The sequence below is a fragment of the Primulina tabacum genome, chromosome 16 (genome assembly GCF_025594145.1).
Source record: "Primulina tabacum isolate GXHZ01 chromosome 16, ASM2559414v2, whole genome shotgun sequence".
In the NCBI taxonomy this organism is placed as follows: Eukaryota; Viridiplantae; Streptophyta; class Magnoliopsida; order Lamiales; family Gesneriaceae; genus Primulina; species Primulina tabacum.
Genome location: NC_134565.1, coordinates 2,352,744 through 2,424,832, shown reverse-complemented (window position 1 = coordinate 2,424,832; position 72,089 = coordinate 2,352,744). Strand labels below are relative to the sequence as shown.

Genomic DNA, 72,089 nt, shown 5'->3' with positions numbered 1-72,089 from the left:
GTTAGATTTACGTTTCCGCATTAAAACTCTGTCGTCTTATTTAATTCGGTATTGTAAAGACAATTGTTATTTCATTGAGATTATGATATATAAACTGGTTTCGGTTTATACTGTGCTACGAAAGACTTGTTGTTTTCAATTGTGTGATTGCTAAACGACGCCGGCGTCAATCCCGAGTTTCGGGGCGTGACAGTTTTGGTTATTTTTTTTAATTTGAAAAATTCGAAATTTTAAAATATTGCAGCCGAATAATCCCTAAAATTAAAAAACCGCAATTTGAAAAAATCCTCAAAATTTCAACCGCAATTTTTGAAATTGAACCCTAACCCTAGCCCCAATTTTCGATCTCATCTCTACCACATCCGACGAAATCTCCGAGCGTTGACCATCACCCATGGACAGACGAACTCATCTAACCACTATCACACACACGCAGCCGTTCTATCGGCCGGAAAAAAATTTGTTTTTAAAGTTGCGCAGCAACATCGACGAGTTTTGCAAATTCCGGTCAAACTACGGCGTGGAACAGCCGGTTGGCCTCTCCAATGTGTTGGACATTCTTAGACGACCTTTACCCTTCGTTGCCACTTTATGTATGGTCGGAAATCGAGACTTATTGTCGGAAAACAGTGGGTAAAATAGATGGACAAAATCGTGCTTTTTCGACCGCTTTACTGACGTAATGTTCCGACCAACGACGTAGAAAGGGTCGCCCCGAAATGGGCTATCGACCGGTGACTTCAATTGCAAGAGTTGCGTTCCGTACGGCATAATGATTTGAAACCTAGGGTTTTTTTGTCAAATTTTGATTGAATTTAAAAATTGCAAAATATAAAAAACTGGATGTAAAAAAAATTGTGTAATCATATCATAAAACTCGTTCTGATACCAATTGTAAGAATGTATTCATGTTTATAACTTAATAATATGATATGAATCCAAAAATGGATCAAAATGTTATCTCCAGCCATTGAATTGAAGAACGCCTTTAACACCTCTTTAAAAATATTTTCTAATTGTTTGAGAGTCCTTTTAAGCACTCTAGACCTCATTATAAATGGTATTGTATATCTTTTTATATGTATGCTCAAGGACAATAACCACCACTATTTTGGGAAAACTCGTACTATCATCGAGTAAGTTTGAATTGATTGTGACTTATCATGATCAGATATTTTGTATTTAAAAAAGACGATAAACTTAAGAAGAAATAATTTTGGGGGGGTGCATGTATTAGTTTTGGACTTTTAATGACTTTTGTATAATTTAAAAATCTAGAGGTATTCAATCCAGACTTTTATATACTATATAAAATTTTGTTGATATTTAATGTAAACTTTTTTAGAGTTTTAAAAATTCATGTGGTATTCAAACTTGACTTTTAAAAACTCCATGAAATTCTATTAAGTACAAGAATTAAAGTTTAAGGTACAATTATAAAATTTCAAAAAATGTCTAAAGATTTGGATAGACATTTAATTGGAAAATATCTCAAATTCACACACTCACTTTCATTTCTATTAAAATAATATCAATACAAACACCAATTTTCATTATATTTTCTTCCATATATTTTCCTTATATTTAATTTTTTTAAAAAAAATTTTAATTGATAACAATAATTTATAATTAAAGTTATTAACATTGTTTCTCTTAATTTTCGAATTTCAGGCACAAAACCTTGTAAAATTTAAAATTATATTTATTAAAAATATTAACATCGTTTATCTAAACACATATATAAGAATTATTATAATAAATTAAATATATTAGAATTTTATAAAGTTACATTTATTGCATATAATTTCACATAATTATTCCCTATTTTTTGTCAAATAATTATTTTATTTATTTTTGTTAGACATATTGTCAAAAAATTTGGATATATTTTTTATACAAAAATTTATTTAAAATGAATTAAATTATTTTAAGTTTGATTTTTTATTAATATTGAAAATTATTGTTACGAGGTTTTTAAAAATATTAGCTAATTAAATAAACATGTTGAATTGATTTGAATAATTGAAGTTTAATTATAATAAATTTAATATTGACTTATTTATTTTTTCGTAAATTAATTCCATAAGTAAAAAATATTCATATTGATAAATGAAATATCTTAAATAAATAAAAGTTATTTGCATTCAACCGTTAGTTCAATGGAATTTAAAAAAAAAATGGAATCATAAATTACAAAATCTGTATGTTATATGAAAGTTTTAACAAATGTCAATAAAAGTCATGGAAAATAAATCGACAAGATTATGTGAAAATCTTTAGAAACATATGATATTTTGTAACAATAAATAGAAATATATCAACTCCACCTAATTATGTTATTTAAAAAAATCAACAAATATTTACAACAAAAACACCCTTCATCCAGATGAAGTTTTCTTTCACATATAAATTTTTACAAATTTATATATCAGTAGATAAGATAAATCCGTATATAATTAAAAAAATTTAATTATCATCCTATCCTATGAACGTTATTTAAGATAAGATTTGACATCTTGATAAATCTTTCCAACGAAGAATCCGAATTCACATGGAAGTCAAGCGACACTTGAAAGAAAAAAAACGAACTGTACGAGGAATACTCTACAAATCCCCTAATCAACTAAAATCTACATAATTACCCTTCAGAATTAAACCACCGCCGGCGCCGGGGTCCGGGGAGGAGAACTTATTCAGAAAAAAATGTCTGAATTGATGGAAGAGCCCTCCATTTCTCTCTTCTGCGATGATTCTTATCTCTGCTTGCTCTCCAACAGCAGCAGCGAAGAATCTGCTGACAATGGAACTCTAATGTCGGATGAGAAATTTGCAGAAGAACTTCAGTTCCAAGAAACTTTAATGGCTTCAATCATCACCTCCAACACCCCCGAAGGAGATTCACCACCAAAAGAATCAAAAGAAGCCGGGGAATCTTCCAAATCTTTCTGCGAAATATGCGCCGAAAGAAGAGAGAACGATCAAATGTTCCCCATCCAGAACTGCAGCCACAGCTGCTGCATCACGTGTATCACCAGATACATCGCCGCAAACATCACTAAAATGGGCAATGTCCGCCGAGAAAACTCCACCGTGCTAACGTGCCCGGTCGGATTACATTGCGAAGGGGTTCTTGAAATCGATGCATGCAGGGAAATTGTGCCTAATTACCTGATTTCTGCTTGGGATTATGCCATCTGCGAATCCATGATCGATGATTCCCAGAAATTCTACTGCCCATACAAAGATTGCTCCTATTTGATGGTAAATGATAGCGGAGATTTGATACGGGAGGCGGAATGCCTCTCCTGCAGGAGATTGTTGTGCGTGCAGTGCAACGCGCCGTGGCATTCCGGAGTCGGATGCGAAGAGTTTAATGGTATGGATGCGAGCGAAAGAGGGAGGGAGGATTTACTGATGCATCAGCTTGCTAAAGAGAAGAAATGGCAGAGGTGCCCTACATGCAAGTTCTTTGTGGAGAAAACTGAAGGATGCTTGCATATGATTTGCAGGTAGAACAACCATTTATCTTGAATTTTTCCTATCGATCATACATTAATACTATTATATAAGTTAATGTAAACGATGAAATTTTGATGAATATAGGCAATTTATGTGTTTTTACGGTATTTGATATGTATGCTGACGATTGAACATTAAATGATTATTTTCGAGCAGAACTATAATAAGAATATAGTTGTATCACATTCCTTGTTTAATAGTTCGATCTATTTATATCTTAGTATTGGTAAAAATTTGTGTGGGACGGTCTCACGGGTCGTATTGTGTGACACGGATATCTTATTTGGGTCATCCATGAAAAAATATAACTTTTTATGTTAAGAGTATTACTTTTAATTGTGAATATCGGTAGGGTTGACCCGTCTCACAGATAAAGATTTGTGAGATCGTCTCACAAAAGACCTACTCCCTGTTATCATAGGGATGCATTTATAGGTTTATTTCATTAATCTTTAATTTCTGAAACAGGTGTGGATTTGAATTTTGCTATGCATGTGGAGGAACTTGGACTTCGACTCATGGTGCTTGCAGATGACAACCCTCCAAGAATTTAGACATTTATTTATTATCATATCGTTGGGGTTTTGATCTTTATTTTATTTGGTTCTTTAATGCAATATATCATGATGTTTTACGATGATATATCAATAATTTTGTGTGGAACAACGGCATTATCCGACAAATACTTCAAAAAAAAAAAATGATTGCTATTTTCCTCGATAGTAACTTTTTTTATGAAGTCGTTTTATATTAATTTTATGTATGAACCTCGCACATTTTTATATTTCTAGAAATATAAATCATATATATATATCTGTTATATTATTAAAAATAGAGACAAAAAATGGGTGTTATGGTGAAATTTATTAATTCAAATTGTTCAAGTCTTTCATTTATTTTTGCCATTATGGTATAAGTATCATTTAAATATAATAATTTCAAATTGCATTCTGACTTATCATTACTTTTTTTAATTATGATATCAACTCTATTTAAATATAAATAAAAGTAATTTTAAAAAAACATTGTACAAGCACGTAAGAAATGCGCAATTACACCGGTAGACATTAATTCTACCCATAGAAGGCTATGTTAATTTCAAAAATAAACATGATAAGCGCAAAATTGAGTTTTGAACATGGAACTATATCATATCCATAATCATATAATTTATGCAAGTGAACAAAAGAAGGAACTTTACAAACAAATTAGTAAATATTCATGTATTATATTCTATATGCAATGTGCTTACGTCGTCATGTTAATTCTTCCCCCGCGTAAAATAATATATCTTTATTTGGATTAATTGAATTATTATGATTTCACTGATAAAAAATTGTTTGGCTTCTAACCTATTCAATTGGATGTAGCATTTTTTATAATAACAATATAAGTAATTTATACTCATTCTTCCAATATACACAATTCTATTTGTGTTTTCACCAAAAAAAAAAAGGATTATTTCAAAAAAAAATATTGGAAAAACGAATTTTATTAAAATAATTCCATTTTACCCTTATTAATATTTTCCAATAATATAAAATTTTATCGAAATTAACTAGCATATTTAATGAATAAAGATCTATCGGTAAAACAATATAAATTATAATTCTAATTATAAATTAAATTTGAGACGAAGTAATTACATATGTTACAAGCCACGACGAGGACGTCGCGTTCTGAAAGAGAGGTGATTGTGATACCTCTTGTCCCACATGTTAAAATTAAATATTTAAAATGAGTTTATAATGGCCTTACAATGGACTTCTATAATAACTTGAGTTAATAATTTTCGTAAATCGAGGACGAATACGAAGTAGTTACTATGAGAGCCCATTGTGCAGTCACGCAGCAGGCACGAGCTCGAGCTCGGGGCTTGACAGTACATGAATCTTGAAAATCTATTAAATGCTACGTCGATTCGCGATGGAAGGATGGATAAGTTATACTGGAACCCTCTTATCTTAATGACTTTACTTGTGCCTGAATTTAACAATTAATTCTTACCGATGATACATATGATGAATAGAAACCATTTATTATGTACACAGATGCTAATCCATTTATTGTGTACACATATGCTAATTTTAATGATCTTGCACATATAATATTGGTAGGATTGCAATCAAGAAAACATATTTCTCTCTTCCCACATGTTGCATCTTGCGAAACGCGTCTGATTTTGTACGTGTTAACTTATGCCATGTGAAATATTGTCGTTGAGCCACCAAACTTAAATCCATACTCTCTAAATAAATTGAGTATAATGATGGGCAGAGTCGAATCCACAAGGAACGGTGATGATTTCATTCAAGGAAAAACAATTAAAAAGGAGGTATTTGTTGGATAAAGACTAAATAAAATCCTAAAACTAAAATTAGCAAGTAAGGAAAATTAATAAATTTAAAGAGAGTTAAATAATCAAAATGAGTGTACTAAAAGAAGAAATTCAATCTTATCAAATTCTTATTAGTTCCACTATTCAATTATATCGCACATCATCGATTAATATATTATTTATTCATGTGCAGTTACAAAATCTTAGAATTATATGGATAGCTGTTAAAGTCCTTGTGTTTTCCTAATTTAATTGACCAAACCAAGCATTCAGTCAAAACTTATCAATAATTAATTGGGCACGATAACGTTCCATATTGATTAAAAAACATTTTCATTTTGTGAAAACAGTTTATCCTGAAATCTAACAATCGATATCAGTGCAATTGATAATTTTTAGTTTCGTCGATTTATTTAGACTAAATATGCTATGATAGCACAACACACCTAATCTAGCGCTACTAAAGTACCAATCGTTCATGACAATTATGGATCACTGAATTCATATATAGCAGTAAAAATTATATATCAAATTAAATTGTCAAATTAATCAACATACAACTTTCATAAAAATATATCATTAATCAACAAATACTTGAACAAAACAAGAATATTAAATTAAAGCGCAAAAAGCATCATAGTGATAAAACATAAATAATGGAAATATCCCTTGAATCAGAGGGGAAAAAACCTTAGCCTAGAGTTATGGAGATAAGATAAGAAATTCCTTGTGTTTCACGTCGAAGAGAATGAAATTCTGTGTAATTTTTGAATCTCATTGATTTTCACGTAGATGGTTAATTGGGCCCAAGAAAAAAGCTCATTAACTAAAAGGAAATTAATGTTAAAAACATATCAAAAAATAATATAAAATTTTTATTGAATAAAACTCTATCTAGTATCTATTTCTCTCAATAACAAATTCTTTCTCCAAGAACTTTTTGCAAGTCAAACATCATAATTAGGACGCTAAAATATCGTATAATCTTCACAAATTTTGAATTTCACTCCTTGAAATTCTCGACAGTTTCAGAGGCAGCAGAAGAACAGTCACAAGGCGTGACCATGTCTTGTTCCTGTATTTCTCCTGTTTTTATATTTCTTTCACAACTTTAACTTGGAAATTCAAATGCGATAAAAAATCACATTTTTAGCTTAAATTCGCTCCAAGACCATAAAATTTCCTTCTACAACAAAATAACACAAAAGTTTATCAATTAAGCATGTCGTAAGTTAAAAAAAAGATCGGTTCGGGCACCTTTGAATGTGCTTCAAACACAACATTCTCAATGAGCTGCAATAGCTCGTTTTCTAAGAATATAAACACCGATGAATTAGATCGAGTTTGATTTTAAACCAAGCAGAAAATAGTCGAAATAATCATTCGTTAAGAAAGCTGACTAATTTGAAAGCCTTTTAGCTTGTGTAAAAGATTAACTGATATAAGGGAGATCAGTTCTTGCATATATCAATTTAGTTATGGTGAGAACTGAACTGATAATTGCTCGAACTGATCAAATCAGTTTTAAAACAATAGTTAAACAGTTAATAACACAATATATATTTATGGATGTTCAGAGACTTCAACTAGTCCTACGTCACCCCTTCTTACACATCGGGTAGGTTCCACTATAAGACTTTGATTTATACAAAGGTTTTTACAAACCCACTCAACTTAGGACTTACCGTACTGTCTAACTAAACTCCTAGTCTAGACTGAAGGCAGCAACTTCCAGCCAACACTTGTTTATCGTCTGTGTCAAAGACTACAAACACAAGTTTTACGTCTTTGTGCAAGACTCACTCAGCTAGTCAATAAGCTCAACTCTATGTATATGTGAGTGATGGTGTGTGTGCATGTGTGAGAACTGAACTATGAATACAACACGAAAGTGTTCTCACACACTGAGAATTTTGCTTCTATACTAAGCAGTTGGCATGTCCTATTTCTCTTTAGAACTTCACACACTTCTTGTTCTCTGCATTGGTCTTCACTGATCTTCATCTTCTATTTATAGGCGCGAAGCTTGATCGTACAGTGTGACTCAATTATCATATATGTTGCATTTTGAATCTGTTCCTCGATATTTGTCTTATACTTTCTGATAGTCATTCTGGAATGTTTTGGCTTTAAGGATTGCTGCAACGTCTATTATTGTCCTTTGACTAGACAAAAACTTTCCTCGGTGCACGCAGTTGGATTCCATTGAATAAACTTGTCGTGTTATGCAAACTGATTGATTCCTATCTGATATTATGAACTGGTTAGTTGAACTGATCTTGAACTGGTTTAGTGAAATTAGTTGGATCGTCAGCTGAAGTGATTTTGCTGCTTCAGTTGAACTGGTCAGTTGAGCTCTTCATCAGTTGAGCTATTTAATCAGATGGTCGGGCTTCTGAAGGTCTTATGCTAAACTACATATCAGCTGGACAATCAGTTGAACTGGTCTTTTGATATTTTAGTTGAACTGATTCAGTTTGGGCGATCAGTTGACACTTTCAGTTTGTGTCTCGATAGCTTCAGTTTTGACTCGATAACTGATTAGTTTGAATCCTAATCAGTTTCAGTTTCTGCGCACTTAGGTAAAATTATTATAAACAAAATAACAAGTTTTGAGACTTGCATATGTGATGTAAACACGATGTTTCATTAGTAAGGGCATAAAGATGTTCATTCATACAAATAGGTGATTGTTTGATGATTTACTGAACAACCTTCACTCGAACTGTACAACTGGTTATTACTTATCGAGTAGAATGTTCCCCGGTTATGATTGTACATCATTTGTAATTTGACCCGGACTTAATGTAGAGGCTATACGTACTAGCATGTATTTTGATCTATTTACCGACTCCATCGAGCGTCATCAAGTGGCGAGGTTGGGTAAAGTTTCGAAATACTGTAGGTGCAAATGCATTATAGTCGAGGATTCACCATTTGCCTATGGGTGAAGATATCTTATCTGATCCGGTGAGTTGATAGTGCAAGAAATCTCTAGTCAGAGTAAGACATACATTTTGGAAAGATGTTTCCTCAGTTGTACGTATTATTTCATTATTATTACTCAAAGATACATCACATCGTTATCGAATTTATATACAATCCTCGATATACCAATGGTTGTAGATTCAACAGGGATATATGAGTTGAAGGGACCGTGTTATACGCTAACCATAACTTAAGGTTCTTACAGGCACTATCAATGATACATAGGGGATCATCGTGCGATGCTACTAGACTCTCTTACCATGATCCGAATGATGCAATGGGAAATGAGTTCTGAGATTCTTGATCAAGGTACTGATGAAAAGAATGAGGCTAATTAGGGTAAGCCCGAATAAGAATAAATGTTATTTTGAATCATGTGTAGATGTAAAACTACAACTAGATGTATCTCTGAACCATTGAAAGTCACACAAATATCTAATTTTGTGTTGCCGTTGGGAAAGTCAAAGTTCAATGAGTTGAATTTGACGATTGTATTTTGATGGAGATCAAACAGAATACTTATAAAAGAATTTATAATTTGATTCCATAAGATGAAAGAAATGGAAGTTAGCTTAATTTCTAATTGAAAAATGAGAGAGAAACTGCCTGTTTTGGTGAAAGAGTTTCAAAACTGGCAATTGCCAAATATGGACAGTGAATTTTTTTATATTCGAAATTTTCAATTTTCATTATATGAACAAGATTTGTATCATTGGTACATCGTCGCTGTCGGATCGTCGATCTATGCATATGAGATACGCGCACGCACACACACACATACATATATATGTATGTGAAAATATCATGCATTATCAAAAGTTGATTTGCTCACGATATGATCAGATGAGAATTTAAAATAATGGAAACTAGAAATCCTGATGGGAGAGGCACTACTTATGAGATCAGGAATCACATTCTATAAATATTTCGTGAAGTGTCAAATGAAATAAGAAAATTTTTCTGCATTGTGTGACGCACAAAATTTCACCTCTCCTCTTCCCTAAATATTTTCGCCCATCACAAAATATTTGAAGAAAAATTCCGGCCATGCTCTTCCTTGCGCTGCCGCCTCATTGCTTCCACACCAACACTAGATTTTTTAAATTTGTGAGTCCTAGTCTCAACGAAAAATTTATTTGTGATTTCTGGTGCAATCTAAATCAGAAACACAGTCTTTGATTGTGGACTTAATTTAACTATAAAAAAGAAAGAGATTCATTCAAAGGGACATACAAGAAAGATCAACTTCGTTAATCTCAGATTGGTTTGAATTTACCAAGTCCGGACATATTTGTTCCTGTCTTGATTTGAATCCTTATCCATTTGACTGAAAATAAATGTTGGGGTCCGACTTGCAAAAGGGGTAATAAGGAATTGCCTCTACAATTTAATACTTTTTAGACTGATTATTCACAATTTATTTCATTAACTATAATCTGAATCCTTTCTTTGACCAGTTGTGCATTGTGATTTGGTCTGAGATCAAGGAAGAAAACTTGTTTCATCAACGACGACTTTTTGAATTCCGTCGCCAAATTTAATTGTTTTGAAGCAATATGTTATGATAGAAGAAGCATATTACCAACAAAAGCATAGGAAATAAAAAAGCTAATTGAGATCGACGACGTTGAAATATTGGGTGGTTGTAAGAAAATATAAAAACAAATGTTGTATCAAATATCAAGATTGTACTCGTAATTGTTAACATAAAAAAGAAATTTCGAGTGTCATCCAAAAAAAATATATTTATGGTCTTTATGTTATGAGTAATTTTATAAAAAAATTCCATTATTGATATTGTTAATATTATCTCTGTTTTTCGTTATTAATATCGATAATATTAATACTTCATTTACAAAATTTGAATAATTTATATTTCATTTATAAAATTTACGTTATGATTTCTATATATGTTTTCTCGAAATTTTTGGATTGATTGCAATGAAAAATTGACGTGTAAATATGAGGCATAAGTGAATGAAATTGACCTTTGGATGGAAAAGAAAACGAAAGAAAAAAGGAGTTCCAATTTAAGATGACACTTTCTTCTCGAGTTAAAACATTTAAACCTAAATTTTGTGCCGCCTTCAAATTGACTAACACTATGTAATAGCAATATTTTCGTAATCAGCACATATGATCAAATCAGTCAATCTTCAAATAATCGTTCATCTTGGTTCAACCAGACGAATCAGACCAGAACACTGTTATATTATATAAAATAATAGTATAATATAATAAATAATATATTTAAATTCTAAAAATCTTAAATGTTTATATAAATAATAAAAAAATTATAAAATTTGAAATCTAAACAACAACATATATAATCAAAAACTTAAATATAATTACATATATATGTTAAAAAAAACTACAAATAAAATAAACTCTATTTAAGATTTTAAATATAATAAACAATTAAATTATAAAAAAAATTTGAACCGGTTCGACATGTTTTTTATTGGTTCACAGGTTCATGACAATTTCAGGTGTTCGACCAGGTTCTTGATCGGTTTGACTGTCAAAATGGTTTTTAAGTGTGACGCAAACCAGATCAATGATATATTCTTGGTTGAATAGGCCAGTCCAGATGTGATTGAATGAAGACGTAATTGCTTGTAACTTATCCGAATAATGTATCAATTTTTATCCAAAAAATAGATTGTCTTAATAAAATGGAAGTATGAAACTTGTATCCATTTGTTTAAAAAATTTGAATTTTTGTACACTAGTATTGACACGTGTGAAAAAACAAATGACTTGAATCTTATTTGCTAACCAATATTTTTAGCGTGCATGGGTGTGGAAAAATTTGGTTTTTCAACATATAGATATCCATTATATTTTTTGTTCCAAAAATTATTTATCTTTTTTCTTATACTTTTTTAACGACATGGGAAGTTGCAGCCAACTAATCTTTTGTGCGTATTGTATAAATCTTTTTAAGTAATATAATAGCAAACTCCATTAGTCTGGTAAATCACATTTGAAAAGTCTTATGTGATAAGCTCACTCGAGAAAGTGTCGAAATGAGGAATCGAACTTCTGACAATTGATCAAGCATCAACCTACTCCACGAACTCAAATATCAACTTGACGCTTCTTGTAGTCTTTTTTATTATAAAAGGGCCAAGTTTTTTTGCATGAACTATAACTCGATACTATGACTTCTAATTATCACAAATAATTGTTTGAATTAATTTAATGTAGGACCAAGCGCTTGCTGTTTTACCAAAAATTATAGTTTTTGGAAACGGTGCAAATAAATTTTTTAAAATCATACATCATTTCAAGCACCACATTTAGATTGTTCTACTTAGAAGAGACAATTAATGCACCAAACAATGTTTCTCCTAATAATTACACTCCTTGTAATCAATAGGAATCGAACTCGTGACATTAACTCTGATATCAATTATTGAACCGAGCACTTGCCGCTCTACCAAAAATTATAATTGGTGGTAATGATGCACCATAAATCTTTTTATAAATGTAAAGTATCTCAAACATCATATTTCGATTGTTTTATCTAGCAGAGACAATTATTGCGCCTAACACGTAATACTCAATTTTTTTGTCATAAATTTAGAGGTAGGGATGGCGAGGCCAGGGAATCTCCGTTTTTTCTAATCAGATATTACCCATTTAATCCTTGCAAGAATTAAGTCCCCATCGGGCTCCCAACCCGATTACCTAATTCGCCTGAAAATTATAATCCCGACTTCATGGATATTAAAAATTTATCCTAGTCTTCATCTTTGCTTCAAATAATCTAGAAGTAATAATGATCTGGCATGTATTTGTCATCATTTCTCTGACATGACGTGAATTAAATTTCCTTATCACCGCTTCAAATATTAGTTGAATTTTAAAAAAGTCCAAAAATTCCCTTGAAAATATTGATAAAATAACCCAATTATATATATATATAATATTAATATTACATAAACAATACAAACTTTTTATAATTCATGATTTTCACAGAAACAAAATATGACAACGGAAATAAATTATTTCTAATATTATATTAAAATCAAATCCTCTGTTCGAAACACCGATCTATCGTTAATTTCATCATTAATAAATCGTCAATAGCCGAAGGATCAACTTGTTGTTAAGTTGTCGTAATCAAACATATGAGAGAAATTATTGAATTGATTAGAGATCATTAATTAAACACCAAATTATAATGGCCATCCATCCACATATGCTTCTACGGCACTGTCGGTTGAGGATTTTGAATCAAATTAACATATGTTTTTTTAAACAAAAAATTGTGTTAGACGGTCTCACGGGTCGTATTTTGTGAGATAAATATCTTATTTGAGTCATCAATAAAAAATATTAATTTTTATTGTGAATATCGGTAGGGTTGACCCGTCTCACAGATAAAAATTCGTGAGACCGTCTCACAAGAGATCTATTCTTTTTTTCGACATATAATATATATAATCTCAAGTATAGAAAATTAATTATTTTATAAAAAATAATAATTAATAATGTTTATTTATAATTGATATTCAATTGATGCATATAATTATGTCATATGATTTTTCGGGTTTGCATTCAACTTCTCTATTAATAATATATATTTGGCACTTACTTTTCTTTAAATTTTATAATTTTTAGCACTTGAATGTCATTTGAAAAATATAGTTTAATTAAATAATATTTTATCACGATCCTTTTAATTGTATTAAAATTTTAAAATGATAGATTTTCTTGCATTTTTAGGTCTTTAACCTTATTAAAATGGTAAAACACATAATTTATTAGATGCTTTGTCAAATGGTTACTGTATTTAATTAGGATTCATTTTATAATATAATAAAATTATCAATCAACAACTTTTTTATTTAATACAAAATTTACAAAGCCCTTATATATAAAATTATTTATATTGTCAATTAGTAATATGACATTATAAATAATTTATATATATATTTATTTATTTGGACATGGTAATTATTCATTTCATATACATGCATCAGGTGGAAAGACAACGCTAACCCTGGTTTTTTCTTTTTTCTTTTTTAAATGGACTAAGGGTGGACCACATTGACCCTGCCGACACACGATGCCAAATGTACCGCGTAAGCTTCTTTCATAAAATATTCTATCTTGATTTTAAAATTCAATTGTAACATTTTTTATTTAATATATATATATACATTTGGCCTACGTTGTTGCATTGTATTTCGACTTTGAATATAAAATTATATATAATTTTATGTATATATAATCATGTCAGGAATAAAAAATAAGATGAAGAAATATAAGGTTAAAAAATCAAGCGTGGAGAGAGTTATATCAATGATCTTCTTTTATGGTCGACGAATTCACTTGTTTTTTTTTGTTGTTTTTTTTTATAAAAGAGTATGTCTATTGTGAAATGGTCCCACAAATTTTTATTTGTGAAACGAGTCAACCCTACCGATATTTACAATAAAAAATAATACTCTTAGCATAAAAAGTAAAACTTTTTCATGGATGACCCAAGTAAGAGATATGTCTTACAAAATACGACCCGTGAGACCGTCTCACACAAGTTTTTTACCTTTATAAAAATAAAAAATTGGAAAAAAGGTGTAAAATATGGTCAATATTTTATTTTGACTATATAAATTAAATGTTCCCCGTTAAGGGTTACGCCAAAGTAGAAATATTTGATTTTATTCTCTCTGTTTTCGATTCTCGTCCATTAGAAAATAATGTATCGACACATCATATTCGATCCATGTTTTTGGCACTTTATAAAATTATTTGTTTTGAAATGTAACAATGATTATGTATAACTTCTAAGTCGGCATTCGACAAGATGATATTTTAGATTTAAAATTCAATTATAACAATATTTTTTTCAGATGTTAATTTTTAATGTTATTATCGATTTCAAAATACTATTTGATATTCACTGAAAATTTAAGGTTTGGTTCCAACAGGTGATAACAGTCTGAATACAGACCTCGAATTTATTTTAGGCCTGAAATCACGAAGATGACCGTTAGAAAGGGGTCGGAAGGGTGTCCCGACGTAGCCCTTCTGACGCTCAAGTCAGAAACTGAGAATATAATGAGAGAACAGCTAAGCTGAAAGTCAATATAGCGAATGGATAGTTAGACTCTCAAATCTGATATTTATAGGATAATACATGAGTTCCATCATGAGCCTTTTACCTTGACTATGGATAAGTCGGGAATCTAAAATCTGATTTAGGTATGATCTTGATAGATTCATTCGTGACATATCAATACTAATATACACTGAACTTATTCTAATATGTCAATTAAAATCAATAAATTTATAGAATAAGAAAGTCTAACTAATTTTGTTACACGTCGAGTATACAACACATTTTGCAGCTAGAAAGTTGTAACTTATTTTCAAAGTTAATGATCCGACGACACACACGTTCACTTTCAAATTTCCTCGAAAATGATATCTCAACAGTCAATAAATTTCGAATCCGAAGAAAAAGACTAAACCCCACGTGGACCACGTGTCCAAACTTTTTATTAAAAATCCACCGACACCGTCACGTGTCGGTGAGGCACTGACATTATATTATATTATATTCATTGCTTTCCAAGTGAGTACACCCAACTGCAAAAAGAACAAGCTTGGAAATTGAAAGAAAATTCAAGAATTCCTCGAAAACGCACTCTAGGTGTGTTGTTGTGTGTTTCCTCATGTTGATATAGGTGTGTGAGCTGAGGTTTTGGAGGGGAGATTCTTAGTTCTGGCCGGGTTAAGGGTGGTTCTGAGTCGTCTCGGCGGTGTGAACCGGCGGCGGAAGGTGAAGATTCAGGTGATGGAGTGGTGGCACAGAATGGTATTCCCTGTTAGGAGGGCTTGGTTTTCGGTGTCGACCCGTGTTAGGAACCGTAAAAATGGTAAAAATCGCCATTTTTTTAATCATTTGATGAGGTGATGTTTGTGGTTTTCGAAGCTAATTTTGCTCTCCAAAATTTAAAATGAGCTATAAATTTATTAGTCGGAGTGAAATTTTGTTAATCTGAAGTTATTTCTCGCAAAAATTTTGGATTTTGCATACCAAATTTTAAGAATGCAGGAAGAAAATTTTGATCTTTTCATTTGGGGGATTGAGCAATTGGTGGTTCTTTGATCGTTTCAACTCCTTTTCAGTTCCTTCCTTTTTTGGTAGAAGTTATAATTCTTTTAGATTTAATCTTTCTATTTATTTTGAAAGATTTTGAATATTGATTTTGAGTGGAATAGATGTTGATTCTTTGGAATTTTTGTCAAGTGTCTTGAAGTTGTTCCTGGACAGTGAAGCAACAAATTGAAGCGATATACTATTGACTCCTAGTATTCTAAGTTTTGATAAGACTGAAATATGTGTTCTTTTCGTAGGTTTGCTTTGATTTATTCACTATTGTCCTAAGATAAGATAATTCTGTGTATAGCAAGTCAAATAATTATCTATTAAAGTTCATGGGATTGGCTTTGTTTTCTTGAATATCATTTGTGCTGTTTGTTTGACAACAGAAATTATGCTTTCTGTTTCATCTACTGAATTCTTACTTCTCGAACATTATGCTCGTGTTCATCACATCTATCTATAATTCTATTGATAAAGTTTGTTCCTCGCCTCTTATCTTATGTTCTTTCTGGTGTGTTTTGGACTTTTGGTTTCTTCAGGTGCCGGGCTTCTGAAACTGCACAACGACATTCAAAGTTGTGGATACGAGGACGTGCAGATTATGTGGGAAATGCTGAGAAGAACAGAATTCCAAGTAATATCGCCCCATGACAAGCACAAAAGTAGATGGTTTTGGAGAAATTTTTCATGGTCCAGCACCCATTCAAATCGTGGTGCAGCATCAGTTTCCTTTTCTTAAAAACCAAACTTGATGAAGAAAAGCTCTCCATCTATTGCACAATAATATTATACATCCACTCTACCCTTTTTGGAATGTGGATCAGTTATCGATATATATCACAGATACTTTAAAATAATGGAGTCGTTTGTAAATATGCTTGTCATATTTTGTCATGATTCTCAGTGGAGATTTACATTGGAAAGAACTTTTGAATCAGCCAATTTAATCCAGTTCCTCGGGTGGATCATGATTTTTACTTAATTAAAAAATTATTTTTTTGGTGCTTTCAATTAGACATAAAACATAAAAAGAGCAGGAATTAATAAAGTTCTTGGTATAAAAATTGCAAGTGACATGAAGATAGGTTGAAAATGACCCGTATAACATAAAATTTTACAATTTCAAAAAACTCAGAATGAGATTTTCTATTGACATAACACGAACATTTTCACCTCGCACGTTCCCTGTCCGTAGAAGAGAAACCACTGTTTCATGCCTCTTCAGTGAAGCTTCATGTTAAGCCTAGGATCCTGAAGGATTCTCCCCATATGGATCCGAAGTCACGGTCATTATCTACGGATATCTCAAGTCAAATCTTGATTATAATGCAACATCCAATCGATTTAAACAGTAAAACTTTCCCTCTCTGGTTCCACTATTCAAAAAAATCTGGCATGTGGCAAGTTTCTTTAGGACTTGTACATCCTTAAGTCTATACTATAGCGCCTTTCTGCGTAACCCTCTGCGTAGCACAGAACTTGGATCACACAAGTCCCACGGAAATCGAGGGACAGACAAATGTATTGATTAATCCAACGTAGCAACGCCTTACAAATGTATTGTTCATCACCTCTTTACATGGTATTCTGGCGTCATTAGCATACAACAGCAACAAAATACTAGATGTTTTCGTTATTTGTCTTGGATAATCTTTTTCTGTAAAAAAATCTTCGTCATTTCAATAATCTGTGATCAATAAAACTTTACAGGGTAACATTCTATGAGATATAAAACACGGCAACAAACTGAAAGGCGACTAAGAACAACTTCAGATAAACATTCATTCCTCAAGACATGAGATACACGGGGGGATCAGTAATTTGAGTTTGCAGCCGTACAGATTCTTTAATGGTTGATTGACCAGCCATAGAACCACCCCGAAATTAAATGGATGCTGCTCGAGGAGATAGTGGTATCTGTAATGACAGTGGTTCTGAAGGAAAAACTTACAGATGCAATTACATGGTGTAGATTATTTGTCTACACATTAATAAACAGAATACTATTGACAGAAACCACGGCGATCTGTCGCTAAAACATATATCAGCACAATGATGCTGCAACAATGCGACTGGTGTAACAATTGGCAATCTTAATAGCAAAATACGAATAACAATAGCAATGAACGGCATACCTGGTACAAGAATCAAAGATTGACATGGAAGGATACTAAAGGCATGTTTTGGATGGTAGGAATGAGTAACTCTCAGCCCTAAACAAAAGGAATTGACAACAGACGAAAGAATATAAACAGCAAACTATAAATGATCTTAGCAGGTTACCTAAATTGTTACATCTGAACATTTCATCTGAAAGTATGCCATACCAGACGTAGTATTAACTGCAACCTACACAGGTCCAACAGAGAAACTGAATTTTTTGGAAGCAGTTAGATTGTTTCATTTATGAGGTGCTGTCAACGCTTCTGAGTGAATTAAAAGGAGTATGCCAAAAAATAGGCATAAAATAGTATTCAAAACAAAGAGTAAATTTCACTTCAACCAAACAATTTCAAACCTGTACTTCAATTCAAGTACAGGTATATTGAAAAAAGAGGTCACTTTTCACCCTATCCCGGGGAAAGGGTCATCCTTCAACAGCTAACACTAGCTTCTGTGGATTGAGAACATCTTTAGCCACAAAATTTTAGAATTAGCAACTATTTGCATGTTAAATTCAGGGATACGTAACAGCATGCCATGTGATGCAATTTGGGATCTGAATTACAATACACAACAAGCACCAAAAGCAGCAAGATATTTGTCTTAACAAAAAGAAGCATGTAAAACAACTGGTCAAAGAAAGCTGTTAATATTAGGATTCCGATCAATTTTGATGTTTGAGGTACATGCACATGACTATTGCATCATGCAAGTGTGCCTTTCTTCTGAAGTGCCGAACTACATAAATTATTCATGCAAAACTGTTCATGAATTACTAATTGACTGCAAATTACAAGAAAAAGGAAAAAATATGAAAAGTGGGGATAATGCTAATCATACAACAGCGCAACCGGATTTTATGTTATGCGTATCTGAATGGTCTGTGATGATGGCTTCCTATTAAAGAAAAGCCCCATAGCAGGGTGGAATAATTATTCCCTGCTCCGGTCCCTGTCTTCTCGTACTATTCAAGAGGCCATGCATGAAAACATTTAAAGCCATGTGGAGGCCAGAATACTAACACGCAAAGCATGCCTTTTGATCCAGCAGGAACCAATTCATTCGGTTAAGAAACTACAGGCCCATGTTCCGTGTTATTCTTCAAAGGCACGAGTACATATTTTCTCGAGCAACAATGGCCAGTCTTCACCAAGTTGACTAGGATTCAGCTCCATGGCAACTCTGAAGTCCTGTAAAGAAATCGGGTAATGGGTCCTCTGTTCTTGCACTTCCACAGGCTTGCCACTTCCAAGCATCTGATAATGATGAGCTGGTAGGACACCATTAATAAGCTTCATATGGTGGTGGAGCTTGTGGGTGTTATTCCTGGTCAACTCATGTCCTGACCTTGATCCAACAAGTCCAACGCAAGACGTAATTAATCTTTTCAGATAAGAATCCAAACCATGGTTCAGTATGTTGGCGCAATCGACTGACACCCCTTCAATCTCCTGTGTCACAGTAATTTGCTCCATTCTTTCCCTTAAGGTAAGACTATCCAACAAAGCACCATCACTGAATGTACCAATACATCTAAGGGTGCTCTCTGGAGGCAGCGTTCTTCGTGCCCCACCAACGCTAACTGAACATAATGGAACCCCAAGAGGAGCTTCAAGTGAAATTCTTGATGAAAGCTGTTTTCCATCTTCCCTGACCACCAGCTCCAAATGGTCTTTGTTATAGATGGGAGATGGACCATCTGATGATCTCCTTACACCTGATATTTTAGCCTGATGAGGAACATATATCTCATTTTCATTCTTTTCCAACTGCATAAGTTCTTGATGATGCTGCACAGGCCGACCTATATGCGGTGGATTGATATCCCCGTTCTCTAAAATGATGTTAAATTCATTTGATTGATTGGATGTAGATACCTGTGAAGCAAAATTGGTCTTCCCATTTGGTCCAAGAGCACTACGACGCTCCCCAGTTCTACGATCACGGTTACCAGATCTGGCTTTCCGAGAAGACACAGGTAACGCGTCACCTCCATTTGATGAACCTGGTGAACTAGAAGCCTGAACCATGCCGATGTGGGACCCATTCTGGTAACCATCTGCAGATATCGCCTTGCCACCAACTTGTATCTCGTGCTTCAGAACATCATCTTTGTGAATGGACGGTGGTGGGCCACTCTGGCCACAAGCATTTCTCAGAATAGAACGAATAAACTGATTGTGGAGCGGAATATTTTCCCGCCCGATAATTCCCACACAAAGCTTATCAAACTCGCCTTTGCTCACTTTTAAACTCAATAATTTATTCAAGTAATAAAAATACTGCTTGGACCTCTCCGCCCCAAGTTTCTTCACTATCTGAGCTTTCAACTCAACAAGATTGATCCGTGAATGCTGATACAGGTGGTCGCATCTTTCTGCACCCTTGTCTCCTCCTAACAATCAAAATCCATACAACAGACACAGTAGTTCCACAGAAGATACAGAACCCCAATCTATATTAGGGTTGTTTTGCCCCAGTTCCACAAACACATTTTCCTAACAATATTTAATCCATCAAACCACAAACTTAACAATGCAGAACTAAAATCCATCTCCGAAACCTCGATTATTACACATAATATTACTTGGACGATCGAGTCCAGACCCAGAGATCTAAAACTTTCAATTAAACCAATCTCCCTCCAAAAACCTAAATTTTCCAACACATTAAAATTCTTCAACACCAAACTCAAAGGCCAAAACTACTACTAAAAAACGGAGTCTTTGTTAAATTAGACCACCGAGAGCAAATAAAGATACCTCCCTGACACTGAAAGCAACACTGCAAACAATTTATTTTCTGCAAAATTCAACAATAACCCAAATGCCACTTCCCCTAGAAACGATTCGAGCTTGAATTCCCAACTTCAAGTTCAGATTTTTATGCTCAGAATCAAACTTGATAAATGAATCATGAAAGAACATAAAGATACAAACTTGAAGAAAAATATGAGTTCAAAACAGGCGCAGAAACGAATGGGCTGACCTTATTGCAGCTACCCAAAATAAGATTCACGAGGAAAAAAATGCAATCACGAAACACTTTTAGCTTTAATTTTCCTTGTTTCTTTTCTCTTCAATTGCTCTCTGAACCCATTTTGCTCGTCGAAATATTGCTCCTTACACCTTCAAATTCTTGCTTCAAGCTCTCTCTTTCGTTCTGCTTAAATACCACAATTTTTTTTTTATTTTTTCCCCGAATCAGAAAATGGAAGACCCTTCTCTTCGTTTTCTCGGATCGCTCTGCCCTTCGATACGCCCTTTCTCTCTCTTTGTTCGTTTTCTGTCTGATTAAAAGATAATAACTTTTGTGTCAGAGTACAACTTATGCTGCACAAGGTACGACAAAAAATGTTGTACATTGTGTTGGGATCGTTGTAACCGGTTCTGGCAGTATAAATTTAAGTCTGGCATTATCAATTTCTCTTGATAGAGGCCTTATCGACGTCACGCGACTCGGTGATCGTGAGGTTCACTTGCCGATTTACTGGTTAGCTACTATTGTCGTGGTTGCATATGATTGGTTTTATGCATTCCTCCTCTAAATCGTGTTTTTTCAATAGCTCAGTCAGCCAGAATTCACGATTTTGAGAGGGAAGAACAAATATCGTTGCAAGGGTGAAAACAGGATTAACTATATTCTCATATAATAAGTGTGGTGATCAAGAATGTTTTGAGACTCGATGACAAATTAATGTATATGTCGGATCACGACAATGTTGTTGATATTCATCACGTAATCTATGATGTAACGGTTAATATATCTTATTATATTTTTATAACAAGTATGATCTTTTATACGATTATTCATGAATACTAAATACGCAGAAGATATATTTGAAAACATGCCATGCATATGCTAAGTTTTGGTATATAATGTTTCAGAGTAGGTCTCTTGTGAGACGATCTCACGAATCTTTATCTGTGAGACGGGTCAAACCCTAACGATATTCACAATAAAAAGTAATACTCTTAGCATAAAAAGTAATATTTTTTCATGGATGATCCAAATAAGAGATCCGTCTCACAAAATATGACCAGTGAGACCGTCTCACACAAATTTTTATCAATGTTTCAATTGTTTTACACTTGTACTTTTGTGATACAATTTTTTTTAGTAATTACATCACGAATTTTTCACAATACTTTATAAACTTGTCATTTATCCCGAAAATATTTTTTATGCTTCAAATAAACTGATGGAGAAGTACTGAGTAGCTTTTTTGATGAGTAAAATAGTTTTTGTGTTGCATTAAGTTTCCATGAATGTAGTGATACTTAAATCATACTTCTGATTTTTACTTCAGGTAATTTCTATTCATTTTCATTTTGATTCTATGACATTTCAAGATCAAAGCAATCAAACAATAACGTCCAACGGTTTTGCCACCGATGACCTCTCAGACTCCATTTTCTTTTATTAACATTTTTTTTATAATTTCATCCTAAGAATATATTATCAAAATTCAGTAATTAGAATTACAAATAAATTCAATGGACTGCATTTAGGATCATACCCGCAGCAAGTAACATAATGATCCACTCACTCGCTTTCATGTTCTTTTTACTCAATCGAGCCACTTGTGACCCTATAACTCTTTCACGATAAACCCATCGCATTTTTCAATGTAAAACATCATGCTTCTATAATCTTCTCTACCATATGCCGACCTCGAGTTCGAAAGTTGGGTCAGTCAGTATCTCATACACCACTACAAAAAAAAAAAAAAAAATTAGCAAAACCGTCGCTAAAACCATCGCTACAAGGGTATGGCGACGGTTTTAATGACGGTTTACATGTCCGTCACGGGAAGTCGCGTCGCCTTGTATAGCGACGGTTTCTCAATAACCGTCGTTAATATGGCGACGGTTTCTTTAAGAATACCGTCGCTTTCCTTAGCGACGGTTCACATAAACACCGTCGCTAAAAAAAGCGACGGTTAGCAACGGTTTTTTCAAAAACCGTCGCTTATGTTGAAAATCGTCGCTATAATAAGCGACATGAAGCGACTGTATTTAATCCAAATACTATGCAAAATTTCATAAATAAAATATTAGATTTTCTGTAAAAAAAACGCTTTTAAAAACCTGACGTGCACGTGAAGATATGCAGATTTACGTAACGTTGAAAGATCACACCGACAAGCAAATCTACAAAATTAATACGAAAAAATGTTAGTACAAAAAAAAAAATTGAAAAAAATTGATAGACCTTAAACTCCCAGAGAAAAAAGGCGCAAATCGCTGAAAAAATGTTCGCAAACCTGGGTATATATAGAACCATAGCGACGATTTTTACAAAAATCGTGGCCACTAGCGATGGTTAAGATTTAATTCGTCGCTATTGGCGACAATTTCTTAGGTACCGTCGCCGATCTAGATCGACGACGGTTTAAGGAAAACCGTCGTTATTGGCGACGGTCAAACAAAACCGTCGCTATCAGCGACGGTTAACAGAAACTGTCGCCGCATTCGGCGACGGTTTCATTCTAAAACCGTCGCTTTTGTTTTTCTTAAAAAAAATTTCCTTAAATATGTAGTTATGTAAAAATATATTTTGTCAAGTATAATTGAAAGAAATTAACAACAATATTTCATAAATGTAATCATATTACTAATCTACAAATAATAATACAAGTGTTTGGTACAAATGTCGTAAAAAAAATCAGAAAAAAACGTGGATACGGTGACTGGGATGCGATCTCTCAGCATGGCATTCTCCGATGACTGACTGACACCCGATGACCCAACACGTCGATTCGCAGTCATCTCAACTTGATATAAGTTGCTGGTCATCGACCCACACCTATACATCCTCCCTTTCTTCTTCCCCACAACCACAGTTTTGAACATGCTGTTCACCGACTGTGGGATGTGACAACTTTGATTTTTTGTCATCGACTCAGCCATGTAGCGCTCCATCTCCACCTGTGATGTTGATAAAAAATGATATCGAATAACGATATTTCATAAACTTACGTGGTGCAGGTAAGAAAAAATTTGTAGCGATGGTTATTTGCAAAAAACGTCGCTAAAAAGTGATGGTTATTTGCAAAAAACCGTCGTTATGCCGACCGTTTTTTTGTAGTGCACATTTTCACAAATCAATAAAGATTTTGTATGTTTTTATCATGTTAGTGAGCTTTTAATATCTCTACGAGTGTATGTGTGTTATCTATCAATGATAAAGATTCGTAGAGAAATATATGACTCAAATATGCAATATCTAATGTTGGAGCACCGTTTTCTCGTACTCAAGACACAGAGAAAGTTTAAAACTTTTGTTTTGACATTCAAAGTGTTCATTGGGCGTCGTATAATTTTAAACATTCATATGGTTTTTAGATCTGTTTACTTTTGCGTATTTAATGCTGGACACCAAACCAATATGAGATTAGTCGAGTTGGCACTTTTTGTAAATCCTTACGAATTGATATTCCTCCTCCTTCGATCGTCAAATCATGTCTGTTAGAATATAATATATTATTGTTAGCTCTCAAGGGTAGATTAGTCATTTATTCTTTTTGTGTTTACCCTAGGTGTATAAACATATTCTCTTTGTATTCTTTATTCAGTTTTACAATACTACGACTTGAGCTTTCCGCTCACTCTCTATTTCTTCATGGTATCAGAGCCTCCATCTCATGGATCTGTCAATTGTAGAGAAGAACTGTTAATCTCATCCACAGCTTTCGCGGATCGAACTCCGCGGTGAGTTCGCTGGGGGGTGCGGGGGGCAGCGCGCCCCTGACCGATTTTTTTTTGCTGTGTTCGTACAACTTTTCGTTCGTCTAGTTTCTCTTTGGTCATCGAATTCTTCTCTGCATCGTGTTTTGTTTTATTCGTTCGGTTTTGTTTGGTTTTGGTATCATGGCTACTCGTAAAGACGATTCTCTTCAGTCAATTAGTGTTCAATTGGATGGAAAAAATTATTCGTATTGGGGTTATGTTATGAAGAATTTCTTGAGGGGGAAATCGATGTGGGGCTATGTCACAGGTGTACGAGACAAGCCTACAGACCAGACGAACCCTGATTATGCTGTGTCATTGGATGTTTGGGAGGCAGATAATTCGAAGATTATTACGTGGATTAATAATTCTGTTGCGCACTCAATAGGTGCTCAATTGGCAAAATACGAGACTGCTAAGGAGGTTTGGGATCATCTGGCACGCTTGTATACACAGTATAATTTTGCCAAACAATATCAATTGGAGACAGATATTCGTGCCCTTCAGCAGAAAGATATGAGCATCCAAGAATTTTATTCTGCCATGTCGTCACTCTGGGATCAATTGGCATTAACAGAATCTGCAGAATTGCGAGCATTCTCACCTTATATTGCTCGGAGAGAAGAACAACACTTGGTACAGTTTTTGATGGCACTTCGGAATGATTTTGAGGGTCTGCGTGGGACGATTCTTCATCGTAACCCTCTTCCTTCTGTTGACTCGGTTGTAAGTGAATTGTTAGCTGAAGAGATTCGTCTTAAGTCTCACGTTGACAAAGGGACAATCCCGATTACACCATCTGTCTTTGCAGCTCCTCAACGACCTCAAGCTAATCACCAAAACAGGTCAAATACGAAGGTTTCTCAAGATGAATGTGCTTTTTGTAAAGAGAAGGGGCACTTGAAAGCTCAATGCCCACTATTGTTGAGTAAAGGAAAAGTGCAGCCGCAACAGCAACAACAACGACCACACAACACTCCGTGGAAACCACAGCATCAACATCAGCCATCTCAGAACACTCCATGGAAACCATAGCAGCAGCTATCTCAGACCACTCCATGGAAACCTGGTAATCCATCAAACCAGTGGACATATCGACCACCTCAGTCTAACAATGCAGTTGTTGCACCGTCTTTGGATCCGTATTTGTTTGAGCAGTTTCAACAGTTCCTCGCTTCACAGCCTCATGCTATGTCAGCTTCTTCACATATAGGTTTGTCATCCTCTGGCACTTCAGGTATATCTTCGTCCATCTGGGTCTTGGATTCAGGAGCATCTCATCATATGTCTCCTGATTTGTCATTTTTTGCTTCTTTGTCTCACAATTCTTCCATTGAAATTGTGACTGCTGATGGTACACCTATGCCATTAGTAGGCGTTGGTTCTCTTGTTACGTGTTGTTTATCTCTTCCCGATGTATACTATATTCCCAATCTTACACTTAATCTTGTTTCGGTCAGTCAATTATGTGAGTCTGGATACTTAGTCTACTTCTCTTCTTCAAATTGTTATGTGCAGGACCCGCGATCCCAGAGGCTGATTGGTACAGGCCGTAGACAGGGGGGACTTTATGTTTTGGATTATCTCAGAGTACCAGATGTTGCAGCATCTAGTGTGGATCTCTCTTCTTTTCGTTTGAGTCAGTCGTCTTCTGTTTTTTATTTATGGCATAATCGTCTAGGACACGTTTCCGCGTCTCGTTTGAATTTTTTAGCGTCTAAAGGAGCACTAGAAACTTTGAAAAGTCATGATATTTCTGATTGTAGTGGTTGTAAACTGGCAAAATTTTCGGCATTACCTTTTTATAAAAGTCTATCTTTTTCTCCTACTCCTTTTGATCTTGTTCATTCAGATGTGTGGGGATCATCTCCTGTTCCCACGAAAGGGGGGTCGAGATATTATGTTTCTTTTATTGATGATTGCACTCGTTATTGTTGGATCTATCTGATGAAACATAGATCTGATTTCTTGCTATTTTCAATGATTTTAAAGCTCTTGTGAAAAATCAACATTCAGCTGTCATCAAGTGTTTTTGTTGTGATTTGGGGAGTGAATACACTTCTAATGATTTTTTCGCGTTTGCTTGCTTCTGATGGTACCATATGTCAAAACTCGTGTAGAGAAACCCCTGAACAAAATGGTGTTGCCGAAAGAAAACATAGACATATTGTTGAAACAGCTCGCTCTTTCTTACTGTCTTCTAATGTTCCTAGTGCATTTTGGGGTGAAGCAATTCTTACTGCTGTTCACGTGATCAATAGAATCCCAACTTCACACAATTCAGGTTTGTCACCCTTTGAAAAAATGTATGGTCATGCTCCTGATTATTCTTCATTGCGTGTTTTTGGTTGTGCATGTTTTGTTCTCCGACCGCAGATCGAGCGCAATAAGTTGTCTCCGCGCTCTGCACTGTGTGTTTTCCTGGGTTATGGTATTGGTCAAAAAGGGTATCGTTGCTTTGATCCAATTAGTCAAAAACTTTATGTCTCTCGTCATGTTGTGTTTCTTGAACATGTTCCATTCTTTTCTATACCTGTTAGTTCGCATAATACTGACACATGCAGATCTTATTCGTATTGACCCTTTCACCTCTGACACCGACGAGACTTTGCCCACGACCACACTAGAGACTCCTGCTCCTCCAAATCCCCCTACAACAACCCAATCATCTCCTGGCATCGCGGATAATCCTCCACTTCGTCAGTCCACTCAGGTTCGTAAGTCTACTCGACTACCTGATTTTGCTTATTCGTGTTATTCTAGCTCTTTCGCTTCATTTGTTGCCTCTGTTCATCGTCTCTCTGAGCCTTTATCCTATAGCGAAGCTGTTGGTAATCCACTTTGGCAGAATGCTATGGCTGAGGAACTGACTGCTCTTCATCATACTCATACATGGGATTTGGTTATGTTGCCACCCGGAAAGCACACCATTGGCTCTCGTTGGGTCTACAAGATCAAGACCAAATCTGATGGATATATTGAACGCTACAAAGCTCGTCTTGTTGCTAAAGGTTACTCTCAGAAGCATGGCATGGATTATGAGGAAACATTTGCCCCCGTTGCTAAAATGACGACACTTCGTACTCTAATTGATGTTGCTTATGTTCGTCGATGGAAAATCTCTCAGATGGATGTCAAGAATGCTTTCTTGAATGGTGATCTTCATGAAGAAATTTTTATGGCTCCTCCTCCTGGTGTTGCTCACCAACCTGGTGAAGTTTGTAGACTTCGTAAGGCTCTTTATGGTCTCAAACAAGCTCCTCGTGCTTGGTTTGAGAAATTTTCTATAGTGATTACTTCGCTTGGGTTTATTCCTAGTCATCATGATTCCGCATTATTTGTCAAGTGTACTCCTGCAGGTCGTATACTTCTGTCTTTATATGTTGATGACATGATAATCACCGGTGATGATATTGATGGTATTGAGGCTTTGAAGTCTGAGTTAGCTCGTTGCTTTGCTATGAAGGATTTAGGTTTGCTACGTTACTTTCTAGGAATTGAGGTTGCCTATTCTCCAAAAGGTTATCTTTTATCTCAGTCAAAGTACATAGCACATCTATTTGAGCGTGCACGTCTAACTGATAACAGAATAGTTGATACTCCTCTTGAGACCAATGCTCGGTACTCTCTGTCAGATGGACCTCCTTTGCCAGATCCTACCTTATACCGTACTATTGTTGGCAGCTTGGTTTATCTCACTGTGACTCGTCCAGATATTGCGCATGTTGTTCATGTAGTAAGTCAGTTAGTCACTGCACCAACTACAGTTCATTGGGCTGCTGTTCTTCGCATTCTCAGGTATCTTCGGGGAACTCAATTTCAGAGTCTTTTGTTTCCCTCTACTTCCTCCTTAGAACTGCGTGCATACTCTGATGCTGATTGGGCTGGCGATCCCACGGATCGTAAGTCAACCACTGGCTTCTGTATTTTTCTTGGAGATTCTCTTATCTCTTGGAAAAGTAAGAAACAAGCTGTTATCTCTAGATCTTCTACCGAAGCCGAGTATCGTGCTATGGCTTCAACTACTTGCGAGATTGTTTGGTTACGTTGGTTGCTTGCGGATTTCGGTATTCTTCTTTGTCATCCTACTCCGTTATATTGTGATAATCAGAGTGCAATTCAGATTGCACGCAATTCAGTTTTTCATGAGAGGACAAAGCACATTGAGATCGATTGTCACGTCACTCGTCATCATCTCCAGCTTGGCACCATCACGTTACCTTTCGTTCCTTCTTCTCTGCAGATAGCTGATATGTTTACCAAGGCACATTCCGCTTCGCGCTTCCGTTTTTTGTCTGACAAACTCTCCATGCTTTTAGCTGTAGCATCGTGAGTTTGAGGGGGGATGTTAGAATATAATATATTATTGTTAGCTCTCAAGGGTAGATTAGTCATTTCTTCTTTTTGTGTTTACCCTAGGTATATAAACATATTCTCTTTGTATTCTTTATTCAGTTTTACAATACTACGACTTGAGCTTTCCGCTCACTCTCTATTTCTTCAATGTCAACGATCAGAAACTTTGTTTCTCATACAGATCGTATTAGAGATTTAAATGAAGTTTGCATCGAGATTCGATCGTCCGAATTTTACAAGTTCGGCAGGGTTGTAGCAACGTCGGGGCGACATATGGTGGAAGGGGGGGTAGCCGAAATCTCCTTGTAAAATAAAAGGGGTTGGCCGAAATTTTGCTTGAAGAAGGAGATAATTTTGTGTATCTTTTTTTTGTATGGGGTTATGTTACGTGTTATCAACATTTGATAACATATTAATAAAAATATATTAATTCAATGCTACTAGGATTCTTAATCATAATCATATTAAGATTCTTTTAATATAATTAATTATGTAGTATATATAATGCAAAGTCAACTCTTGATAATACATGATATATATATATATATATATATATATATATATATATATATATATATTAATATATACATATATATATATATGTAAAACTAAACAACTATTATTTAATTTCTTAATTAATTGTTAATCAATCAATTAATCAATTATAGACCCTTATAAAATATTTTATGAGAGCCATGTAAATTAGTAGTCATCAGTACAAGCATTATTACTTAATTAGTATATTCTAAATTCACTAAATAAATAATTGTGAACGTATTATAACCTCGATCGACGATCAAACTGCATCGATGTATCGATGGTACAAATCTTGTTCATATAATGAAAATTGAAAATTTCGAATGACAAAATTTCAATTGATTCATTTTTGGTAACTACCAGTTTTTTATGAGCTCCTTCACTAAAACAGGGAGTTCCAATCTCCTCACTTAGTTTGCAATTAAGTTAACTTCCACAACTTCCATTACATGGAATCCACTTATAAATTTTTTTATAATCAATATGTTTAATCTTCATCAAAATAAGTCGTCAAATTCAACTGATTGAATTTGACTATCTCAACGGGAACACAAAATCAAATACTTGTGTTATCTTTAATGGTTTAGGGATATGACTAGTCGCGGGTTCACAACTACATCGTGATTGAGAATAAAATTTATTCTTATCCGGTTTCATCAACCCGTTGATCAAAAATGTCAGTAGTCAAGTCTGATCGCACTCATCGGATCATGTAAGAACGTTTAGTAGCATCGCCCCATGATCCCCTAAGTATCACTCATAGTACCTGAGAATCTTAATTTATTGTTACAGTACAGTACGATCCCCCATATATCTCGATCAAATCTGCAACCACTCGAGAGTTGCAAATAAATTTGATAGCGATGTGATATATCTTTGAGTAATAATAGTGACATCAGGTGTACAACTAGAGAACCACCTTCACTAAAGTACATTCTATTATTGTTATTGTTGTTATTATTATTATTTAATTAGAACATTAGTATAATTATTTTTTAAAATTTTCAAAAAATAATCAAAATTTTCATCTAATAAATTATTTTTTTAATAAAAAAATTATTTATTCTTTAAATTTTTTTTAGACATGTAATATACGATTTTTAAATATTTTTTTAGCTTTTTATTAGTAACTATTAAACTCGATCAATAAATCGAATGTAATGATAAATAATTCAATTTGACGGCAGGACTGTTATCGTTACTTAAATATGATATCACATGACATAAAAAAAATATGTAATAATTAAATATATTCATTGTATCAATAATTTTAAGTAACTATTCAAATACTCATATTTATTAATTTTTATACACGGATGAAATTCTAGTTAAAATAGAATATAAGTATTTAGATTTAGAAATGATAAAAATGGGTAGAATTTACATATAAACTCAACGGCCAACATTCAAGAACTCACTAGCAGCAAGTGACATACTTATCCACGCTCTCGCTTTAGTGTTCCTCTTACTCAATTTTTGATCCGCTTGTGACCCTATAACATTTTCACAGTCACTCACCAATCTATCACATTGAGATATGTAAAACAACATGCTTCTATAATCTCCTTTACCAAATGCCGAGGCCGCGTTCTCGAGTTCGTATGTCAATACCTCGTAGATATCTTCACAACTCAGATAACGATTTTGTATATCCTTATCGGGCTCATGAGCTTTCAATATCTGTATGACTGTATGTGTGCTTTCTATCAATGATATAGATTCACCTAGAATTATATAGCACAATCCTTTCATATCTATACTTGGAGAGTAGACGCGATTATGAAAAAAACGATGGCAAATTCCAAAATCTCGAGCTCGACTACAAATTTGATTGATCAATTCATCTGGATCACTTGAGGATGGACAAATCAAAATAGAGAGCACCACCACAATTGAGAGGAAGGTAAATGATCTTAGTATAGCAGCCATTTTGCACATTTTCTTGACCTCTTCTTTTTTCCTTTGTCTCTAATTTTCTTTTTGAGAATTTGTCACATATAAAGGAATTCACACACATTCTCCCATTGTAATCTAGAAAATATTGCATAATTTTGACCAAAACACAGATTATACAATCTAATTGGTACACAACTAGATTTTGCGCAATTAATTTGCACACTAAATTTCACGATGCAAGCAAGACCAGTAATATTTATGTGTTGATTCTTATCCAATTTGGGTATATTTTGTGATTTTGACTGGATTGAATGTAATTCACTTATTTTTTTCACAAATAGAAAGTTGGGTAATTTTGCATTTTTTCCAGTCAAAATAATTTTGCAGTTTTGCCCCTTGAAGTTTTAAAGAAGTAAAAGATATTTAATAATCAACAGTAAAAGTACACAAAATATTACTGTCATTTGTGATAATTCTATGTTATATGATATTTAATTGGGATAAAGAGGGAAAGATATATGATTTTAGACTTGAACATTTTCAATTTTAATTTAGAATTTGGGGTTTGAAATTTTCAATTCTAATTTAAAATATGAGATCTTTGAAAAGTTGAATAGGAGTGCTAAATCATATTTATTTTATTGTATTTCATTTTTTATAAATATTTTTAAGTATTATTTCCATAACTGTAGTTGAGGTAATTTCAATTCGTGTTTATTTCGATTATATGATATTTTAAAATAAAAGCAATCCAACAATATCGTATTGTAGATCTCCACTCATTGATGACTTCCTCATCCTTGGGTATTATAAAAGTTTGTGTTTTTTTATTTATATTTTTTATAATTCAATCCCAAGAAAATGTTGTATGTGGTTCCCCAAATCTTACCACATAATCATACAATATGTGATGTAATATGCATAAAAAATCGACTAGATAATAATATAATGTATATACGACAAAATAGTCCAATCAACACACTATTTATATAAGTGTATCAGAAACAACATAATCATAACACAACACATAACGTTAATTCAAAAATAAATTATATTTTCTCAATCAATTATCAACTACATGAGTTCTTTGACTAAATACACGTAATCTTTCACATTTATCATATCTCATCATTATTTCTATAACCTATTAAACAAAAATATTCCTCAAAAAGTTAACATATTCAATAATCATCATCTGTTAATTATTAACTGATATATTAATAACGTATCATCCGTTTTCTCTCTTTGTACAAAATTTCGACAGCTAATTATTAGAATATTGAATCTAGTACACAACATGATTTCACCAATTAATTTGCAAGTTGGCTTCCATCGTTTTAAATATCGAAAAGAAAATAACCTATTTTTTAAGTAATTATAATTTTCCTTTGATAATATTATACATATTCAATTATATAATTTTGTTTTTTTTTTATTATTAAGATTTTGATGAACTCTAGATATAATATATTTATTTAAAAAAGTTATTTCTTAATAAAAAAATTGTTTTCATATCTTCTACTATTCTATTTAAAGAATAAACTATATGATAAATGAACAATAGTAGGTGATGTAATGAAGAGAGGATGAATATAAACACCGCATGAGAGCAATCACGAAAGTTGGTGATTTACTTTGAATAGATCAAGTGCTCAAGCCAAGACGTATTATTGTGCCTTCAAGAACAAGCTCGATAGGTATAATAATGCCACGTACCAAAATCTAAAAATTAATGATGTTTTTGAAAATTTTAGGAAAATGAGGAGTTTAAACAAAGAAATAGATGGATGGGGAATAAGGAGAAAGTTGAGAATGGGGAATGATTGTAAGTTTTCCCCGAAGGTAATTCACTTAATATTTTTACACATATAAGTTGATTTTTTCAGTAAAAAAATGTTGCATTTTTACCCATGGAAACTTGAAAGAAGTAAAAGTATATGTAAATATATATATATTTTTTATTTTAATAATTTTTTCGAGATATTTTCCCATCTTAGGCATATATCTTGTAACTCGTGAATCACTTACCACATTCTCTTTCACCATCAACTCTTGACAATCGAGGTAATATTATCATTTCATTTCATTTCGGATTCAACCTTCATTCCGGGATAGTATCATTTTTATATATTCAGTAATACGAAGGCGACACACGCACACATGCACAAATCAAAATAGTATTTGAATAAAGTTTATGGTTTAATAGAGTTTTATAAGTGAAAAAATTTAAAATATATGTTTTGATAAATTATTTTAAATTTTTTTTTTAAATAGAAGTGATATAATTTTTAAAAAATAACTGATATGTATTTTTTTAAATATATTTTTAGAATCTAAATACACGTCAAACAGTTAATAAATCTGGTCTTGTTTTTAAATGACAATTGCTTTTCCCAAAGCTCCCTCCGATTACCCCCACTTTTTTCCAAGATTCAGTATGTCTATTGTGAGATAGTCTCACAAATCTTTATCTATGAGACGAATCAACCCTATTGATATTGACAATAAAAAATAATACTATTAGCATAAAAAGTAATATTTTTTCATGGATGACATAAATAAAATATCTATCTCATCCGTCTCACACAATTTTTTCCCCCTTTTCATCCCAATCCGCCGCCGCGTCGTCCAAACATTGTCAGTTCGATCTCTTGCTGCTGATGTGGTCTCCATGGATCCTACGCTCCGAATCTAACCTAGTCGGTTCGATCTCCTGCAATCTCCATGGATCGGATTTTCTTTCTACGAATTGCGTTGAAACAATGTCTTCTTCTCAGGATTTGCCAAATAGGCAGGAGCCCAAGCACGATTTCCTAAAAAAAATTGCTCAGAAATTGTATCAGCAGTAAAAGGTGACTTTTTGTTTTATTTAGTTTGCACAAGTATGATTTGAAAGAATTTTAGTTTCTTGATCTTATTAAACCATGCAAATTTTGGTGCTATATATGAGGGAAACTTCGTTGCTCTGTATATATGTGTGAACTTGGATCTGCTCTGTTTAGACTGAATGTTTCCCGTTTTGATTTGTCATTTCGACACATTCAATGATTGTGCCTGTTAAATGCTTATGGAGATGTATATATATCAGCTGAATATAATCTAAGTTGAATTTTTTTTTGCTGTAAAGATAAATGATTTTCATTGTAAATTCAAGTATTGTTTGAGTCGATATGTTGATCTGTTCCTAGTTGGAGTGTCATCCAAATTTACTGTTATTATCTTTTTTTTTTTGTTTTTTTTGAAATCATATTCTAGCGGTGGGAGAATTCGAACCTGAGGCAATACAAGAGAGAAACAAGATGAGTTTGGAGTATGCATATCTATCTATATTTGGCTTCTAATCTGTGAAGATACTTAATGTTGTACTAAATGTCTTGTCCAAGTCAAGGAACTTACGCCGAAGAGTCCTAACAAATAATGATTCAAACGAGATTCAACATTTTTGAACCACGAAACTCTCGGTTTCCATTCGGGTTGTAAGTGTAGCCAACCCCCAATTAAAGATATGACAGAAATAAATAATAAAAAAGAGATCCAGTATAAAGATCTTCATTAGTGCGTAAATCGATTGTATATCACCACTGATAAACACCTGAACAGGCGACATTGACGAGGCCGGGAGCACCCCCTCGAGTAAAAGCTTCCACGGCAAAAATGAGGATCCAAAATTGCACGAGCAATAGGTCTTACATGTAAAAGGTCCCTATACCCATGATTCAAAATTTCTTTGCCAAGCTACATGAAAGAAATATCCGGTAGTCCACAGCTTAGAACAAATTTTAAAATATTTTATATAAGTTTTTTTCATTAAAATTTTTTTTACAAGTATTTGTCCGGAATCTAACATAAACATGTGAGTGAATTCACTATTGTACTTTGGTAACAGATATAATCACTTTACTAAACGAGTAATAATACTTGAAAACCAGTGACCAAGAATATAAATGTAGTGACACTTCAATCATAATTCTGATTTTATTTGATTCTCTACTTGTTCCGAATATATTCAATTCTATGGCCTCTCAAGAACTATTAACATTTTTTTTATAATTCCATCCCAAGAATATATTATCGATATTTAAATAAAATATATGTATTTAGGATTTAGAAAGGATAAAAATGTGTAGAATTACATATAAACTCAATGGCCAACATTTAGGAACATAGTAGCAGCAAATGACATACTTATCCACTCTCTAGCTTTAATGTTCCTCTTAATCAATTTTTGAGGCGCTTGTGACCCTATAACAATTTCACAGTCACTCACCAATCTATCACATTGAGATATGTAAAACAACATGCTTCTATAATCTCCTCTACCAAATGCCGAGGCCGCGTTCTCGAGTTTGTATGTCAATACCTCGTAGTTACTTTCACAACTCTGATAACGATTTCGTATGTCCTTATCGGGCTCACGAGCTTTCAATATCTGTATGACTGTATGTGTGCTTTCTATCAATGATATAGATTCGCTTAGAACTATATAGCACAATCCTTTCATATCCATACTTGGAGAGTAGACGCGATCATGAAAAAAACGATGGCACATTGGAAATTCAAATGCTCGGCTACAAATTTGATTGATCAATTCCTCTGAATCGCATGAGGATGGACGAATCAAAACAGAAAGCACCACCACAAGGGAGAGGAACGCAAATGAGCTTAGTATAGAAGCCATTTTGCATATTTTTTTTCACTTTTTCTTCCTTGGTCTACCAACCTAGTAATCTCTACCTGAGTCTGAGTCTGATCTTCTTTCCTCATCCTCCATGCCCACTATTGGTTGGACAACATTCTAGACTTCCAAATCAAAGCCCACGAAGAATTTGATTGTCAGATCGTGCTAATTCCATACGTAAAGCGAGCTACGACGCATGCGGCATTGGTGCTAATCCAATTTGGAGGATTTGGATCATCTGCTGTCATGGTTCGTCGGAACGGTTGCGGTGCTTGGAACGACAACCATCGTTCCAGTTCCAATGTTATGTTGTGGAACAGTTGTAGAACGGTCACGAATATATAAAAAAAATTAAAAATTTCAAAAATTAGTAAAAACAGCACAAATATTACTAGCATTAATAAAATTCTATCATAAATACATATGAATAAATTAATTAAATAGTTTACTATTTTTAAGTAGATGCTGTCATAATTTTAATTTATGTTTTGAACTTAGATGAAGAAATAATGAATAAATTTGGAAAGTTAAAAATGACACAAAAATATAAAAATGTAAATACTTAAAACAAACCACGTAAAATATCAAAAAACCGGATAAAAACCGTTCCGTTCCACCGACATATCGCCGATATATCACCGATATACTGCGAAAAAGGCGTTACGAAGCATCCAACGTTTTTGCCCGGAACTTTGACTCGGTGAATGCCGTTCACGTTCCGGAACGGCCGTTCCAGTGAACCATGTCTGCTGTGGTTGAACCTGTGTTGTGATCTTTTTACACGAGATGATCAGCTGATCATCTCGTTACGTCAGACAATTTTTCAAATTTATCTGGCACTATGTGAGGTCCATCAGATGATCAATTGATAATCTCGTGTAAAAAGTGCACAACATCATGTACTGTGTTTTCAGTCACAGCAGAGGATCCAAATCCCAATTTGGATTTTATTTTGTGATTTTGACTTTATCGAAGGTAATTCACTCAACTTTTTTACAAATAGAAAGTTGGTTGACACACAACCTTTTACTATTATTTGCTTCATTTTTATGTTTCATTTGGAGGAAATTCCTATATTTTATATTCATGATTATTCTCTTTTAATGACTTATATTAAATATAATATACATATATATAAAAGTAGAGAAGAAAGTATATTATATCCAATTAGTAGAAAGTACATATATTTATATCACTTTTAAAAAAATTCGATTTGTCCAATTCTTGTTCGCAATATCAATTTTTATCGTAAAATGTATATTTATTTGATTAAATATGCTATTTGAATTAACAATACATTAGAACTTCTGGTTCTTATATGGAAAGAGAGAAATATGATTCATAAAAAAATGTGATGAGATTCAAAAATCAAAAGAGATCATATTAAAAATTGTTTATGATTCTTTAAAGCATCAAAAGGTGAAAATAAAATATTTTTGACCCAAAAAAATACCATATTACCCAACTTTCTATAATTTAATTTTGGACCAGATTTTATAATTTTATTTGTGGTGAAAATTATGTTATATTTTCAAGATTACGGTGAGAGAATGTGTATGTCAATTCCTTTATATGTGACAAATTCTCAAAAGAAAACTAGAGACAAAGGAAAAAAGAAAAGGTCAAGAAAATTTGCAAAATGGCTTCTATACTAAGCTCATTTACCTTCCTCTCCATTGTGGTGGTGCTCTCTGTTTTGATTCGTCCATCCTCATGCGATTCAGAGGAATTGATTAATCAAATTTGTAGCCGAGCATTTGATTTTGGAATGTGCCATCATTTTTTTCATGATCGCGTCTACTCTCCAAGTATGGATATGAAAGGATTGTGCTATATAGTTCTAAGCGAATCTATATCATTGATAGAAAGCACACATACAGTCATACAGATATTGAAAGCTCGTGAGACCGATAAGGACATACAAAATCGTTATCTGAGTTGTGAAGATAACTACGAGGTATTGACATACGAACTCGAGAACGCGGCCTCGGCATTTGGTAAAGGAGATTATAGAAGCATGTTGTTTTACATATCTCAATGTGATAGATTGGTCAGTCAATGTGAAAGTGTTGTAGGTCCACAAGTGTCTCAAATATTGAGTGAGAGGAACATGAAAGGGAGAGAGTGGATCAGTATGTCACTTGCTGCTAGTGAGTTCTTGAATGTTGGCCTTTGAGTTTATATGTAATTCTACACATTTTTATCCTTTATAAATCCTATGTAAGCTATGAGCTGATGGTCTTCTTCTTTAGTCCATGCATGCACCTTTGTTTGTGTGAGCTTTCTCACAAAAAGGAGACCTTCCCATGTTATTGAAAACAAGTTGAAATTTTGAAATTGTAATCCCCCACTTGTGAAGTATATTATAATTGAGTTTATCTTTTTGATTGGAAAAATTAAAAGAACCCTTTATTTTCCTCTTTTTCTTGCTATTTTTTTCCTAGAGATGTTTTTGGGATAGAGTGTTTTTGTGTGTGTGTATGTGTGTGTGTGTGTGTGTGTGTAAAGTGAGCAAGTTTGGTGGTGCTAGAGAATGAATGGCGGCCACTTGATTTACAAATAAAAAGTTGGGTAATTTTAAATTTTTTCAGTCAAAAAATATTGCATTTATTCCCCTTAATCTTTCATAAAGAAGTAAATGTCTTGAAACTTTGCGCTCACACAACCATTAAAGTTACTATTATTTGCATCATTTTTATGTTTCATTTTAGGGGTGTACAAACTTTGGTTAAAACCGAAAAATCGAAAATCCAAACAGAAAAAACCAAACACCGAACCGAAAATCGAATTTTTTAATTCGAACATAAATATTAAAACCGAAGTTTATTTGGGTTGGTTTTGGATTATATATTTCAAAACCGACCCGACCGAAAAAATCGAAATTTCATTAAATTAATATTTTTATTTATATAGTACATTTTTTTTATAGAATAATGCTAAATGTACAACCAAAATACCTACAACGATATTTACAACAATTATATCGTGATATTTTGCTATTATTTCGTGATATTTTGTTATTATTTCATGATATTTTGTATTGAATTTATCGTGAGATTTTGATAAATGAAATTTTGTATTGAATTTTTTGTGTTGTAAGAATTGTTGTATAAATTTGGTTGTAAATATAACATACTCTTTTTTATATGTTATTTAGTGAATGAAGAATCATTTTGAATAATTTTTAGTCGATTGTTGTTTATTTAATTTATTCAGATTTTATATTTAATGTTTTAGTGAGAAATCATGTAAAAAGATAGCACATTTTATTTTACAATATTTTTATATTATTGATTTAAATAATTGTATCACAACATAATTAACAGACTGAAATAACCGAAATATTTTAGTAGAAAATCGAACCAAGTCGAAGGAAAATAATTCGGATATGGGATTATATATTTTTAAAATCGAAATCCAAAATAAAAAACCAAAAAATGAACTTAACTCATCGATGAACACTCTTATTTCATTTGGACGAAATTCCTGTATTTTGTATTCATAATTATTTTCTTTTAACAACTTATATTAAATATAAAGGAAAATTATTTTTAAATCCTCAAACCCAAACTTATTTTTATCATAACTCCCTACACCTAAAAAGCTTTGTCCAAACTCCTTAAAAAGTTTGAAGTTGACAAAAATACCCTTACAATTGATAATGATCAATTTTCGTGGGGAAAATGGTATCAGAGTCGAGGTAAAATTATTTCTAACATACAAATTTATTATTATGTAATAATTAAATGTTTGAGGAGGAGAATTTTCTCAATCAACATGAATCTGAACCCAGGTTCGAGATTAACTATTTATAGAATTTATTCCAAAACTCTTGAATATTTGAAACATGAAGATCTAGCCAAGGTTAGATATCAAGAAGGAATCTATCAGAATCTTAAGGAAAAATTATGATTCAAAATAACATGTTCTTAAAAATAGTACCGGATTCCTCTAAAATCTCCGAAGATCTTAGAGAAATTCAAAAGACAGTACAAAAATAACTTTTTTAAAAATAACTAATATGTATTTTTTAAAATATATTTTTAGAATCTAAATACATGTCAAACAGTTAATAAATCTGGTCTTGTTTTAAAATGGATAATTGCTTTTCCCAAAGCTCCCTCCGATTACCCCCACTTTTTTCCAAGCTCTTTTTCATGAGTATGTCTCTTGTGATATGGCCTCATGAATCTTTATCTGTGATATTTACAATAAAAAGTAATATTCTTAGCATAAAAAGTAATATTTTTTCATGGATGACTTAAATAAAAGATCTGTCTCAAAAAATATGATACGTGAGACCGTCTCACACAATTTTTTGCCCCTTTTCATCCCAATCCGCCGCCGCGTCGTCCAAACATTGTCGGTTCGATCTCCTGCTGATGTGGTCTCCATGGATCCTACGCTCCGAACAGGGTCGTGCTTATTAAGAGGCAAATGAGTCCAATGACTCAGGCCCATCTCTTTTTTGGGGCCCAAAAATTTAAAAAAAATTATTATATATAATACTAGTTACTAGATAGCCCAAAACCAAGTATTTATTAAATGGAACTTGCTTAGCCTGTTATCGATTTATTCCTCAATCTTCCCCAATATTCATCTGCAGACAAGCCCTAATCGACTCCAGTCGTTGCATCGTCTCTAGGTTTGATTGAAAGACTCGTGAGGAGCTGTAAGTCTATTTTCTCGCATTTGCTTTGTTCGGGCTTCTAATTTTTTATTGTAGTTTTTTACTTTCTTTGGGGCTTTATGTGGTATCTATAATCTACGCTTTTGACTGAAATTTTGGTGGATGTAATGCTTATCCGGCTTTCAATGTGTAATGTATTTTCTGTTTAATTCAAAGTATTTTTTCTCGAAATTTTTGTCACGAGTCTTTCTCAGACTCTGTTGTCTCTGTTTGCTTATGTTTTATGTTTCGCCCCACGTATGACAAGTTCTCTTTCTTCGTACGAGCTATTTGTCTGCCTCTGTATTTACTTTCCTGGTAGTTTTCATATGTATATGAAAAAGGTTAAACTGCTTCATATTTACCTTCTAACAAAGGATCCCTGATTATTGGATTTTTGTGGAACGTATTCTATTCCTGTTATTGCAGCACAGTACAACTGTAGCAAACTTGTGTGTGTCCGTAGTTAATACTTGATATCTAGTATGCGTGGCACCAAAAAATTTACAAGCATATCATGTGATTACAATTTAGGATTAATAATGTATTTGTATGATATTTTTTCTCGAATCTCTATGTAGCAATAACAGTAATATGACAATAAGCACGTAAATAAATAGATAGATTGGGATGGTGTAAGCGAATTGCTCCCATAAAAAAATAAATGGATTGTATTTGAATTCTTTGTCATTTATTTATTAAATTGTTCATTGAATTAAGTGCAGAGCGAAGTTTCTCAAAGTTAAAGCTCATCAAAATTTTTATCTGATCAACCATGTCACAAGAAAGATTGAATGAATTGACTATGTTATCGATTGAGAAAGAAATTACTGAACAACTTGATTATACAAACTTGATTAGTATTTTTAACTCTAAATCTGTTAGGCGGGTTGTTTTTTAGTGATCATTTTGGACATGTTTGATATTTTTATTCATTTAGTTTTTTATATTGTCTTTGACGTATTGATTTAATTTGAAAAATTGCTATGAAACTAAAAAAAAATATGAATACACATTATGATTCAGAGGCATGTTTTTAAAAGTTAGACTCAGGCCCAAATATTGTTAGGATCGGCCATGGCTCCGAATCTTACCTAGTCAGTTCGATCTCCTGCAATCTCCATGGATCGGATTTTCTTTCTACGAATTGCGTTGAAACAATGTCTTCTTCTGAGGATTTGCCCCAAGCATGATTTCCTAAAAAATATTGCTCAGAAATTGTATCAGCAGTAAAAGGTGACTTTTTGTTTTATTTAGTTTGCACAAGTATGATTTGTAAGAATTTTAGTTTCTTGATCTTCTTAAACCCTGAAAATTTTGGTGCTATAAGGGAAACTTCGGTGCTCTGTATATATGTGTGAACTTGGATCTGCTCTGTTTAGACTGAATGTTGCCCATTTTGATTTGTCATTTGGACACATTCAATGATTGTGCCTGTCGAATGCTTATGGAGATGTATATATGACCTGAAGATAATCTAAGTTGATTTTTTTTATTTTTATTTTGGGCTGTAAAGATAAATGATTTTCATTGCAAATTCAAGCATTGTTTGAGTCGATATGTTGATCTGTTCCTGGTTGGAGTGTCATCCAAATTTACTGCTATTATCTATTCAAAACAGTTTATTATTAATATCATGCTGATAGAGTTTGGAGTATGCATATCTATCTATATTTGGCTTCTAATATGTGAAAATACTTAGGTATAGTTTCGTATAGTTTCTTACACTGGATAAGACAGAGATTGATAAATAATCCACTTTATCCCACGTTTGGTACCTTTTTAGAAAACCTATGATAATAACACGGGCCTGTGATAAATAATTTTATACAAGGATAAAATATCTCTTTTATGAGATGTGATAATTTTAATTTAATGATAAAAAATACCACAAATGATTTAATTGTCCTTACTATATAAAAATCCTAAACTCTATCAAATATTTTTATTTATTTTTATATATTATCAAAATAATGGTGTTTTGAATTCGAGATAATTATATAAATATTTAAAGTTTCCTCTTGTAAAAGCCATTGCCTTTCGACTTTAATATAAAATTAAAATCAAATAAATTTTTTATTTATTTTTATATTTTATATAATATGATAATTATATAAATGAACTCGAAATAATTATAAAAATGATTTTTATAATCTCAATAAAATTATTAGTATCAATCGATTAACCATAAAAATTGATATTTGACTTGACTCACAAAATCAAGGGCTCAATTATGATATTTATATAATTTATAAAATTAGGTAAAAATAAATAAATCATGCAAGCACTGTCGGCACATGAACAGATAAGAAATATAAACTCAAGCAACAACTTTGAAATTATAAAATTTATTATGATAATGTTAATTTTGTCATTACAATCTAATATATAAATTTAAACATTCTTATTAAAATCATACCAAACGTTAAATATAATATCCTACATCTTATTTATCCTTAATTTATTCTTATATTATATACCACATGTTTATCCTATCATGTGTACCAAACTATGCCTTACTGTATTGTGTCATGTCCAAGCCAAGGAACTTACGCCGAAGAGTCCTAACAAATGAGGATTCAGACGAGATTCGACATTTTTGAACCACGAAACGCTAGGTTTCCATTTGGGTTGTAAGTGTAACCAACCCCCTATTAAAGATATGGCAGAAATAAATAATAGAACTCCACTATAAAGATCTTCATTAGTGCGTAAACCGTTTGTATACTACCACTGATAAACACCTGAATAGACGATATTGACGGGGTCGGGAGCACCCCCTCAAGTAAAAGCTTCCACGGCAAAAATGAGGATCCAAAATAGCATGAGCAATAGGTCTTACATGTAAAGGGTCCTATTTCAAAATTTCCTTGCCAAGCTACATGAAAGAAATATTCGGAAGTCCACATCTTAGAACAAATTTTAAACATTTTATAAAAGTTTTTTTATTAAAAAATATTTTACAAGTATTTGTCCTGAATCTAACATAAACATGTGAGTGAATTCACTATTTTACTTTGGTAACAAATATAATCATATATGAATATTGATGATACTATCACTTTACTAAACGAGTAAAAATACTTGAAAACCAGTGATCAAGAATATAAATGTGATGATGTACACTTCAATCATAATTCTGATTTTATTTGATTATCTACTTGTTCCGAATATATTCCATTCTATGGCCTCTCAAGAACTATTAACATTTTTTTTATAATTCCATCCCAAGAATATATTATCGATATTTAAATAAAATATATGTATTTAGGATTTAGAAAGGATAAAAATGTGTAGAATTACATATAAACTCAAAGGCCAACATTTAAGAACTCACTAGCAGCAAGTGACATACTGATCCACTCTCTCCCTTTCATGTTCCTCTCACTCAATATTTGAGACACTTGTGGACCTACAACACTTTCACATTGACTGACCAATCTATCACATTGAGATATGTAAAACAACATGCTTCTATAATCTCCTTTACCAAATGCCGAGGCCGCGTTCTCGAGTTCGTATGTCAATACCTCGTAGTTATCTTCACAACTCAGATAACGATTTTGTATGTCCTTATCGGTCTCACGAGCTTTCAATATCTGTATGACTGTATGTGTGCTTTCTATCAATGATATAGATTCGCTTAGAACTATATAGCACAATCCTTTCATATCCATACTTGGAGAGTAGACGCGATCATGAAAAAAATGATGGCACATTCCAAAATCAAATGCTCGGCTACAAATTTGATTAATCAATTCCTCTGAATCGCATGAGGATGGACGAATCAAAACCGAGAGCACCACCACAATGGAGAGGAAGGTAAATGAGCTTATTATAGAAGCCATTTTGCAAATTTTCTTGACCTTTTCTTTTTTCCTTTGTCTCTAGTTTTCTTTTGAGAATTTGTCACATATAAATGAATTGACATACACATTCTCTCACCATAATCTTGAAAATATAACATAATTTTCACCACAAATTAAATTATAAAATCTGCTCGGTACACAAAAAGATTTAAGCAATTAATTTGCATATTTGATTTCACGATCTTGAATTCAATTTTGCAAGATTGGTAATATCTATGTGTTGGTGCTCATCCAATTTGGATTTCATTTTGTGATTTTACTGGATTGAAGGTAATTCACTTAATTATTTTATAATTATAAATTTTGGCAATATGACATTTATTTAGTAAAAAATATTACATTTTTACCTTTTGAAGCTTTAAAGAAGAAAAATATTTAATAATTGTGTCTCAACCATTAACCTCGTCGATATTATTTTAATTTTTGACAATCATTTATAACAATATATTTTGTTTTAGTCATTTGTTTGATTGATTTTTTTTTCTTTATGAGTCCCTCCCAATCCATCTGGTTCTCCATATGCACTTTCACAAATAATAAAGATTTTGTATGATCTTGTCATGTTTGCGAGCTTTCAATCTTTGTATGAATGTCTGTGTATTTTCTATCGATGATAAAGATTCGTCGAGAATTATATGACACAATTTTGTAATATTCATAGTTGAAGAGTTGACGCGATTATAAAAAAAACGATGACAAATTCCATAATCTTGAGCTTGAATACAAATTTGATCGACCGATGCTTCTGTATCGCTTGAGGATGGACTGAGTCAAAACAGAAAGCACCACCACAAGGGAGAGGAACGCAAATGAGCTTAGTATAGAAGCCATTTTGCATATTATTTTCACCTTTTCTTCCTTTGTCTACCAACCTAGTAATCTCTACCTGAGTCTGATCTTCTTTCCTCATCCTCCATACCCACTATTGGTGGACAACATTGTAGACCTTCCAAATCGAAGCTCACGAAGAATTTGATCGTCAGATCATGCTAATTCCATACGTAAAGCGAGCTACGACGCATGCGGCATTGGTGCTAATCCAATTTGGAGGATTTGGATCATCTGCTGACTGCTGTGCTTGAACCTGTGTTGTGATCTTTTTACACGTACGTCAGACAATTTTTCAAATTTATCTGGCACTATGTGAGGTCCATCAGATGATCAATTGATAATCTCGTGTAAAAAGTGCACAACATCATGTATTGTGTTTTCAGTCACAGCAGAGGATCCAAATCCCAATTTGGATTTTATTTTGTGATTTTGACTTTATCGAAGGTAATTCACTCAACTTTTTTACAAATAGAAAGTTGGTTGACACACAACCTTTTACTATTATTCGCTTCATTTTTATGTTTCATTTGGAGGAAATTCCTATATTTTATATTCATGATTATTCTCTTTTAATGACTTATATTAAATATAATATACATATATATAAAAGTAGAGAAGAAAGTATATTATATCCAATTAGTAGAAAGTACATATATTTATATCACTTTTAAAAAAATTCGATTTGTCCAATTCTTGTTCACAATATCAATTTTTATCATAAAATGTATATTTATTTGATTAAATATGCTATTTGAATTAACAATACATTAGAACTTCTGGTTCTTATATGGAAAGAGAGAAATATGATTCATAAAAAAATGTGATGAGATTCAAAAATCAAAAGAGATCATATTAAAAATTGTTTATGATTCTTTAAAGCATCAAAAGGTGAAAATAAAATATTTTTGACCCAAAAAAATACCATATTACCCAACTTTCTATAATTTAATTTTGGACCAGATTTTATAATTTTATTTGTGGTGAAAATTATGTTATATTTTCAAGATTACGGTGAGAGAATGTGTATGTCAATTCCTTTATATGTGACAAATTCTCAAAAGAAAACTAGAGACAAAGGAAAAAAGAAAAGGTCAAGAAAATTTGCAAAATGGCTTCTATACTAAGCTCATTTACCTTCCTCTCCATTGTGGTGGTGCTCTCTGTTTTGATTCGTCCATCCTCATGCGATTCAGAGGAATTGATTAATCAAATTTGTAGCCGAGCATTTGATTTTGGAATGTGCCATCATTTTTTTCATGATCGCGTCTACTCTCCAAGTATGGATATGAAAGGATTGTGCTATATAGTTCTAAGCGAATCTATATCATTGATAGAAAGCACACATACAGTCATACATATATTGAAAGCTCGTGAGACCGATAAGGACATACAAAATCGTTATCTGAGTTGTGAAGATAACTACGAGGTATTGACATACGAACTCGAGAACGCGGCCTCGGCATTTGGTAAAGGAGATTATAGAAGCATGTTGTTTTACATATCTCAATGTGATAGATTGGTCAGTCAATGTGAAAGTGTTGTAGGTCCACAAGTGTCTCAAATATTGAGTGAGAGGAACATGAAAGGGAGAGAGTGGATCAGTATGTCACTTGCTGCTAGTGAGTTCTTGAATGTTGGCCTTTGAGTTTATATGTAATTCTACACATTTTTATCCTTTATAAATCCTATGTAAGCTATGAGCTGATGGTCTTCTTCTTTAGTCCATGCATGCACCTTTGTTTGTGTGAGCTTTCTCACAAAAAGGAGACCTTCCCATGTTATTGAAAACAAGTTGAAATTTTGAAATTGTAATCCCCCACTTGTGAAGTATATTATAATTGAGTTTATCTTTTTGATTGGAAAAATTAAAAGAACCCTTTATTTTCCTCTTTTTCTTGCTATTTTTTTCCTAGAGATGTTTTTGGGATAGAGTGTTTGTGTGTGTGTGTGTGTGTGTGTGTAAAGTGAGCAAGTTTGGTGGTGCTAGAGAATGAATGGCGGCCACTTGATTTACAAATAAAAAGTTGGGTAATTTTAAATTTTTTCAGGCAAAAAATATTGCATTTATTCCCCTTAAATCTTTCATAAAGAAGTATAAGTCTTGAAACTATATTGCATTTATTCCCCTTAAATCTTTCATAAAGAAGTATAAGTCTTGAAACTTTGCGCTCACACAACCCTTAAAGTTACTATTATTTGCTTCATTTTTATGTTTTATTTTTGGAGTGTTCAAACTTCGGATAAAACCGAAAAAATCAAAATTCCAAACCAAAAAACCAAACAACGAACCGATCGAATTTTTAATTCGAACATAAATATTTCGGTTTCGAATTATATATATCAAAATCGAACCGACCGAAAAAATCAAAATTTCATTAATTTAATAATTTTATTTATATTGTACATTTTTTATATGATATTTAGTGAATGAAGAATTATTTTGAACAATTTTTAGTTGATTGTTGATTATTTAATTCTTTCAGATTTTATATTTAATGTTTTACTGAGAAATCATGTAAAAAGATAATACATTTTATTTTATAATATATTTATATTATTGATTTAAATAATTGTATCAAAACATAATTAACCAATTGAAATAACCGAACTATTTTATCAGAAAACCGAACCAAACCGAAAAAAATAGTTTGTATATCAGATTATATATTTCTAAAATCGAAAGCCGAAAAAATCAAAATAAAAAACCAAAAAATGAATTGAACCGAAAGATGAACACCCTTATTTCATTCCTACGAAATTCCAATATTTTGTATTCATAATTATTTTCTTTTAACAACTTATATTAAATATAATAATTATTATAATACTATATATATACACACACACAAGTAGAGAAGAAACTATATTATATCAAATTACTAAAAATATATATATTTTTATATCACTTTTAACCAATGTCATTTCTTGTCGTGTAATTTCTGTCGAATTTGTGTTTGATATGATTGATAAATAGTATTTTAATATTTTATTGGTGTGAAAAAGTAAAAATTTATGGTAAAAAGTAAAAATCTCAAACTCTCAAAATTTACCAAACTACACACTTTATAATATTTTTCTCTCTACTCAATTGTGATTTTCTTCACAAATGAGAGATCTATTTATAGGAAATCTTTACAAATAATCCAAAAATAAAATACATCATTACCTACATCATCACACACTAATTTTCAATATTTACAACTCTTATTTTCAACATTCAAATATTCAACATTCAAATATTCAATACACACATTTTAAATATTATTTTCCAATACTCCCCCTTGTGATGATGATCATGATACGATGATGTCTTCATTACGTGTTTTTGTACTGCCTCGTTAAAAACCTTACTTGGAAAAACCCATTGGGATAAAAACCATAGTAAGGGAAAAAGAGTGCAGTCATGTAAACTCTCCCTGATGTTGACATGAACAATTTTTCACAAATTTCGTAGATTGCGCATCCCAATATTATATATGTGCTTTCTGAATATTGACGTAGGAAGTGCCTTTGTGAAGAGATCTGATGAGTTTTCACTTGATTGAATGTGACGAACATCAATACATCTATTCTTCTCAAGCTCCTTGGTGAATGCGAAGAACTTAGGAGGAATATGTTTAGTTCTGTCGCTTTTTATGTATCTTTCTTTCATTTGAGCAACACATGCAGCATTATCTTCATATAGTATCACAGACTTCTCATCAGATGATAATCCGCATGAAATTTGGATATGTTGGGTCATTTATTTTAACCACACACATTCACGACTTGCTTCATGTATTGCAATAATCTCGGCATGATTTGATGAAGTTGTTACGAGCGTTTGTTTCTGAGAACGCCAAGATATTGCAGTGCCTCCACGAGTAAATACATATCCAGTTTGGGAACGTGCCTTGTGTGGATCAGATAAGTATCCAGTATCAGCATAACCAATTATACTTGGATTAGCATCTTTTGAATACAAAAGTCTCAAGTCTGTCGTTCCTCGTAGATAACGGAATATATGTTTAATTCCGTTCCAGTGTCTCTTTGTTGGATATGTGCTAAATCTTGCCAACATATTCACGGCAAAAGATATATCAGGTCTTGTACAATTTGTAAGGTACATAAGGGCACCAATGGCACTTAGATATGGTACTTCTGGACCAAGAATATCTTAATCATCTTCACATGGACGGAATGGATCCTTTTCTATGTTTAATGATCTAACAACCATTGGATTACTTAAAGGATTTGCTTTATCCATATTAAAACGTTTAAGGATCTTTTCTGTATAATTTGTCTGGTGAACAAACATTCCACATTCTTTTTGTTCAATTTGTAAACCCAGACAATACTTGGTTTTTCCAAGATCCTTCATTTCAAATTCTTCCTTCAAGTATGACACAACTTCTTGAATTTCTTTATTCGTTCCAATGATGTTTAAATCATCAACATATACAGCAATAATTACGCATCCGGATGTTGTTTTCTTAATGAAAACACAAGGGCATATTGAATTATTTACATATCTCTTTTTCATCAAGTGATCACTTAGTCGATTATACCACATTCGACCTGATTGCTTTAACACATATAATGATCTTTGTAATTTCACAGAATAACATTCCCTGGGTTTTGAACTTTGTGCTTCAGGCATCTTAAATCCTTCAGGGATTTTCATATATATATTACTATCAAGTGATCCATATAAGTAAGCTGTAACAACATCCATAAGACGCATTTCTAAATTTTCAGATACCGCCAAGCTAATCAAATACCGAAACGTAATTGCATCCATCACAGGAGAATACGTTTCTTCATAATCAATTTCAGGCTTTTGAGAAAAACCTTGTGCAACAAGTCGAGCTTTATATCTTACTATTTCATTTTTCTCATTTCGCTTTCGAATAAAAACCCATTTGTATCCAACAGGTTTTACACCTTCAGGTGTAAGGACTATAGGTCCAAAACATTACGTTTATTTAGCGAATTTAATTCAACCTGGATGACATCTTTCCATTTTATCCAATCCTGCCGATTTTTACATTCACCAAAAGATTTTGGTTCATGATCTTCGTTATCATTTATGATGTCGATTGCCACATTATAAGAAAATATATTATCAATTTCATCTATATCTTTTCGGTTCCATATTTTTCCAGTATTAATATAATTGATAGAGATTTCATGATTCTCGTCAGTTTGTGGTTCTGACAGAACATTTTCATCATCATGTGTTTCTTCAGGAACACCATTCTCTATTTTGTGATCATCATGTGTTTCTTCAGAAACGTCATTCTTTATTTTGTGATCATCGTGTTTCTCTATGAATTTTCTTTTTCGAGGATTTTTATCCTTGGAACCGACTGGCCTTCCACGCTTCAGGCGTTTAATGACATCATGAGTATCTTCCATTTGTTTCTTTGGAATTTCAATTCGAGCAGGGGCATTTGCAGCATGTATATATGATTTAGTTACCCCTTTTGTGTCTGCAAATGCATCTGGTATTTGATTTGCTATTCTTTGCAAGTGTACAATTTGTTGTACATCTTTTTCACATTGTTTTGTTCTTGGATCCAGATGTAACAATGATGATACATACCATGTAATTTCCTTTTCGGTATGTTTCTGTTCTCCCCCTAACATTGGGAAGATTTCCTCATTAAAATGACAATCAGCAAAACGTGCTGTGAACACGTCGCCTGTCTGAGGTTCAAGATATCGAATGATTGATGGACTATCATAACCGATATAAATTCCAACCTTTCTTTGAGGTCCCATTTTCTTTCGTTGCGGTGGTGCAATAGGCACATACACCATACATCCAAAAATTCTCAGATGAGAAATGTCTGGTTCTTTACCAAATGCAAGCTGCAATGGGGAGTATTTATGATATGCACTTGGTCTGATGCGAATTAATGAAGCAGCGTGTAAAATTGCATGTCCCCATATAGAAATAGGGAGCTTTGTTTTCATAATCATTGGTCTAGCAATCATTTGCAGACGTTTAATCAATGATTCAGCCAATCCATTCTGTGTATGTACATGAGCAACAGGATGCTCAACAATGATTCCCATAGACATACAATAATCATTGAAAGTTTGGGAAGTAAATTCACCAGCATTATCAAGTCTAATTTTCTTGATTGTATAATCGGGAAATTGATTCCTCAATTTTATTATTTGAGCAAGTAATCTTGCAAATGCAACATTTCGAGTTGATAATAAACATACATGTGACCATCTGCTGGAGGCATCAATCAATACCATAAAGTATCTGAATGGTCCACATGGTGGATGGATTGGTCCACAAATATCACCCTGAATACGTTCAAGAAACATTGGTGATTCAGTTTGGATTTTGACTGGTGATGGTCTTATAATAAGTTTTCCAAGAGAACATGCTTTACATTGAAACTTATTATTCTGAAAGATCTTCTGGTCTTTCAGTGGATGACCATGTGTATTTTCTATAATTCTTCGCATCATTGTTGAACCAGGATGTCCCAATCGATCATGCCAATTGGTTAATATCGAAGAATTATCAACTACCATGTTTGATTCAATGGGACTTATATGTGTATAATGCAATCCAGTATGGAGCATTGGTAGTTTTTCAATCACATATTTCTTTCCTGATTTATATGTGATAAGACACAAATATTTCTCATTCCCTTCATTCATTGTTTGAGTATCATACCCATGGGAATATATATCATTAAAACTCAACAAATTTCTTTTCGATTGTGGTGAATATAAAGCATCATTGATAAAAAATTTTGTACCATTAGGTAACAAAAATTGTGCTTTACCACATCCTTTAATCAAGTCTACATGACCTGATATTGTATTCACCGTTGTTTTTGTTGGTTTTAGTTCCAAGAAATATCTTTTATCTCGGAGGATAGTGTGCGTTGTACCACTATCGGGTATGCAAACTTCAGCTTTGCTCATAGCATTTTCCATATTTGAACTTCAAAAAAATATGCAATGAAATAAATTACTTGCAATATATATTTAAATATAACACAAATCATAATTATACAATAAAACATTATTCTATGAATACATGAAAAATAGATTATTGTACATTTATATTCTACCATTATATTGTTCATTTTCAGAGAAATCGTTGAGAAAATCTGCAGCATCAATATTGTTCATTTCTATCCCACCAACATATTGATCATTTCCAGAGAAATCATTCATAAAATCACCAGCATCAAAATGAGTTGAATCACTCAAACGGTCACTGCGTTCAGTGAAGTTGGTCTTCTTTTCTTTCCCCTTTAATGATTCTTTATAAAGTTTACAAAGGTGCTCAGGGGCTCGACAAACTTTGGACCAATGTCCTGGAGTACCACATCTGTAACAAGAACTTTCAAATATCTTTTTGAGTGCTTCTCATTAACACTTGTATTCTCATGATGCCTTTTCTGTGGATGGTTTGGGACGTTCTTTTGAGATGAGTTATAAAAATAACTATCTCGATTATTTTCAAAACCACGGCCTTGACCACGACCACGGCCAATTCCACGTCCACGTCCACGTCCACGTCCACGTCCACGACCTCGACCTCGACCAAAACCTTGTCTTTGAATTTGATTTTGGTTTCCAGGTTTAAATTCATTTTTACTTACAGCATTTACTTCTGGAAATGCTGTTGATCCAGTGGGTCGGGACTGATGATTTCTCATTAATAGATCGTTGTTTTTTTCCGCCACAAGAAGACAGGCGATGGGTTCAGAATATCTCGCGAATTCACGTACTCTATATTGTTGCTGTAGAGTAATATTTGATGCATGAAACGTGGAAAATGTTTTTTCAAGCATCTCAGATTCTGTGACCTCATGTCCACAAAATTTTAATTGCGAGATTATTCTATACATCGCCGAATTCTAATCACTGACTTTTTTAAAGTCTTGGAATCTCAATGTATTCCATTCATCCCGGGCGGTCGGAAGTATAACTTCTCTTATATGTTCGAATCTTTCTTTTAATCCCTTCCACAAAGCCATGGGATTTTTTTCAGTCAGATATTCACATTTCAATCCATCGTCGAGATGTCGACGCAAAAATATCATGGCTCTTGCCTTTTCTTGTGACGTGCATATGCCATTTTCTTTAATGGTCTCGCTTAGACCCAATGACTCAAGATGCATTTCTACATCTAGAGTCCATGGCATATAATTCTTTCCCGTGATGTCGAGCGCAACAAATTCGAGCTTTGTTAAATTTGACATGGTGGTACTAAAAAAAATTACGATGCATTTTATTAGTTAATAATTATTGCAATACAAAGTAACGGATAAACAACAAGTACAAGTATTTGTAAAAATAAAGAAAACGCACGAGGAGGATATTCTCCGATAAATACAAGACTCGTGAGTATGACAACCAAAATAATTAAAAATATCCTTGAGAAAGCCATCTTCTTTTTTCTTCGAAAAATTTGATGATGAATAGTTTTTAGAGAAGAAGATAAAGTTGGAGTGATGGAATGTGTTTGTGAGATCATATTTATAGGGCAAAAACTAGCCGTTTTTTACCATTTATGACCGTTGGGGTACAAAAAAAATAAAGGTATGTATTTGTATAATTTTATGGTAATAATATGATATATATAATATTAGACATGTTTAAATAATTATGTATATCATATCATAATATTATAATGAGTGTCATAATTTATTTTGTTTAAAATCTTATAGGCTTTTATACTTGTCGTATCCCTTACCGGGAGTGTGGGATGTCGTCTTAACATCCTCCCAGGATTTATAACAAGTTTATGAAAAATTTATTTTTATTATTTCTAATAATAACATTATATTGTATATTAAATAAATACACAATAAATAAATAACAGTAAAATAAATATAATTATTTTTGTTACCTTTTTCTTCTGTTTGGAGCTTGGAAAAGTATGTAGGACTTTTAGAGCTTCGTGCTGATAACGTGTTGTGAAAAAGTAAAAATTTATGGTAAAAAGTAAAAATCTCAAACTCTCAAAATTTACCAAACTACACACTTTATAATATTTTTCTCTCTACTCAATTATGATTTTCTTCACAAATGAGAGATCTATTTATAGGAAATCTTTACAAATAATCCAAAAATAAAATACATCATTACCTACATCATCACACACTAATTTTCAATATTTACAACTCTTATTTTCAACATTCAAATATTCAATACACACATTTTAAATATTATTTTCCAATATTTATTAGACTACTTGCTAATATTTTATTAGAATACTTACAAGCGAGGATTTGAAATTCTAAACCCCCAAACAAGCCTTTCAAGATTTCTTCTGTACACTTTTCTTATTTTTCTACATATATCTCTTCTTCTCTGGATCCGTTCTCTCCTCTAGGGTTTGGATTTTTTCTTCCACTTGTTTAAATTTTGGTAAGTTGATTGAATTCGATAAAATTAGGTACCATGAAGCTCACCGTGAAAACTCTGAAAGGCAGCCATTTCCAAATTAGCGTCCAGCCAAACGAGACGGTACTTTTCTTTTTCTTGGATTTGAAGGATGCAAATTTCTTATTTGTTTTCAACAATGGAATGCACAAGTTTCAATTTTTTGGGGGAAATTATGGTTTCAGTATGCATCTGATGTGAGTATTTGGGTTAATTAGCGTGCGTTGTTTTTAGTTCATACGTTTTTAGTTGCTCAATTTGCACTTCATCGCAAAAGCTTCGTATAACCTTGAAGCATCTGTAGAGTCGGCGCGCAAGCCACTAGGCGAAGCACTCGACTTACAACGATACTTGTTTTAAGAAAATTTATGGTGTAGAATCCAATCCGATAAGCTCGGATTTAGCAGCCCCACCTTTAAGGTGTGCCTGAAGTGCACCAAGGTTTGTGCTTTACGGCCAAGTGCAAGCTTTTTTGAAGGGTTTTTGTGGCTTGGGTGTAGATGCAATGACCGAACCTTGCCGTGCCTTAGGCTTAAGCAGCCCTTCTTGGACTAATAACTATTGTTTAGTTGTTTCTTTCTTTTTCTAAACAGTTTTCAGAATTCAGATGTATCTGGATCAAATGGCGCATTCTTTTAATTACAGTAATGTAGGTACAAGTTTTAGAATTCTCTGTGAATGTTTCAGAAATTTTGGTTTGTATTTTATTTTTTCTGATTTTTGCTTATTAAACTGTTGTGTTTGAACGGAAGTTATCATCTTGTTGAATATTTAATGTGACGCAACTTGGAGTTTTCATCAGAAACACACAACTGGAATGCTATATCATTTTTTTTTCATTCCTATGATATCCATTTGTTATGTGCCGAAACCTTCATGAATGTCGAACATTATACCCTATTTTTCAGCAAATAGGCACATGAAAATAAAATGTTTATGTAGAATGTATCAGTGGCTAAAGGGGGTGTGAAATGTCACGTCTCAATTACGATAGGATATCAAATTATATTGTGTATTGTGAATGATATGGTAATTTAGTGTTACATGTATTTATGTATGTTAGAGTATGTGTCCTTTGTATCAATTTACTCAAGTAGTGTTTGCTTTAGTTACAGGTTTTTTGGAAATTCTGTGAGAAGACAACGTGTTCTTGTACTTTATCCTGCATCATTTGATTCTTGTTTGATTGATTGAGATTTGGATTTTTGTTTCTAGATTATGGCAGTTAAGAAAAGCATAGAAGATGTACAAGGCAAAGATAATTATCCATTTGGTCAACAATTGTTGATCCATAATGGCAAAGTATTGAAAGACGAAAGTACCTTGGCTGACAACAAGATTTCTGAAGATGGTTTCCTTGTGGTCATGCTAAGCAAGGTGACCCCTTTGACCCATACCATTATATATAGTGTTTTTTTACAACTATTGACCAGTGAACCAAACAGTTGACTCAAAAGTCCTTGTTGAAGCGATTCACATTGTTTCCTGTTTGTTGCAGGGAAAAACTTTGGGCTCGAGTGGGTCGACTTCTGCTCAGGTATGTTTTCATCTGTGCACTTTGTTTGTTTAATTCCCTTTCATTCCTCAGACCTAGTTTTTGGAGCAGCCAGCTCTTGCAGCTGCACCAGCTTCTAATCCTACTTCTGCTACTGAAGCTCCACCACCAACGCAGTGAGTTGTATAAATATCTTCAGTTGTATTTATGTTGGCGTTTGTTGTATCCAACTGAATGGTGCACTTTTTGACCTTTAGGCCCCCTACGGTTGCAGGATTATCTTATGTTTCCCCAACAGCAAAGTATGATGTCTTTAATTTGTGATTTAGAGTATGCTGAATAAACTACTCTATCACCTGCAACTTATGGTTCAAGGTTCTTGTATAGTTTCTTGAGTGGGTTGATAACCATTATAGTATTGTTGTTACAGGGATCCTACTGGTACTTACACTCAAAATGCTTCCAGTTTAATTACCGGTAATAATCTTGAGCATACTGTTCAACAAATAATGGATATGGGCGGTGGTTGTTGGGACAAAGAGACTGTTATGCGTGCACTTCGAGCTGCGTATTATAATCCAGAAAGGGCAGTGGATTACTTGTATTCTGTAAGCTGTTACTCCTTTTCTAGTTCCATGCTTTCTCATTAATTGCTAGCAAAGAACACTAATGTTTCACGTCCCATCAGGGAATACCTGAAAGCACTGAAGTTCCAGTGCCATCGTCTCAATCAGCCATGAATTCTGTGGCTGCAACTGCTGCCGCTCAAGCTGCACCTGTGTCTGGAGCACCAAACTCATCTCCATTGAATTTATTTCCCCAGGTTTGTCATTAACATGGGTGCTTATATCAATAAATTTACTTGTTTTGTCATGCTTGATGACAACTGTCAAAAACATTTCCAGGGGACCATTTCTGGTCCTGCTGATGCTGGTCATGGATCACTTGATTTTCTCAGGAACAACCCACAGGTGTGCTGCTCTTTCTTTTTTTATTTTTTCCCTTCTGCTCATTTGGTTTTGCTGATTATTTGAATTATTCATTTGCAAAAGCTGTTTTGTACATGCTTTCAACTCTTGTTTTCTTTTTTATATATATCTTCTCGGTCGGAGCAAATTTTGCTTTCGTATGAGGTGTATTCATAGATATAGAAAATTTTACAAAAACTGAATTTCCTTTAATTGGATTCAGTTTCAAGCACTGCGTTCAATGGTTCATTCTAATCCACAAATTCTGCAGGTAACTTAAACGTAATCCCGTCTGTTTGCACTTGTTAATGATATTCTTTTAACCATACATGAGCTATAGTTTAGTTTTTCTCTTATAGCAAGTCCTTCAGGAGCTCGGGAAGCAAAATCTACCTCTCCTGAGACTCATACAAGAGAACCATCAAGAGTTCCTTCGACTAGTCAATGAACCTGTTGATGATTCTGATGGGTGAGTTTTGAGCTTATTAAAAGGTTTATAGCAAAACTGATCCCGCACGATTTTTTTTTTAATGGCCTTATTAGCATTTTTATTAATTTACAGGGATATGTTTGATCAGGGAGAACAAGAAATGCCCCATGCAGTTAGTGTCACACCTGCAGAACAGGAGGCCATCGAAAGAGTATGAAACACGCCTTTATTCTGACCCTTTCGTTCCAATTTCATATTGATCCATGTTTCTGTTTTGTCATCGTTTTTCTTGACGTTCTGTAGATGGAGGCCATGGGTTTCGACAGAGCTTCTGTAATTGAAGCCTTTTTAGCATGCGATCGCAACGAGGAATTAGCTGTCAATTACTTGTTGGAGAATGCTGGGGATTTTGAGGATTGAACGGCGATGACAAACCTTGAGCAAATGGCCTTTTTAGCACACAGGTTCAAATGACTGCATTGGTTGGTGGGAAATTAAGTTGTATTATTGATGGGATGAGGATCAACTTCCAATCTGACTGCTGAATTTAAACATTCTATGTAACATTTAAATTCATTGAAGTTTTGTTTTTAGTCCCTCTACCAGAAGCTTTGCACGAGGACATCATCTATACATACACGTATGTATACAACGTGTGCTATATTATGATTCAGATACAAAATTTGATATGGAAAAATAGATTAAATATAATTGTTTTTTATTCAAAAATTTATTATGCAAGAAATTATATATATATATATATATATATATATATATATATATATCCCATGATGGGCATCTACAGAAAATTTATGTGAACACGGACTATTTTACTACAAGACATCATATCATCAGTGTTCACATAGGTCTTAATGATAGGTGATGATTATATCAAAATTATATATATATATATATATATATATATATTTTAAATATTTATCTTTAGTTTCTTGCAATTTATTTTTTCTATTGTAAATTTATGTTAGTATGTAAAAATCGAAAAATATATAACTAAGATTAAAATTTAATAACAAAAATTGTATTTCTCTTAATCGTATATAAACAATTATTAGTACTAGTAAAAGATGTATATGTGTTACATGTGTTATTATTATTTTTAATTTAATCAAATAATTAAAACTTGGAATAAATTAAAGAAACTTTAGAGATTATTCAAAGTTGCAATAGTTTTATGTTAGACAACAATAATTATCGTAAGCACTACTTTCGATATTTTCTCCCCAATCACGGGCCTCCAAATGCGGACGTAATTATTTATTATATATATATATATATATATATATAAATATAAATTATGGAACTCAAATACGTTTTGTGGAATTTAATTTTAAGCCTTAATTACATTTTATAAGCAAAGGAGTTGAGTTATAAATATATTTTTAATTTGATGAATTTAATAATTAAATCCAAAGGCATTGAGTTTTATATTGAATTTAATTACCAATTCAAATTTAAAATTATATACTGTTGAAAAATATGAGTTATAATATTTGAATGTTGAAAATAAGAAAGTTGAATGTTGAAAATAAGAGTTGTAAATATTTAAAATTAGTGTATGATGATGTATGTAATGATATATTTATTTTTAGATTATTTTCAAAGAAATTCTATAAATATGTCCTCAATGTGTGAAGAATAATACAATTGGGTAGAAAATTTTTTTTATATAATGTATAGTTTGATAAATTTGGAGAATTTAATATTTTCTTTTTATCGTAAATTTTTACGTTGAACGTATACTTCATATATGGAATATTGGAATGTTATTTGTTGACCAATTCAAATACTAAATTTCCGTATACTTCATATATGGAATATTGGAATGTTATTTGTTGACCAATTCAAATACTAAATTTCAAATTTGGCCCTACAAAGTTAGAAGGGTCAAGACGGCAAATTCACTTGTCCCCTATCGATCTTTAAATGCCCAAACCCGATAGCCGATACTTTCACCCGTTCATGTGATTTTCAAGAATCAATTTTTTTTTGCCTATTTCTTCACCCAAATCAGAAAAAAGGCATTGTATTTAGTTAATAATTGGTGAATCCCAGATTGACATTGGGATTTTTTTGTGCTTTTTTGAGTGGTTGATGTTGATTTGGATTGGAGACGTAATCCAAAACCCAAATTGTTAAAGGTGTCATTTTCGTCAAAGTCCTGATCTTTTGTTGGAGGATAGTTTCTTTTCCATTTTCTTCATCGGTAAGCTTCTTTCATGCTATAAATTTTCGCTTCTTTGCAGATCTGTGGAGTTTCTGTGTTTTTTCATATTTGCGTTTTTTGATTCATCGTTTGGACGTGTTTATGCTATCTTGTTAGCGTTGAGCTCGTGTTTAGAGGTGTAATTTGAAATCTTATGTTTGTTTTAGTTGATTAAACGAATGATTCACACGTTTGAAGTGGATGATTGAGTTACGGGGTTTTGGATTGAGTTAATTTTTTTGATATTTCATTAAGCTTGATTAATTGGGAGTTTCGAACGTTTTGCATGGGATTAGTTAGATTTGAAAATCTTTATGTTCGAGTCGATACCAGCGATTGAAAAGCGATGGGGGATTGCAATTTCTGGACTTGAATTTGCATAAATTTGTGTCTTGGATTTGGAATTGGTTGATGAAAATGACTCCTGTGATGATTTGGTTACTGGATGTTTGGATCAGATCTTGCCATCTTGGCATTTCAGCTCGACAAATATTTCATCAAATTTTGTTCTGGAAGATAATCCCAAGGAAATATTAAACTTGTGTTAATTTTAGGTAGTGGTGAGATGTTATCAAGCCGACTGACTTGTGATCTTGAGATGTTTGGTTTTGATATGTCAAATGTTGGATTTCTACTAGCTAAGATTTTCGCGTTTTATCTGCCAACGTTATTTTCAATTTTGATTCCTTAGGACTGCTTATTTTTACCTAAGCAGATGGATTATTATTATCTCATTGCATTCCCTTAAGAATGTGAGTTCTTTAGAATGACTTGTAGCTAATGATTTCTCTGTATTGTTCTGTTTTTACTTTGTGGATTCTAATGGGAAAAAGCAAGTTAGCTGTACATGACATTAGTTTTTTGGCATGTGACTTGCCTTACATACTCCATGCTCAGAATCCCATTGTTTTTTTTAAGTGGGGGAATAGAGTATTTTGTGAAGGTTGATTTTAGCTCTGGTATGATTTATGATGTTGCCTCCTGGGAGTTCTAGAGGAAGATCTGTATTGATGTTATTCATTTTGTCTGTGCCCGCACCAATTCGTATCTTGTTTTCGGTTGCGTTGAATGAAGATCTTCAGCTTGATACTTACAGATGAATAATCTGGAAACATGTGCAGGGACTTTCTTGTGGCGTTCACGTAAACATGGGTCTTGACAACCTAATTACTTCTCCCCATCGACGGGCACAAACACAGACCGCTTTTTCTCCACCGATATTGAAGAGGCAACACTCCCGAGTCGTCGAGCAATTGGGAAGCTGTTCAACCCTTGTTCAACGACACCGGTTTCTTCTAATCGCTCTTATCCTCCTCGCGTTTCTGTGCACTGTTTATCTGTACTTTGCCGTCACTCTTGGGGCTAGCGATTGTGCTGGATTGACGGGAGCTCGAAAGGCATCGTGCCATTTGCAGCAGGCAAAAGCATCTGTGGCTAAGGGAAAATTGAAATTCTTTTAATATGTCAAAATTGCTTGCTTGGAATTCTTTCTTGTTTTGTTCTCCTTTCGGATTTAGAGCAGAATATTTTATCAGGAGAGCAGATAATTTTGTGCGAATGAAGAATATTTGGAATTAATTATCAATTTTATCCCTTTTTTTTTGTTTTTTTTTTTTGTACCTCATCAATACTACGTTCCTAAAGAATGTATAATGAAAAATTTTGATCGCTTCTCTCTGTTTCTCATATAAAAAAAATCATAACTATACACTGCATTATAAAAAAGTTTAATGTCACAGTAATTTTAAATCAAATCGCCGTTTCATCTCAGCCGTATCCCTAAATTTCATGGCCTGCTTGGCTTCAAAATCCAAAACAAAACATCTTAAAAACATAAATTTACTCAAACTTGAATTTTGAAGATAATATATATTTGACTAAAAACATATTGTGCTAAATGTTTTGTGCGGTTATAAACTTAATCAAGTACCATCTCAGAATGTTTGTCGGTGGGGGTGGTGTAACTTTTTTGAGTTTATAAACTATCTTTTATTAGTTTTAATATTCGATGACTGTGAGATAGTTATAATATTGTCGACTTTTGAGAAGCCGGCTTTGCGGTGGGGTGGTTCACTCTAGACAATTTTGACAGACTTTTCAATTTTCAGTATCTGCATCATGCAACTTAATCCAATTTATATTTCATGTTCGACATGGTTTTAGTCTAATAAAAACTATGTATTTACACAACATGGTTGCGCTTTGGTCGACTCGCAATGTTCCAAATTTCTAACAGAAGGCCTACTATCAACATGAGTTAGATCTTGGGGGTCGCTCACAAACCCACACGAGGCGCATTCTGCATCTAAACCATCCTCTCTACAGTTCGAGCTAAAATCGTTTTCATCCTCAGATTTTGATTCCAACCGTTTCTTTCAGACCACTTTCTGCTGGAAACAGAAGGAGACCATACTTCATCATTGCCGGTAAGGTTTAATGGAATCATTTGAATTCCCAAAAAAAGGAATTGATCTTGATTTAGTGGCAAAACTGCTAGTTTCTTCTTAATCGTGCACGGCTTCTTTATTAGCATTTTTTTTTCATGATCAAGAATCAAGGATATTTATATTGGCGTGTTAAGGTCATCTCTAACCCAAAACTCTATTTTAAAGTAACTCTATTTTAAAATAGTGCAGTTTTTGTACCAAATACGATATTCATCTCCAACTCATCTACTTCAAATCTTAATATAAAAAATATTCTCGAAATATTTTTTTTGTTTGATTTATTTAATTTTTTTATTAATTATTAAATGTGTATTTTTTAAATTTAGTTATATAATTATAATTATATTTTATGTTTGATATAATTAATATTATATTATTAATAATTACGATAATATTATTAAAATGATTAATTTAATTATTTTAAATATATTATTGAAATCTATATTATACGGGTGAGTGGGTCGAGCTCTTTAAAAAAGCTTAACCCGAAGAGCTCAACCCACTCTTCATTTTTCTAAGCTGTGGGTCGAGCTCTTCTCGACCCACTCTTCATTTTTTTTAAGCTGAGTGGGTCGAGCTCTTGTCACTCTTCTTTTTTAAATTTTTTTATTTTAAATAATTATAATTATAAAAAATTATAAAAAGAAAATTCCTCTGTGCCAAAGCTCTACGCCAATTTGGCGTGCAGAAAAATAGAGATGTGCTATTTTGCAAAATAGCGCGAAATGCTATTTTGATGGTGGGATTGGAGATGTGTGATGGAAGGAGGAGGAGGAGGAGTAGGTAAACTGGGAAGCAAGCTCTGTTAACCGGAATGCACTACTTATGCAGAGATACTCATAGAGGTAGGATGATACACGTTTCATTATTTTTCTATTAGTGATAAACTTTCAACGATTATCCTCCTAATAATTCTACCAACTTAGGACCTTTAATTGTCGAACATGTAACATTGATTTTAATATCAATTATGAGATCGCGGTTTACGAAATGTTTAACCGAATGTCCAAAACCATCTTCTTGATAATTCCACAATAATGCAAATATCTTAAACCGTATAATAATCAAATTTTAGTAGCTTTTCATTCACATATAATTTCCTCCCATTGTTTAGATCGGAAAAAAATGGCTAACAAGTTGTGGGGCTGCAAGAGCAAATGCCCTTGTAGGGTATGAGGTATATTTTGTTTAACATAAATTGTGAAAAGTATACGAGAGTTTGAGTGTATCAGATTTAAATGTTGTTCCAAATGTCATAACACTTGGCATTACACGCAGTGGAAAAATTTAACACAAATAAATGGCTTAACCTAAAATAGCTCAAGATTAATTGTGCACAAATATAGATATTTGTGCGGTGCCTCAGGGCAAAATAATCATTAGAAAATAACTTTCAGTTTACAAAAATCAATCAGTAGTGATTTTAATGAAAATCAATTTTCTCAACACGTTGAGAAAATAACATGCTTTTCTAAAACAACTAACAACTCTAAAACGTATTCAAGAAAGGAAAAAACGTGATGCCAAAAACCGGAGCAGCAAAACATGATCTACAGCCAACACTTGAATGCGTGTTGTTTGCAGATGTCTCCAACAATCAAGTCAACACGTGCAACTGCACTCTTCAAAACAGCAAAGTCCTTGCAAACAGTTTTTCTCTAAATTTCACAATGTGCTAAAGTGCACTAGTACGCAGCTACAAAAACTTCTAAGCGAAGAGTCAAAAGCAGAATAACCGAATAGCAATAATTGAAGGAGTGTTTTCTTTCCTTGGTTTGTTTCTCTTACTTATAATTTTCCTAATCTCAAAAGGAAAGCTACAAAATAAGGAAATCAAGAGTTTTATTAGAGACAACTTCTTTTTAAATCAATAATACTATATCATAAATATAATATCTAGAAAAACAAAACTATTTAAATCAATATTTCACACAATCTTATCAATAAGAAAATTTAAATTTAAGAAAAAAATTATTTTATAAAATAAATTATCTTTAAATAAATAAAAAATTTATTTTCAACCCTTTTTTGTAACCTTCGACCATCGAAGTCCCCCAACTTCAAAAATCCAACCATCTGCAGACAATATATTATCCACTTCGAAATTTAATATTTATTTAAATTGATTTCTGACGTGTCAGAATCGTGCATCCGTGTCCTACACGTGTCCAACAAGGAAATCGCGGCCGTCCGACGGTGGCAGCCAAGAGAAACTTCAAGATATATATGTGGGCCAACTTTAATCCATTATGCTCACGTGACGGCCAGCCCACCGATCAAATTGCTCATCCATAGTAAGACCGAAATGGCGAAAATACCCCTGACCCTAGAATTTTTTTTTTTTTAATTTTCAATCACTCAGGGGAATTTAATTATCATCTTTGCATGTTCGTTTTTTGAGCATATAATTAAACATATCTATCCAAATTAAAATTGCTTGCGGTGTCCTCGAAACAATTGAATGTGATTTGTGTTTCCATTTCAGCATTCAACATATTGTAGGTCAACAAACATTGCTAATTCATACAATTAATTAGTCAAAGATTCATCCATTCTTCCTGCACAAGTAAATCTTAAGAGTATTACATTCAAATCAATATTTTTGGGATATATTGAATAATACCATTTGAATCATTAGTAAGTGAGACGGTCTCCGTTCAACCTTGACCATATTTACAATAATTAGTAATATTTTTAGCATAAAAAATAATATTTTTTCATGAACGACTCAAATAAAATATCTGTCTCACAAAATTAATTTATAAGACCGACTCACAAAAATTTTGTTTTTCATTTAATTGAAAATAAAATATTGATTATAAATATATATATATATATATATATATATGTATGTATGTATGTATGCTTAGGCAGTCGAGATACACGACATGTGTGATGGATAGATTCCTTTAAAAAAATTTAGAGTATATCTTTTATGAGATGGTCTCACGAATCTTTATCTGTGAGACGAGTCACCCCACCGATATTAACAATAAAAAGTAATATCTTACCATAAAAGTAATATTTTTTCATGGATGATCCAAATAAGAGATCCGTCTCACAAAATACGACCTATGAGATCATCTCACACCATTTTTTTTTCCAAAAATCTATTCCAAATTTGTATTTGGTTTTTGTAGAATGACCAAATTCGTAATTTCATAACAAATGGTAAAAACAATGAAGAAAAAAACCCACCTTCAAGAAATGGTAACAGAAGTCGACACGTGAGAATAGCGGTAGTAATATATTCACCATTTTCAATTCCAACACGCATCCATTGTTTGTTTTGTCGTCTTCGAGTCAGAGCTTAGCAATTCTTAAAACTAACCGAGTAGACACGCCGATCAAGTCTTCCTCTCCGTTTCCTGCTTACAGGGTTTCATTTTTGTTCGATCTGAGCAGTAAAAATCAGGTGGAATAGCAGTTCCTCGGCTTGTTAATGGTTCAGTTGATGAAAAGCGGTAAATCGGAATCAGACAGAGAGAAGATGGCGCCGGTGAAGATGGAGGTGGAGGATCCTTTGGAAGAAGAGTACGGACGGCTCCAGAAGCGCGCCAAAGTAATTTTTTTGTGCTTTATTTTGTTCGTTTTTGTGCTTGCAGGTGCCCTTTTTTTTTTTGCGTTTTTTTGAGAAATTTACGTATGTTTGCGGGAAGGACCAGCATGAATCTTCTGAAGGAGTATTGATGGTGTTGATTTATTGATCCAGTTTGATTTTTTTAGCCTTTTGTTTTTACCTATTTTGTTGCTTAGGATTTTTAGTCGTTGAGTTTTTCTGTTTAGGGTTTTTGCTGATATTGGTGCAATCTATTATTAATTTTTTATTTGACTGTGAATTTGTTGGTGATGAACTTGGGTTGGTGATATTTTATACGATGTCTTGATTGGTGAATGATTTACTCGAAAGTTCTCGACTTGCTAAATTTGCGAGCAAAGAAATTTATGTGGTGTGCGTATGCAATTAGATGTGATTGTTCTTTGATTATTGTAAAATTAGTTGTCCCGTTCTTGGGATTTTATTCAATTTCCTTGAACCCCAACTGTGAGCTGATCTTTGTGGATTTCGGAATAATAATGTCACTATTTGGTTATTACGTTATTCATATGATTTGGGGTTTCATTACTATAACAGAGTCGAGCAATGGGAGGTGTCGAAGCTCCAGCATCACAGTACAACCCGCTTGACGAGCCGAGTCCTTTGGGTTTACGGCTGAGGAAAAGCCCTTCACTCTTGGAGTTGATCCAGATGAAACTATCCCAAGCAAATAAACCAAAATTTGGAAGTCATGGACATGGTAAAAAAGAACCAAAAGGTGGTGCTGCATCTGGAGATAAGCTGAAAGCTTCAAATTTTCCTGCTTCAATTCTTCGAATTGGAACCTGGGAGGTACGGTTATGTTTCTGTGTATGAAATAAAATTTTAGGTTCAAAATGAAATTTTGGTTGAAATCATGGAAACATTTCCTGGCTCTGCAGTATAAATCGAGATATGAAGGAGACCTGGTGGCAAAATGTTATTTTGCGAAGCATAAGCTGGTGTGGGAAGTTCTTGATGGCGGTCTTAAAAATAAAATTGAATTTCAATGGTCCGATATCATGGCTCTGAAGGCAAATTACCCAGATGATGGTCCTGGAACCTGGGATGTTGTGGTATAAAGCTTTGTTTATCGTTTTGCTGGTTTTATTTGTTGCTTGAATTTTAACTGCTCCCACTACAAACACATGGCCATATTATTTTCTCTCCTGTTATTCCTGATGCAGCTAGCACGACAACCTCTTTTCTTCAGGGAGACTAATCCTCAACCGAGAAAGCACACCCTTTGGCAGGCGACTGCAGACTTTACTGGTGGACAAGCTAGTATAAATAGGTCAGATAAGTCTTTCCTAGGTTTGACTACATATAGTAATGTTTCGCTGCAAGCATTCTTATGTTTCTTAGCTTCCTTCAAACAAGCTCTGTATAAATGTTCATGTTAAATTCATGTTCATCAAAGAAAAATATTTTTTGTGAGATCCTGGATTTGAATCTACGAGTTATGAAGCATCAAGAGTGCTTTTAAATGAAGATTCTATGCTCAATTCACTTTCTTTTGTGCGTTCAGAAATGTATTCATGTGCCACGTGGTGCTACCCGGTGTAATATTTTTGTGACATTTCGTATCTTACTATGCTATTCTTCTAGTGCATGCGACTGAATACTGCAGCATTATTATCATATATATGATGTTTAAAATTCTGTGACATTCTAATTTCTTGTTGCAGGCGACATCATCTCGAGTGTCAACAGGGCTTGTTAGGAAAACATTTTGAAAAACTCCTTCAATGTGATCCCCGTTTGAACATTCTTAGTCAGAAAGGAGAGTTAACATTGGATTCTCCTTATTTTGAACCCAGACACTCTTTGTTTGATGATCAGAATGAGAGCAATGAATTTGATTTGGATAAAGAGGGAAGTCCTTCCTTTTTTACCTTGCATAATGCCACTTCGTCGTCAGGGGTCCAATCTTCTTCCTCTAAGAATGATCAAGATGCTCTGAGCAGAAATTCTGAGTCTTACCCTCGTGAAACACCATCACCTAGCTCAGGTAAAATTGTCACGAATTTGGAAGGCTTTGCTGAAATCTGATTTAAGTTGCTTTTTATTGGTAGGCATGACTTTGTCGATGTTTAAAGTAATTAGTCCTGCGCGGCTTCTGTTTCGATTTGCTTTTTCAAGGCAGTGATATTCTCAGGGTTCTAAAATTCACCATGCGCTAGTCGGGCGCAAGACCAACACCTAGGCGGAGCGGATTCCACGATATCAACATAATAAGATGAAGTATGGTGTGTTAGTACAAGCCAGCAAATCAAATTTCTTTGTTGAACTTTAGTTTATGGCCTATACAAAATACTTTTCATTAAATTAAAATCCCAAAAAACTTTTTTTAAAAAACAACCCCCCAAAAAAAATTAATCCTAGGGCGCCTAAGGCCATCTAGGCGTCCTTGCTTTTTAGGCTGGCGGACTAGCATTTTTTAGGTGTGGTCGGACGGCGCCTAGGTCGAGATTAGATTTGATGAAGGATCTTTCGTTTTTTACATAGGCAATCTGCAGATTAGCTTTGATTAAAAATTTTTTTATTCAAAATGTCTTCATTTGTAATAACCCGTATCTGCCTTCCCCATGAGCTACAGTGTCAACCGTAGTTTGAGAATATCCCTGTGGCACATCGCGGAGATGTCTTCTTTACCAGGTCTGCTCATAAGTTTATAGATCCTGTGAAAAGCCGAGGAATCTGCAGGTCACTATGTTATAAAGAGGCAATATATTGTTCCATTGCATAGTTCCAGCTTATTGTTCCAATACTTGGTGTAACTCTTGGGTTATGCCAATCGATCATTACTCTCACATTTTATTTTTGGGCAGACCGATAGTTTACACGTTTTAGATCTATATGTTTCTCCATTCTGGTATTTCAGCTCCAAAACCTGAAAGTTGCAGCACATGAGTGAATTGTAACCAGCTCCAAATTTATTAGTAGAACATGATTATCAAAATCTTTTTACCGCTTCTACCTGGAAATGCTGCCAGTTCAGTTATTGTTGTTTTTGTGGTTGCAATTTACTTTATGGTTTCCTATAGGTTGTTAAGTTACTATTGATTCAATCAATCCCTCATTTTTATGTACTGATTGTGGTACCGTTTAATTATTGTAACGGAACGGTTGATGTTTAACCTTTCTTTGTTTTCCTCTGGAATCCCGCTTCAAGTAGTCAATTTCTGTACTGACCCTATGATCACAACATATGCACTCAGGTAAGGACACCATGGCTGCTGAAGATTTTAGACATGGTGAAATGGAGCAATTCAAAGCACTCAGCAACTGGGATCGTATCAGGGCACCCGGGCTCCATTCTTCCATGTCCATGAGTGACTTGGTGAACCATCTTGAGAGCAGGATATCAGAGCATGGAACATCCAGCGATCCAGCTCTCTCCATTGAGGATTGGCACAGCCTTGAAATATTGGATGATATAAACCGGTGCCTGTTTAGCGACCTCCATAACGTGCCAGACTCGGATGAGAAGTTGCTGATGTCCCGGGTAAATTCTCTTTGCTGCCTCCTGCAGAAAGATTCTGCTGTGGTTTCAAACTCCCAATTTAGAAATGACATCAGTCCTGATTTCTATTTCGAGCAAAAGAGAATTGATGAATCATACGCTGGTGGTGCATCAACTAGTGAAAACAACATTAACCGGAACCGAAATGAGTCAAATGAAACATCCGGGTACAATCAGGCACCGGCCATGTCCAGGAAGGACTCGGTCGGAGAACTACTGCTCAATCTCCCTAGGATAGCGTCTCTACCACAGTTCTTGTTCAATATTTCGGAAGATTTGGAGAGCCAAGCTAGATAACACTTCTCTGTGTCTTGTACACAAACATATAGCCATAGTGTTGGGGATTCAGAAATTCAGATTGATGAAGAATCCTGTAACTTTATCTATTTACTGGCTTTGAACCTCTGTTTGTGTGTGTTGTGTATTCTATAACATTGAATGTTTCTTTTGTGTAATGGAATGTTGTAATCTTTGTTTTCAAGGTTGTTCGACCCAGGCAGAGGATTCCATTGAATGGGTTATGACTTCTGCTCCATGACGGCCGACCAACGTTCTAAAAACTGCATGTGTTAGCTGCGCTTAAGCTAGATTAATATAGTTTAATACGAGTTTAAGTGAAAAAATAATATTGATTTAAATTATATCAAAAATATAAATGGAGTAAACGATGTACAAATATAATAATATAAGTATCATGTGTTAATTTTTCATCAGATGGTAATTTAATATATTTTATTATTCATTTTTTCTTTAATATCATTAAATCGAGTTTTTCTTAATGAAATATCAATAATTCATATTTTGATGATATCATATATAACAGTTAATCAAAATATTAGAAATAAAATTTATTTTGCTACAAGTTATATTTCAACCAATTATATATATCGTCGGACGTTATTTTTGTTAATCGGACGCTGCGAGATTGAGTTAGATGACATGAATATAACAAGTCATATCATGCTAACTCGACTAGTTCAAATTCAATCTTGATCAAACGAGACTTAATTAAGCTTGTTAGAACTAATATCATATTGTGATTATTCTATTTGTCTCAAATTTGAGATCCAAATAGTTGGATGGTTAGCCTGAACCCGGTCAAGAATCTTTGCCCAAGTCTTTTAACTTCTGGCTCTGAATAGAAAGTCAAATAAAATGCCCACTGTTCCCACTAACCAGTCGCGTGGAGAAAATGGTCGTCGCTGAATTAACATATTTAATTTCATTCCAAGATTAATAAAAAAAATAGCGTAACTACCACTTTAACCATTTATTTGAATATATATATATTCATAACAGAGTAAAAATATTTGGTGTCATTGTCTGTTTTTTCATCAGAAAGCTCTCATTTCATTTTTTTTTAAAATTTATTATTTCAAAATTGCAGTTTAGTCTCTCGTGAAAAATGATATGACTCTAATTTACATATAAATCAAATTAATCATACAAATGATTGTATAAGTACATAATACATGCCAAGGTTCACTAGTGTGTGTATATATATACACAAAGATGAATAGGAAAAATAGAAATACCACTTTATCAATTTATTTGAATATATATAATTCCATAAAATTTTATTATTGCTTGCAATTCGAGTATTTGTGAGTTTCACAGGCTCATTATTTTAATTATCCTTTAATATATTCTTTACTCGAAAATTATTTTGAAATGTAAGTATGTATATAATTTACACACATTATGATACTCACGCTTTTCAAGATAAATAAAGAAAAAAAAAATATTATAAAAATTATTAGTATTAAGATCGTGAATGATTTAATATAAAAACAATCATTTTTGCATAATTATGAAATTGAATTTATGTTTCAATCTTAAAACGAATTACATAGGTCATTACTTAACAATCTACTCCTAGCAAAACTCAAATAGATTAAATCCCAATACAATTGAATAATAACATACTAAATTATGAACATAAAATTTTTTATATCCAGCAAAATATTATTGTGAGAAAATGATTTTTTTTGTCCATTAACTTGTCCAATTTTGAATTTTAATCCATTAGGTTTTTAACATTTTTGTTGTTTTGGTGCATTAAATTTTAATTTTCGGATATTTTGATACAATTGCTGACATGACATCTGATAAATCAGCATTTTATGATGTCATGTCATCATTTTTTATTGTCACTTCAGCAATTGAACCAAATAATCGGAAATTTAAAATTAGTATACGAACTTTGAAAACTTAGCGAACCAAAACCCAAAATTGAATAAAGTAATAGACACAGTGATTCGTCTTTTTTTGAGAAAAAAAAAAAAAAGCGTGCTATGTTATATTATTTGAATG

The 72,089-nt window shown here is 33.1% G+C and overlaps 5 protein-coding genes across 6 annotated transcripts; 4 read left to right on the top strand and 1 right to left on the bottom strand.

Moving 5' to 3' along the window:
* Nucleotides 1-2,556: 2,556 nt before the first annotated feature.
* LOC142529436 (E3 ubiquitin-protein ligase RSL1-like) lies at nucleotides 2,557-4,205 on the top strand. The gene is made up of 2 exons (XM_075634978.1): nucleotides 2,557-3,509; nucleotides 3,988-4,205. The coding sequence occupies exons 1-2, from the start codon at nucleotides 2,704-2,706 to the stop codon at nucleotides 4,052-4,054; spliced, it is 873 nt and encodes a 290-aa protein (XP_075491093.1). The 5' UTR covers nucleotides 2,557-2,703; the 3' UTR covers nucleotides 4,055-4,205.
* Nucleotides 4,206-16,706: 12,501 nt separating this feature from the next.
* On the bottom strand, nucleotides 16,707-20,685 carry LOC142529468 (uncharacterized). The gene is made up of 2 exons (XM_075635002.1): nucleotides 20,607-20,685; nucleotides 16,707-20,526 (listed from the first exon to the last, which is right to left on the bottom strand). The coding sequence occupies exons 1-2, from the start codon at nucleotides 20,683-20,685 to the stop codon at nucleotides 19,226-19,228; spliced, it is 1,380 nt and encodes a 459-aa protein (XP_075491117.1). The 3' UTR covers nucleotides 16,707-19,225.
* Nucleotides 20,686-54,955: 34,270 nt separating this feature from the next.
* Nucleotides 54,956-58,583, top strand: LOC142529820 (ubiquitin receptor RAD23b-like). 2 transcript variants are annotated; one of them, XM_075635472.1, is made up of 12 exons: nucleotides 54,956-55,193; nucleotides 56,325-56,486; nucleotides 56,608-56,646; nucleotides 56,720-56,780; nucleotides 56,862-56,934; nucleotides 57,035-57,212; nucleotides 57,293-57,427; nucleotides 57,510-57,575; nucleotides 57,796-57,843; nucleotides 57,932-58,041; nucleotides 58,135-58,213; nucleotides 58,306-58,583. In XM_075635472.1, the coding sequence occupies exons 1-12, from the start codon at nucleotides 55,128-55,130 to the stop codon at nucleotides 58,420-58,422; spliced, it is 1,134 nt and encodes a 377-aa protein (XP_075491587.1). In that variant the 5' UTR covers nucleotides 54,956-55,127; the 3' UTR covers nucleotides 58,423-58,583. The 2 variants fall into 2 exon arrangements, with proteins under 2 accessions (XP_075491587.1, XP_075491588.1); XM_075635473.1 differs by having other exon boundaries at nucleotides 54,957-55,193; nucleotides 56,716-56,780; nucleotides 56,862-56,906.
* Nucleotides 58,584-60,232: 1,649 nt separating this feature from the next.
* Nucleotides 60,233-61,823, top strand: LOC142529609 (uncharacterized). The gene is made up of 2 exons (XM_075635182.1): nucleotides 60,233-60,363; nucleotides 61,348-61,823. The coding sequence occupies exon 2, from the start codon at nucleotides 61,375-61,377 to the stop codon at nucleotides 61,684-61,686; it is 312 nt and encodes a 103-aa protein (XP_075491297.1). The 5' UTR covers nucleotides 60,233-60,363; nucleotides 61,348-61,374; the 3' UTR covers nucleotides 61,687-61,823.
* A 4,106-nt stretch (nucleotides 61,824-65,929) lies between these two features.
* LOC142529086 (uncharacterized) lies at nucleotides 65,930-70,253 on the top strand. The gene is made up of 6 exons (XM_075634479.1): nucleotides 65,930-66,235; nucleotides 66,809-67,063; nucleotides 67,153-67,326; nucleotides 67,438-67,544; nucleotides 67,939-68,261; nucleotides 69,472-70,253. Exons 1-6 carry the CDS (start codon nucleotides 66,116-66,118, stop codon nucleotides 70,071-70,073), a joined length of 1,581 nt encoding a protein of 526 aa, XP_075490594.1. The 5' UTR covers nucleotides 65,930-66,115; the 3' UTR covers nucleotides 70,074-70,253.
* The last annotated feature ends 1,836 nt before the right edge of the window (nucleotides 70,254-72,089 follow it).

Coding starts and splice junctions, on each gene's coding strand:
- LOC142529820 (XM_075635472.1), top strand. CDS start 55,128: ATGAAGCTCACCGTGAAAACTCTGAAAGGCAGCCATTTCCAAATTAGC. Junction 55,194..56,324: donor GCGTCCAGCCAAACGAGACG/GTACTTTTCTTT, acceptor TTTTGTTTCTAG/ATTATGGCAGTTAAGAAAAG. Junction 58,042..58,134: donor CCTGTTGATGATTCTGATGG/GTGAGTTTTGAG, acceptor ATTAATTTACAG/GGATATGTTTGATCAGGGAG.
- LOC142529609 (XM_075635182.1), top strand. CDS start 61,375: ATGGGTCTTGACAACCTAATTACTTCTCCCCATCGACGGGCACAAACA.
- LOC142529468 (XM_075635002.1), bottom strand. CDS start 20,685: ATGGATTTTAGTTCTGCATTGTTAAGTTTGTGGTTTGATGGATTAAAT. Junction 20,527..20,606: donor AATGTGTTTGTGGAACTGGG/GCAAAACAACCC, acceptor TTTGATTGTTAG/GAGGAGACAAGGGTGCAGAA.
- LOC142529086 (XM_075634479.1), top strand. CDS start 66,116: ATGGTTCAGTTGATGAAAAGCGGTAAATCGGAATCAGACAGAGAGAAG. Junction 67,545..67,938: donor GGACAAGCTAGTATAAATAG/GTCAGATAAGTC, acceptor TTCTTGTTGCAG/GCGACATCATCTCGAGTGTC. Junction 68,262..69,471: donor AACACCATCACCTAGCTCAG/GTAAAATTGTCA, acceptor ATATGCACTCAG/GTAAGGACACCATGGCTGCT.
- LOC142529436 (XM_075634978.1), top strand. CDS start 2,704: ATGTCTGAATTGATGGAAGAGCCCTCCATTTCTCTCTTCTGCGATGAT. Junction 3,510..3,987: donor TGCTTGCATATGATTTGCAG/GTAGAACAACCA, acceptor TTTCTGAAACAG/GTGTGGATTTGAATTTTGCT.